Here is a 72,089-nt window from a genome sequence, read left to right on the forward strand (position 1 = left end):
AAATAGCTTGGCACCAGTGGGACACTAATGGAGTACAACAGCCACTTCTTGTATGCCACTAAATGGCAGCATTTTTTGCTATTATTATAGCTTATTAAAAACAGAGCAAGATGGTGTCATGCAGAGGTTCTAGAAATAGCTTTGCACCAGTGGGACAATAATGAAGTCCAACAGCCACTTTTAGGATGCCGCTAAGTTTACTCAGTGTTTGCTAGTATAATAGCTTAGTAACAATGAGTTTGAGTGTGCAATTCAGAGGTGCTGCACATAGGTTTGCACCAGTGGGACACTAATGGATGTCCAACAGCCACTTTTAGGATGCCACTAAGTTTCCTCAGTGTTTGCTAGTATAATGGCTTAGTAACAATGAGTTTGAGTGTGCAAAGGGCAGGAGGGTACAGTGGCAGGGTTGTGGGTCTGGGTAGAGGTAAGGAAGCCTCCCATTCTATCCCTCCTAATGGAAGGTCAGGAAATCCCTGACCTTAGCTACACAGACGCTGTCATCTTGTGTAGCTGTTAAAATCTGTTTTCACGGACCTGACTGTCACCTATGGCTCTGACCCTGCCGGTATTAGCCCTTAGAAGGGCTGAAAGAAACTTCTATCCCTATTCTGTATAGCGCTGTGTATAGAGCGTACACAGTAGTATCGGAGACAGGAGCTACGCCAGCGGTGACTGACACCAAGACGCAGAAGGCAGATAATGGCATGCTGGAGGAAAATGTCCGTTTTTATAATGCAGGGACATGTGACATGGACATCCTATCACATATGCCGTTGCTTCTCTGGCTAAAAGTTCACTTAGCTGTGTGTGTGTCTGGGATTGGCTGACATGCTGGCCCGCCCCACAACATGCGCGCGCTTAGGGAAGGAAGACAACGAAAAAAAAAAAATGGCGATCGCCATTATCCAAACAGCAGTGATCTGAATGCGCTGTTCCCGCACACTATACGCTGAAATTTCATAATAGTGTGAGTCACAGCGGAAAGCCAGCTAGTAATTAGCTTGTCTTTATGCTGCTAGAACCGTTCTCGAACGTATCTAGAACTGTCGAGCTTTAGCAAAAAGCTCGAGTTCTAGTGTGATCTAGAATAGCCCCCAAAATCACTCGAGCCGCGAACTGGAGAACCTCGAACCGCGAACCGCACTCAACTCTAGTAATCATCCCAAACCCCTCAAAGCTGGCATCCCTAAAGGCCAATATCTGAGGGCACGTCGTAACTGTTCGACATCCTTGAACTTCTCTTGGCAGGCTGAAGATTTTCGTAGTCATTTCAGGCAGAGAGGATATCCAGATCATGTCCTCTCCCAGGCCTTTCAGACAGCACAGTCGAGAGACAGGACCAGTCTATTGATCCCTTCCCCTAAAAAGGACGAGATGGCAGAGGGCAAGTTACATTTCATCTCTCCATTTACAAATTGTTCTGCGGAGATACGGAAGATTTTTGAGAGACACTGGTCCATATTGTGGATGGATGTGGACATTGGCGATGCCGTGGGAACGTACCCTAAATGCACATACAGAAGGGGCCGCTCTATTGGGGATAGGGTAGTTCATAGCCACTTTATTCATCCACGTGAGAGCAGCTGGCTACGCACGGACCCCAAAGGATGTTTTAGATGTAGTGGGTGTGTAGCGTGCCCACACATACAGACTGGCAAGACTTTTTCCAGCTCAGTAACTGGCGACTCTTTTCACATCAGGGCCTTTATTAATTGCCGCTCAAGAGGGGTGATCTATAAGGCTAGATGCATTTGTGGCCATGAATATGTGGGAAAGATGAGCAGGGAGTTCAGGAGACGTGTTGGGGAACACCTCAGAGATGTGGCTAATAAGAGAGATACCACCCTGGCAAAACATGTCCAAATGATGCAAAACGGGGATGTTTCTGGCCTTACCTTTATGGGCATTGATCTCATCAACTATCCGATTCGGGGTGGGGATTGGGATCGCCAAAATCCTCCGTGAGTGTAAATGGATCCACACACTTAAAATGCAGACACCACTGGGTCTGAATGAGACCTTAACATTTAGCTGTTTCTTATGAACTGTAGGGCTCTGCAGGGATTCCAGGGAGAGCCGCCATGGAACGGGGGCACCCGGTACTTTATGGTGTTGTTACACTCCGTTGGTAGGTAGGAAATAAGAATAGGGCATCACAGGAATACTGCTAGAATCATACTTATTCCCTACATAGCCTCTTTTGTACTTTTGGACTCTAATGGTCCACACTACCCATTCTTCTTTTTTGTATTGCTTTTTGTCCTCTGTGTTAATTGTATTTGTTGTGAGTACCTGCCTAAATCCGATTAGCATGTCCTTTCTTTAACGGAATATTCCTGTAGGACAATTTTTAAGTCCAGCATATATTCATCCTTCTTATTGTATTGTTCAGACTTCTAAGCAATTTTTGTTACTATCAGCAACATACAATTATATAGTTTCTTACTAACATTTTTCTGCCTAGAGTGCCCTGGGGAATCCTTTGTGAGATTCGCACTTGGCTCCTTTAAGAGGGCTTTTGTTGATGTTTTTTCTACAGGGATGCATTAGTCATGCCCTGGTGGCCATGTCAGGGCTTAATGATGTTTTGCACTTTTTGCTAATAAAGCAGCGCTGGATTAGGTTTATGTGTGGTTACAATCCACCATCCCTATCGGCCCTCAACCCCTCCCCCCCCATCCCCTTCTCTGCGCAGTTGCATGACTGATAGTGATGACGGACGGCCCATATTATCGCATTCCCTCCCTCTGTGTTGTTTGTGGGGGCGGGCATCTGTCCTGTGGATGACGCAACACTGGACGGCCTATATCGGCGCCTTCCCTCCCTCTACGTTGTCTGTGTGGGCGGGCACCTACCTTGTAAGTGACGCGACAGTGGGCAGTGTTTCTATCGATGCCTCACCTATTCATTATGAGGGCGGTCACATGACTAGGGGAGCAATGCAACGATTGGCGTTGCTCTCCTTGCTTAGTCTTTGAGGGCGACTATCTATTCAGTGAGTGACACGATGATGGGTGGTACCCACATCGGCATTTCTCATTGATCGGGGAGTGACGCGACGGTGGGCGGAGCCTCCCATCTTCTTCCTTTGCTTTTTCATACAAGGCCACTCTGAATCTCTGGGGGTGGTTACTCAATATGTGGGGATGGGCAGTAGCTAATGGCCTTGTGACGCAGTGGTGGGCGGTACTTGTATCTGCTCACATGACATTTAAGGGCGGCAGATTCAAAGCCATGTGCGCTATGCCATGCGCGGACACACCATGCTGGAAGTCCGTATTATACTGAAGGTAGGAACACGTCCATATTTATATGTTGAGACTTGTTGTGCACGCTTTTATTATTATGCTTGTTCTGACCACATTGCTCATTTTTGCAGCCTTGGGTTTCTTGACCACAGTCCCCTGATGACTAAGTGAATAAAGAAACGCGTTGGGAGGTCTAAGAACGTATAAGGTCAGATTGTTGCCATTTGAGGGGTACTGTGAGGCTGTTGTTTCTGCCCCCTCCTCTATTGGACTTGCTTTATTTACCGCAGTGATGTCTAACCAATGGTTTTTGTAATATTCTGAACACTGTAGGTTATTGTGAAATACATCTTGGTGTACACATTGGTGTGACAACTGTTCAATTCTCGTCACCTCCACTATTTTCATGCACGGTGAGGGACTCTCTCACCGTTTTTGTCCTCTTTGGTAATAGTGGGAGCTTTACACTTGCTCCGATCATATTTTTAGGTTGGTTTTACAACTGTATATGTTGTGTGGAAAATATTTTTAATTATTAGTGAATAAAAGTTATATTTTAACTGTCACCACACTATTGGTTATACCAATTGCTTGGCTGTTTTACATTATTATTGGTAAGCATTGACACATTTATTCTGTTCTATATAAAAGTTATGAATCGCCAACATGGCAGTAAGTTTATTATAATCTAACTTGTTCTTGTTCTTAAGTTATAATCTGCTGATAAAAGTGATATTATCAAAAGAGAAGCCAATTACATGATCCTTGGTCTTTGTCATTATGTTATGCTACTCTCAGTTTAGGCAGCAAAAACCTAGTAGCAGATTCCCTTTAAATGTAGAGTGTACATTTAAAGGGATTATATCACCCCCAAACACTAATTAAACCACCTATACAAGTAAAGTAAAGGAAATAATTATTTGACTCCTTGTGTACCGCCCCTGTACCCTTCAGGGCACTACTAGGTACTGCATCCTGGCCTAGATGCACGGCCTACCCCCAGAGACCTGGATGCCCAGTGCCAGTAATAACAAGACACATAACATCCCCAGTTTCCCACTCCCCATTAGGCATGACTGACTAGTCCAGGACCCAATGGATGGCCACCCAGAGGTGGAGCCAGTCCAGTCCACTCAAAGGCAGCCCGGTGGGAGGGAACAAACAGACATTCAGTCAGACAGAGAGTCCAGTAGTGACAGATGAAGGTGACGGACATGTCTCCAGACGGGGTCATGTAGCAGTTACTTAGGTGGCGTAGGAGAGTGGTTGCCAGGGAGGGTACAGCCAGGTACCTCTGGAACCAGAGCACCAACAGGGCACAGGGACCTAGGTAAAGCAAAAGCTTCCGGCAACTGACAAATACCTGCACAGTGAGGGGACCTTCACAGACCTCGCTGACCCAAGAATCTGGGGGCATCAGCAGTAAAGATTGAGCCAGGGACCAGAACAGAACACCGACCCTACAGGGTTTGCACTGCTCGCCGTACGGACGAGAGACTGCCAACAGACAGTAAGGGACCCACAAACGCTCCAGGCTACGGGGCCCCCACCGACAAGTGAGAGGTGTCGGGGAAAGAGACTACCAGGTCACTACACCGGCACTGGGACAAAAGGGACCAGAGGTCTGAACCAGCCGTCCTCAGGGCCACAGCTCAGCAATACTGTGAATAAACAGATGTTGCACAGCATCCCCATCGTGTGGTATCTCTTCTTTCTGCGACGGCCCCCCCATTCACTCCCTGGGGCCCAGCCCTATTTACGGAGGGCCTACCATCCAGGCTGCCATTATCATCAGCCCCAGAGGTAACAGATTGTGCAGCGGTGGTTCCATCACCATAACCGCAACCCGCAAGTGGCGTAACAATACAAACTCTTTCACTCCCCTGTATATAATCCCTTTTAAAAAGCGCCCCCATGGTCACAGAACCGGGCATCGGCCATTGCAGAACTGTGACACAGCATCCCCGTGCATATACAGCCCGGGATCGAGTACCCCATAGACCTGGGCGATACAGCTTTTTCTTGGCGTCACAAACAGGATATGGACTGGACCCATTTACACAGGTGACGTGTGCCTTATGGACTGTTTTGTGTGCAAACTACCGCCATTTTTATTTTGTGAAAAAAAACAACTGCGCCTTCTGGTGAAAAAAGGCGTGAAAGGGGTTCCCGCCCACAACTCCTGCAAGCGCTGGCGGAAGAAGGCAGTGCCCTGACCCAGAAGCTCCCGAAGTGCTCCAGTCCCTGTGAGAGTGGTGAGAATAACCAAGGCAGGTGGGAAAAATGGAGGCACCAGATGACAGGAGTGCAGCGGGGCCTTCCCTGGTAGCGCCGAGGGACGGCAATGCAGTGGGACCTGTTCCGGTCGCACAAGTGGCTGCACCCGGAGCTGAAGCGGTGGCACCGATCATGCCGATCACCCTGCCGAATCTGTTGGGAGCGGTGTGGCTGACCCAATATGATAAACCGGATGCCTTACTGGGATTTCAAAAGAAAATCTGCACTGTACTAGACATGTATGCGATGACCGACAAACAAAGAGCATTTGTGGTGCTGGGACAGTTAACGGGTGCAGCAGAGTTGAAGGTGGAGGCAGGGCCGTATTTGCCATTAGGCACTTGAGGGCACGTGCCTGGGGCGGCGCCTTCCAGGGGGCGGCACCCAGACCAAAACTTTAAAAAAAAATTATTTTTTTTTTTTTAAATCTTCCTTCTTCCTCCAAACTCTTTATTAAATCCGGTGCCTTTTTGGAGGAGGGAGGGGGTGCCGCAGTCATTTATAGTCGCGTCTATAACACGCGAATATAAATGAAACTGAGTGTGCCGCCACTTCCGGGGTCAGAGAAGCTGCAATCAGCTCCCTGCCCCGACGTGCTGCCATGCGCTCGCTGTGCAGAGGTCACAGCAGCGCCGCGCAGAGGAGAACGGGAGATGGAGCCGCCGCAGAGGACCAGAGATGCAGCCTGGAGCAGGTAAGCACTTTACAGCCAAAGACAACGCCGATGGAGAATGGGGGGGATGGAGCATGATGTGGAGGCGCAACATGGAGGATGGGGGGATGAAGCATGATGTGGGGGCGCAACATGGAGGATTTGAGGGAGGAAGCATGATGTGGGGGGTGCAACATGGAGGATGGGGGGATGAAGCATGATATGGGGGCGCAACATGGAGGATGGGGGGATGAAGCATGATGTGGGGGGGCAACATGGGGGGGATGGAGCACGATAAGAGGGCGCAACATGGAGGATGGGGGGATGGAGCATGATGTGGGGGTGCAACAGGGAGGATGGGGGGATGAAGCATGATGTGGGGGCGCAACATGGATGATTGGGGGGATGAAGCATGATGTGGGGGTGCAACATGGAGGATGGGGGGATGAAGCATGATGTGGGGGCGCAACATGGGGGGATGGAGCACGATGGGAGGGCGCAACATGGAGGATGGGGGGATGAAGCATGATGTGGGAGCGCCACATGGAGGATGGAGGGATGAAGCATGATGTGGGGGCGCAACATGGAGGATTTGAGGGATGAAGCATGATGTGGGGGTGCAACATGGAGGATGGGGGGATGAAGCATGATGTGGAGGCGCAACATGGAGGATGGGGGGGATGAAGCATGATGTTTGGGCGCAACATGGAGGATGGGGGGATGAAGCATGATGTGGGGGCGCAACATGGAGGATGGAGCATGATGGGGGTGTGCAGCATGGGGGATGGAGCAGGATGGGGGTGCGCCTGCATTGGGTATGGAGCAGAATGGGAAAATGGGGGGGAAGGAAAATGAGGGTGGTGGACAGTATAGCGAATGGGAGTTGCAGTATGGAGAATGGGAGGCATGGTATGGAGAATGGAGTAGCATGGGGGGAGGCATGGTATGAAGAATGGGGAAGCATGGGGGGTGCTCGGTATGGAAGGGGAACCATGGGGGGGCTTGGTATGGAGGGGGCTTGATATGGAGAAGGGGCAGCATGGGGAGCGCTCAGTTAGGAGCCTGGGAGGGCTCAGTATACAGAATGCGAAGCAGAAGGTTCATTATAGAGTGGGGACATCATGAGGGGGACAGTAAAGTGGGGGCTGCATGGAGAGGTGGGGACAGTGGAGGTCATAGTTAATATGTGAGGAAGGTCTGGAGGGTATAATTCAGTGGTGAGGACAGTGGGGGTTTTCATGTGAGGGGGCAGTGTAGTGGAAATGTTATAGGAGATAATGTGGAGGCTGTATACTATAAGTGAGACGGTGTGAGGTCATTTTTTGTGAAGTGAGCTCAGTGATGGGCAATTATTTATTCTTGGGCACAGCCTTGGGCTTACTTCGGGTGGTTACTCTTTAGTGAGAATTATGAGTCTGTCACCAGGTTTTTGCCACCTAATTTGAAAGCAGCATAATGTAGGGGCAGAGATCCTGATTCCAGTGTTGTCACTTACTGGGCTGCTTAGTGTTGTTTTGATAAAATCACTGTTTAATCAGCAGTAGTTATCTTTACAGGACTACTTGGTGTGCTGCAGGTAGTCCAGCATATTCATGAGCTCTGTATAACTGCGAGATCTGCAGCAGAGAAAAGAACAGCAAACAGCTCAGTAAGTGACATATTGCTGGAATCAGGAGCTCTGTCTCTACATTATGCTGCTCTCAGATGGGGGAGCAAAAACCTGGTGACAGATTCCCTATACGGGCACCGTTTCAGTGTATGCTGCAGCAGACCAGACAAGAGGGAAGTCTTGGGAGACGCAGGACAATGTGTTGCTAAGAACGATGACATTTTACTTTCACTCCCAAAATGCCAATTAATCTGCATACACATTTATATAGGGGACGTCGCTCTGGCATGTACAGTTTTAACTTAATATTTTATTATATATATGCAGACTGTTCTGTGCACCCTGTTGCGGCCGATGTCTTGGTGCAGATGTGCACCGTCCTATTTGCATATTAAAGACAGTCCCTCATCCTTAGGTGAGTCAGTGCTGTCTAAAATCACTCAGCATTTCTGCACGTGTCCTGACACTGGAGGAGCAGAGTAGCACTCAAAGTGTCATTGTGGGTGCGCATGCAATGTGACTGCAGTGTCAGTGTGGGTGCACACGCAATGTGACTGCAGTGTCCGCGTGGGTGCGCATGCAATGTGACTCCAGTGTCCGCGTGGGTGTGCATGCAATGTGACTGCAGGTACGTTCTGACACCTGGTTGCTGCCTGTATTTATGACTGCAGATTCAATGAGGAGTAAGGTTGTTGAAGTGAGCAGACAGCACATCACAGCGCCGTGTCCCCCTCCTCACTGTGCTCCTCCTGTGTTGTGTGCACACCCGCACTGACGCTTGGAGTGTGCCGCTGTGCTCCTTCTGTGTTGTGTGCACACCCGCACTGACGCTTGGTGTGTGCCGCTGTGCTCCTCCTGTGTTGTGTGCACACCCGCACTGACGCTTGGTGTGTGCCGCTGTGCTCCTCCTGTGTTGTGTGCACACCCGCACTGACGCTTCGAGTGTGCCGCAGTGTTGGGTGCGGTGCAGTCAGGAGATCTGGTGTTACGGTGCTCACTCTCACCAATGGATCACTATTAATCAAGACACAGGCCTGGCTAGTATTTTCCTATATTAGGTGGTATCGTGCACCCAGGCTTAGGCCACGCAGAAATGTCCTAATTTTCATATCAAATAAATGTGGCTTTTTCAGTGAATATTAAAGGGAACCTGTTACACCCTTTTTCAATTTTAAACTGCCCCCAATGTCTTGTTAGTGACGCAATGTAAGTGATGCACATTTTCTGACTAACAAGACGATAAATCAGTTTAATATTAAAGGTCGTGACCAGTTCCTGTTAAGCTGAACTATATGGGTGGGATTATTTCTCCACAGATCATGTCCCCCATATAAATATTTCTGCGGTCTAGGTGTCATTTTGGGGTGACAGGTTCCCTTTCAGTCAGCTTAAAAATCATCTCACCTGACAAATGAAAGTTTTGCTCGTGCATCGGGTGATGGACACTGTTTAGATAAATCAGTTTCCCATCTTTGGCTGCAGTGTTAATGCTGGTTTAAAGGGGTTTTCTCACATTGGAAACTTACCCCCTATCCTTGGGATGGGGAATAACTTTCCAATCGCTGGGGGTATGACTACCGTGGCCCCGAGTGTTTCCGAGAACCAGAACATGCAGACAGAATGGATGCCGGGAGTAAAATTTCATTGTCCTGTCTCCTGAGCTGTGCACTTAAGAGGTCTTTTGAGCAATTGGTGGGGGTCTCAAGTCCCACCCTATGATGCCCCTTCTCCCTACTGAGCGCACATCTGCCCTACTAATCTCCTCAGAATTAAAGGACCTAAACATATAAGATCTCCTCCAAATGTTAAGTCTACTGCCTGGGACTAATCAGTATTGTGGTTCTTATATGGTCCACAGTCTAATGATGACTGGTAACAGCTACGTTAATACAATACATATATGTATATGGGTCTAACCTGACACTGCACTTGATTGCTGTACAATCAAGTGCAATGTTTTGATGATGTATTATTGTCTTTAGGGTGGGTTTGGTGATGTATTACTGTATTGACAGTAGTTCTGTTGATGTATTACTGTACTAACTGTGGTTTTGGTTATGTATTCTTGTATTTAGTGTGGTTTTAGTTATGTATTACTGTACTGATGGTGGTTCTAGAGATAGTCATGTGGCTGTTGTAATCTTTACCTTATCAGTCTTGATCCTAAAACATAGTGTCAGTGTGCTGGACTAAAAATACAGCTATCTGCATGTCTGTCAGCCGAATAAGTAATAGACTAAAGCACCCATACAGTATAATCTGATCTTTCAGCCGACAGCTATCTCGCTCAGCTCTCCCATATACAGGAGCACTCATTCTGCCAACTGTTTGTGTTCTCCGTAATCGGAGATGCTGGATCCTTATTCCCCCGACAATCAGAATTGAGAGCCTCCATTCACATTGGACTGTCAGCAGAACCTGTCGATACTGGCGGGTTTAGACCACTTTAGGTTAATGTGTATGCAGGTCTTACCTACTATCTGAAGGCTCTGGGCTCTATCAGGGAATGTGCACACCTCTTGTAGTTGTCTGTGAACCCCCGGAATTATTCAGACGGAAAACACTTCAGGACAGACATCATTTTATCCTGAAGCAATTTTTTTTTTCTTTCTGTTGCTTCTTGGTTGTTTTTTCCAACATCTTTTAGATACTGGATTTTACATATTTTTTAAGTGAACTAGTAAGCGGCATCCAACCAGCAGGCGCCATATAATGGACCGGTCACTGTCAGCCGCTTCATGTCTGAGGAAACCTGACGTGCTTAAAAAAACTCCAAAGACTGAACATATGGGCAGCAAGTCTTTTTTACACTGCAGTGTATGAGTTCATTTCTTTAATATTTAGAGTTTGGGGTTTTTGGGCGGGTTACAGGACGGATCTGTCTGAAAACAAAACGCTGTGTGCACATACCCTTAATCTGACTGATCAGAAGGGGGCGCCACTACTGACAGTGCCTAGGGCAGCATGAACTCCAAATACGGCCCTGGGTGGAGACCTGGTCAGATGACGATTGGGGATCAGTGAACACCATCTTCGAAGAGCTCAAAGTTGCTTTTGAAACCCGTACATAGGCAGAGCTGAGAATGAGATTCTACAACTGTAGGCAGCGGTCACGGACCTGCCTGTTCTGTTTCTTGGTCTTCATAATGCTATCTGTGCTTTAAACAGAACACTGAGTCTATCTCAGAGCAGGTTCATTTATACGAAGACTTTATTACACAAAGGTGGCTTATTTTTGTCATCATCAGTCATTCAGTCATTTTGGACAACATTGGATCATTCGGAGATCCTCAATGAACTTCTGGAGTGAGTTTGCTGCACTGAAAGTAAAGGGAACGAATAATATTACACGCCCCATTTATCAGTTATTTTTTAAAAAAGTTTAAAATAAGCAATACATTTCGTTCACCTTCACAATTGTGTCCCACTTCACCATAACATTAACATTTTTATCTTTATGTTTGAAGCCTGCAATGTGGGAAAAGGTTGAAAAATTCAAGGGGGCCAAATACTTTCGCAAGGCACTGTAGTTATAGCCCCTCGGCAGCACTACTGGTTCTGGTCAAAAAGAAGGATGGTGTTACGGTTGCTGTGGCTCTGGAGACTATGTACGGATTTCTTGCTACTGCACATGTGCAAGCGCTGGAGACTAAGTCCTATCTTGGAGCCATTGCACATGTGCGGGTGACATCATCGCTGACACGAGGTCACATGTCTCTGACACCTTCTAAGCTGATTGGCCACTGGTCATGTGCTTGTGACACGTGGTCACATGTCTCTGACACCTTCTATGCCGATTGGTCGCTGGTCATGTGCTTGTGACGCTTTACTCGGTGATAGGCCAGCGTGACGTCATTGCTGTCGTTCTGGCAGCAGATTGGCTCTGGTGTCCTCCATCTTGGATGAGGCACAGAGTCTATATAAGACCCTGACGCACGCCGCCCGGCGCTCAGTCCTCTTGGTTCATGCATGCGAGTAGACGCTCTGTGCACGTTCCTCTAGGCATCTCTCTGTTTATGTTAGGTGAGCGCTACCAGCAGGGTAGCGTTCTTATACCTTACAGCTTCGGCTGCAGTCCGTATCCTTACCTCTTAGTGAAGCGGACATAGGCAGGTGCCTGAGGCACATGGTCCGGCTGGGCCTTGTGATTCTACTCGTAGGTGGACGTTGCCGCTAGGGTAACGTTCCTTATACTGCGTCGGCAGTTGTTCGTATCCTCGCACACTAGTGGAGCGAACGCAGATAGGAGCTTTGTGCGGCTTATGCTGCTGTCCGTCTCTTTTGCACCACTAGAAGAGCGGACCTAGGCAGGTGCTATATCTAGTGGTTCGTGTCCTCGCACACTAGTGTAGCGAACGCAGGTAGGAGCTTTGTGCGGCTTACGCTGCTGTCCGTCTCTTTTGCACCACTAGAAGAGCGGACCTAGGCAGGTGCCATATCTAGTGGTTCGTGTCCTCGCACACTAGTGGAGCGAACGCAGGTAGGAGCTTTGTGCGGCTTACGCTGCTGTCCGTCTCCTGGCTCCACTAGAGGAACGGACCTAGGTAGGTGCCATTTCACACTCACTGCTTTTGTCTCTGTGATCTTTAACAGAGACCATTCCACACACCCTCCAATAAGGGAGGAATTGCTTTATTTTCTAATTATATTCCTCTGTGAGTATAACAGAGGTATTGCACTCTGCACTTGTACTATCATTATTTACAGTGGCACACTTATATACCCCTTATCCTCTGCCATAGTCTGCAGCAGAGTCTTTGCACGGTGGACCCTGACTGTCTGACATTCCTTTAGGTTTTATTATCAGACAGCCCCCCGTAACAGATGGCACCATGAGAATGTGCGTGGATTATAGGCAAATCAATCGAATCACCCATAAGGATGCTTATCCGCTACCCCGTATAGAAGAGTCGCTGGCTGCACCGAAGGCTGCTAACTAATTCTCTACCCTAGATCTCACCAGTGGCTACTGGTAGGTCTCCGTCACCGAAGAGGACCAGGAGAAAATTGCATTTGCCACACCAATGGGCCTGTGTGAACTATACAGCATGCCATTTGGACTGTGTAATGCACCAGGAATGTTCCAGAGACTAATGGAATGCTGCCTACTGCTCTACCTGGATGATGTGGCCATATACTCAAAGACCTACGAGGAACATCTTGAACATCTAGCAGAGGTATTTGAAGCGTTGTCAAAGTACGGGATGAAGTTGAAGCCGTCCAAGTGTCACCTATTGAAACCCAAGGTCCAGTATCTTGGTCATGTGGTCAGCGCAGAAGGAGTGGCACCGGACCCAGAAAAGGTGACTGCCATCAAAAACTGGCCAAGACCATCCACCGTCAAAGAGGTACGTCAGTTCCTGGGCCTGGTATTATACTACAGGAGATTCATAAAGGGCTACACAAAAATGGCAGCACCCTTACATGAACTCCTAGTAGGTCGGGCCAAAAAAGGCAAGACTTCTGGTCCTCCGTTTGAATGGGGTGAAGGAGAAGAAAATTCCTTCAGACAAATGAAGTTGGCTGTGACAGAAGATGAGATTCTGGCGTATCCTGACTATCACCTCCCCTTTGTGCTGTATACTGATGCCAGCAATGTGGGATTGGGAGTTGTGCTGTCTCAAGTGCAGAGTGGCAAGGAAACAGTGATTGCCACGCTAGCAGGAAGCTCCGTCCTACTGAAAGGAATCCAGAAAACGTCAGCTCCTTCGAGCTGGAGTTAATGGTATTGGTCTGGGCAGTCAGACGTTCATATGTTCCATTTTTGCTGTGGTTTTTTTTTCAGCGTTTTTAATGAATTTTATGCAAACCTGATTGTTACAGTACCAGTAAAGCGATGAGTATTCATAAAGCTAATGCACACAATTATTTGTTTTTTTTCCTGACTGAAATGGAAAAATGTTGCATTTTTTAAAGAAGCAGCATGTCAATTCTATCAGCATTTTTGCAGCATTTTCTTACCACTGAAAGCAATGAGAGTGCAAAATAACATGTAAACATAGCCTAAGAAGAGGAAGAGGCGAGTTTTTTTTTCTATTTTACTTTGTTATAAGTACAAGGCATTATCCAGGAAAGAATTTTTCTTAACATTTTTTTCCAGGAAAATCCATTTTTGCTTTGTTTTTTTTTGTTTAATTGTCACTCCATAAGGCCTCTGCCACACTCACGTGAATTTCACGCACGTGCCGAGAGACACGTATTTTCCCTGCGTGTTGTGTGCAGGTAAGTACGTGTCTCTGGTACGTGCGTGACACGTGTGTTCTACGTGTGCTATCCGCGATAGCACACGTAGAATCAGTAATTATTATACTCACCTGGTCCTTCCTGATGTCCGCGCTGCTGTCCGTGGTGCTGATCCTCGGTCTCCAGCCCTCCCGTCTCCCCGCTGCTGTGCTGCCAGGCAGTGAAGTGAATATTCAATGAGAATAATGAGCGGCGGTCGGCAGCAAGAGGCAGCAGCGGCAGAGACAGGAGGGCTGGAGAAGGTGAGTTAATGTTTTTCTTTTTTTTTAACTGACATGTGTGTTTACTCCGGCGCGTGTCACACGGGACCGCATCCACACTACACCCGTGTGGTACGGGTGCGGGCCGTGTGACACCCGTGCTGCCGGAGAAAACACTGACATGTCAGCGCTTTGAAAATCGCACACACGTACAAACGCACACGGACACACGTTCCGTGTGGTTTTACGTGTGTGTGCCTGCTACCATAGGGTAGCATTGGTTAAAGTGTCTCCGTGCCGCCGGTACGTGTAAAAAATGACAAACACGTGCCGGCAGCACGGATGTGTGGCACAGGCCTAAAGTGGTGTATTATTCTGACAACATTGTTCCCATTAGTTCAACCTGGGAATTGACGATGCAACCAGGTCTTTCCCATGCTTTGCCTATTCCATTTCAGTGGTGTTTCCAGACATTTTAGTGATTTTCACGCCCCCCCACACCTCCTGTTATGGTCTACTGGAAAAATGCTTGCGTTTCCCATTGACTTCCATTATACTTGTTACTCAAATCGACTCAATCCTAGCGTCCGACCTGCTTGATTTGAGTAATCAGCATTCGAGCATTTTAGTGCTAACTCATCAACAGTGCTCGCTCATCACTAGTAGCTAACGTTGCTAGCTTGATTTTTTTTCTTTCCAGTACATTTCTTATTGAGATCTCTATACTCCTGAAATGCTATTTTTGACTTTTCTGCCTTTAAGGTTTTGTATGCCCTTGGCCTTTGTGTTATTTTACTTTGTACTGTCTTATTTATCCATAATGGTTTCTATTTACTCCTGGGTATTTTATATACAGAGCTCCTGTGTATAAATAATGTCACCTGTGATCCCTATATTACTTGTACACTTTACGCCATATAGTGGAACCTTGGTTTACGAGAACAATCCGTTCTGGGAGTGTGCTTGTAAACCAAGTTACTCGTCTAGCAAAGCAAAATTTCCCATAGGATATAATTGCAGCTCAGGCAATTTGTTCCACAACTTATGCAATATCCCATCCTGGTACCATTATTGCGCCATTCCACACATGCACAAAAACACACACACACATGTGACACCCTGGCCTATCAGGTCGTCACAGGGTATTGTGCAATCTGTCCTTCTGCACAGTATCCACCTCCTCCTTGGTTACGGGTCCCTGATCTTTGGTGTTGCCAAGAACAAGCTAATCAAATTCCTAGGAACACTCTGCACCACACCCACCAGACACACTAGTGGCCGGCCTGAAGGGAATAGGGTTGCCCACTTGGTGGGTTGGTTAAGGGGAGGTCAGGAGTGTCAGGAGTAGTTCAGTTGAGTGGTGACTCTCGAGAGGAGAGGTCAGGAGCTGGGCTCCTTGGTTACTAGGTGGCAGACGTTGGTCTGGGCCTGGTAGGAGCTGGACCCCGGTCACAGTGGATCATGACAAGGGGCACATACTGTCGAGGAGGATAGCCGGCAGCCTTGTGCCATCACCGGGCAGGGGCCAGGGCACGACGGGGTACGTAGACCTTAGGTGAAGAAGGATCTTAAAGCGTCTTGACAATTTACCCGACGAGGACGGAGCCTTCAAGATCCGTTCTCCACCCGCTTCAAAATCGGGGTACTAGTGCAACAAGGGGGATAGGACTTTCCCACTACATAGTCCAGAAAATCCCAAGCGTGAACCTTGAGAGCAAGCTCAATCAGTTAGCCATTCTGGTGAGCGGGACCCGATAGTTCCACGCTAGAGGGACCAGTTAGAAGTGAGGTGCCACGGAAAAGGCCACAGGCTAACAAGCAAAACCAACGGACACGGGACCCAGGCGTGCTCCCTCCCTGCTGCAGCGGTGCTAAGAACTTTGGTTTACCACGGTTGTTGGTGTCAGCGTTATTGGACTGAGTGAGTACTAAAGTGATCCCTGACCGTCCCAATGGCACCTCCCTGTCCCCTACACCGAGTCCCGGGGCATTCCCCCTACCCATGGAGGGGTTAAACATCTGGCTGCCCACACCATCGACACCGGGTACTCCCCATTGCAGCGGTGGTACACCATCTTACCACGCACCATGGGTGGTGTCACGAACTGTCCATACAATCCCCTGTAAATACCCCCCTTTTTATTCCGAGTGGCCGCGCGACCCCGACCCCCGGGTCCGGAGACCCCTTGAGCCACCGCGGATCCAGATCCGAGCAGCAGCGGCAGGCTGCTGATGCGGGGGCGGTACACCTTGGAAACTTTGGCGTCACGAACAGGATTCAAGCAGGACCCACTTACCTGGGTGACGTGCACCTTAGAACCAAAAACCGCGAGTCAAAATCCCTCTTCCCGCCAATTCCGCCATCTTTTCATGCCAAAATGCCATGTTCCCCGTGACAGCGTGCGAAGCAGAAGCCCCGCCCTTTGTCCTGAGTGTGAGGCCGGAAACCGGAAGTTCCCAGAGTGACACAGCGCATGAAGGAGTACGAAGCAAAAACCAAGGGGGAGCGCGAAGATGTCGGCACCAGACGATAGAAGTGTGGCGGCGCTGCCTCCACCCGACCAGTGGTAATGCTGGTGTGGTGGACTCTGCTCCGGCCGCAGGAGCGGCGGCACCGGGACCCGAGGCGGTTGTCCCCATAATGCCCATAACCTTGCCCTATATGCCAGGCTCAGCTTGGCTTCCACAGTATGATGGCCGGCCAGAGCTGCAGGGATTCAAAAGTAAAATATGTAATGTACTTGATATGTACCCACTAAACGGACGGCAGTCGGCGTCTGGAGTGCTCGGGCAGCAAACTGGTGCTGCTGAATTAGAAGTGGAGACCTGGACTGAAGCAGATCGAATCTCGGTGCCCGCCATTTTCAGAAGACTGGGAGCTGCCTTTGAGACCCGCACCGAAGCGTAGCTGAGGATGCGGTTCTACAGCTGCAAACAACGGCCCCAAGACAGCAATAGGGATTACGCCTTAAAGCTATAAGCGGCGCTGCGGACCCTAAGACTGACCAACGATAGTGGAGAGCCAGAGGGGAACAAGATGCTGGTGGAGCAGTACCTACAAGGCATAGAGTCACTGGAGGACCGAAAGCAGCTCTGGCTCTGGGCACTTGAACATCCCGCTATGGACTTTGCTACTTTGAAAGAACAGGCAATTAAAGCCCTGCAGCCCCCAGAGGCTCCTGACTCTCCACTCCCATCCTGGCAAGCTAGAAAGTCCCCGATGCAAGTGAAACCCCCTGCCTTGGCACTGCCGGAGCCCGCTCCTTTAACAACGTCCGGGAGCGGAACAAGTGATTTGTCTGCTCAAGTATAGCAACTGAGTAACGACGTCGCAAGGATACTGGAGGTGATGCAGTTCAAGTCGAAGGCTACCCTGTCGAGAGAGATCCAACTGGCTGACTGCCCGGAGGACGTCCCCTGGATGAGGAGGTGGACCTCGGCATACAAGGGACGAAGCAGTGACTGGTATGGACCACCTGTTTGTTACAAATGTAATAAAACCGGCCACTATGCTAAGAGCTGTCCTTTAAACAGGCAACCCCTGGGGCCAAGAACCAATGCCCAGGAATAAACTCCCAAGGCCCAGCAGACTGGAGAGAGCGGTATGTAGGGAGACGGCCCATCATTTCGATCACCCTGGATTGGATCCCGACCTCTGCACTTCTCGATACCGGCTCCCAGGTAGCGACTATTCCCTATGTACTATATAAGAAATTTTGGCTTGATGATGAACTTACCCCACCAGATGACAGCCTTACCATCTCAGCCATCAACGGGTTACCTGTGACTAAAATCGGGTTCAAGGAGGTGACCATTAAGGTGGGCCAGGTAGAATTGCCGAGGCAAGGCCTCATAGTGGTACAAAATGACCCTAGTGATCGGAACCCGAAGATCATTTTAGGCACAAATGTCATTGAGAATTGTATGGGAAAAGTACTGTTTTTGCTTCACCAGCTGTCTGAGACTGCATGAGCAGGGCGGCAGAGAGTCCTGCAACGTGAGATCCGAGCCCTCCTGCAGCAGCAACAGGTAAATCTCTCTGGAAGCGAGATAGGTGGTGTACGGGTGATGGATGTGGCCCCTCTTGTAGTGCAGTAGCAGGCAGTAGTAGAGCCCCTATCCTCGGAGCATTGGCCCACTGTGTTCACGGCCAGAGGGGTAGTCGACATACAAAAGGGGAGCGTGCCCATGCGAGTGTTGAATTGTGGAGAGGAGGAAGTCACACTACCCAGAAATGCCACCCTAGCCAAGCTGTTTGTAGTTAATGCAGATGACATCCATGCAACAGGTTCCTCAAGCCAGCCTAGTAACAGCCCTCAGGACCCGGTAGAGAAGTGGTGTCAGGAGTTACACATGGGCACCGACTCTACACCTGCACATCATAAACAAGGGGTCTACAGGTTTGTCAAGGAGTATGAGCAGGTCTTTAGCAAACACCCATTGGATTTTGGGTGGATTAAAGGGGTACAACATCACATACCCACAGGCACTCACCCACCTATCAAGGAGAGCTATAGGCCCATACCACCTGCCCATTACCAATGTGCCAAAGACATGCTCAGAAGCATGAAGGAAGCCGGAGTGATCCGTGACAGTTGCAGTCCCTGGGCCGCCGCACTGGTACTTGTGAGAAAAAAAGATGGTACCATGAGGATGTGCGTAGACTACCTACAGATTAACAAAATCACACACAAAGACGCCTACCCTTTGCCCCGAATTGAGGAATCGTTAGCCGCTTTGAAGTCTGCTACTTACTTTTCCACCCTTGATCTCACCAGTGGGTACTGACAGGTGGCAGTCGCCGAGGAAGACCAGGAGAAGACCGCGTTTGCTACCACGATTGGCCGGTGTCTGTTCAACATCATGCCATTCGGGCTGTGCAACGCACCGGGGACATTCCAGAGGCTGATGGAGTGCTGCTTGGGTCACTGCAACTTTGAAACAGTCCTGCTGTATCTGGACGGCATCATTGTCTACTCCAAGACATACGAAGCACACCTGGAGCACCTGGCTGAGGTGTTTGATGCCCTGCTCAAATACGGGATGAAGCTCAAGCCATCCAAGTGTCACCTGTTGAAGCCGAAGGTACAGTACTTAGGGCATCTGGTGAGTGCCGAAGGTGTGGCACCGGACCCCGAGAAAATCACAGCTATACAGAACTGGCCAAGGCCCACCACCATCAGGGAAGTGCGGCAGTTCCTGGGCCTGATGAGGTACTATTGGAGGTTCGTCAAGGGGTACACTCAGATAGCGGCCCCCTTGCAGGACCTTCTGGTAGGTCAGTCTGTACGCAGCAAATCCTCAGGGGCTCCGTTCCAATGGGGTAAGGAGCAAGAAGATTCCTTTGAACGGATGAATTCTGTCCTGACCGGGGATGAAATCCTGGCCTATCCCGATTACGGTCTCCCGTTCGTGCTGTATACAGATGCCAGTAATGTGGGGCTCGGGGCCATCCTGTCACAGGTGCAGAAGGGCAAGGAGAAGGTGATAGCCTACGCCAGTCGGAAGTTGAGGCCCACGGAGAGGAACCCGGAGAATTATAGCTCATTCAAGCTGGAGTTCCTGGCACTCGTATGGGCCGTGACCAAAAGATTCAAGCATTACCTTGCCGCTGCCAAGTTCACAGTATACACAGACAATAATCCGTTGACTCACCTGGACACGGCAAAACTGAGAGCCTTGGAGCAATGCTGGGTCGCAAGGTTAGCAAATTTTGTTATAAAGTACAGGGCTGGTCACATTAACACCAACGCCGATGCATTGTCCAGGATGCCCCATCTGGGGGGGATGAAAATGATCTGGAAGAAGTTGAATTGCCAGCGTTCCATCAGCCCCCGTCTGTGGAATGGCCTAGACCAGGTGCCCATCAGCAAATCATACAAAAAAGGTTAACTCGGGCACACTGAAAGATGAGAGTCTGAGACAAACTGATGCTTGAAAATCAAATTGCTTGTTTTTATTGGTACAAAGGTCAAAAAAATTAGTTCTAACGTTTCGGCCTTAACATACAGGCCTTCGTCAGAGATAGTCTATAATGGAGATATACAGAAAGAAAAAACATGTTAGCGAGTACACAGAAATCATATTTGTTTTATCACGTATATGCGTTATGTAGAAAGATGATTGAGAGTGATCAAGATATAAAAAAACAAGGTCTACACATTGATGCATAGTAGAAAGCCACAAAAGAAAGAGTTTCGTATTCCATACATGTACAACAATAATGGATAGAAGATGAACACTTCATATACAGAGGGGGAAATCACCATATAGTAAGTTAGTAAAAACATCCAAAACGTACCTATATGATCATAAGAAATATGAATACGTAATTCTCATGTATGGGAGATCCAAATAGAAAGTTATAATTGCCTAAAAAATAGACATAGGATTTAGAAATGAAACCCGACATACATTTCTAAGGGAGTTTTTAGAGAGTAAGAATTTGTCCTCTGTAAAAATTGAAAGTAGTTAAAAAGTAAAAAAAGGAAAAAGAGGGATGGTAGCAGGGGTGCAGAGTCATAGGGCAGGATCAAGGGAAGATAGAAGCTGGATAGTAAAAATGAAGAATAAGAAGAAAAAGAAAAAAGAGGAAAAAAGAAAAAAGAGAGAAAGGAAAAAGGAAAAGAGAAAGGTCAGAGTCAAAGATAAGGACATAGAGGAGTACCTTTGCTGTTGACCAATATTAATATGCCAAGAGAGGGGCAGGTAGTCCAATGTTGCTATCAGTGTTGTGGAATCCACTACAAAGTGCTATGGTGAAAAATAGGAATAATGAGTAAAATGGGTCACATGATGAGAGGATGCCCATTCCCTCAATATATTAGGGCTAGAACAAAACACCGGGAAATGTACATACCCTATAGGTATCATGAACCAAAATCTGTGTGAGAATGCTGGCGTAGATAGTGTCTTCACATCAGAGAGGACAGTAGTTACCAGATGTTGTAGTATGTAAGAGCCTATGAGCATAAATATATGCCGATATATAAGTGTATATATACTAAGGGGACAAAACATATGGTGGTAAAACAACCATTTTTACATACCACTCCAGCGTAGATTAGCGCAGATCTACGTGAGAGTGCTGGTGTTGGTAATATCCTCACAACAAAGAGGGCAAAATAGGCCAGGTGTAGTATTATATGAAGACCTATGAGTACATATGTACACCAATATATGCGTGTAGTTACATTAAGCGGTGAACTCTTGTAGTAATGAAAAAACAGCATTACATACCACTCTAAAGTAGATTGGCATAAGGTGAGTCCAAAACTGGACTGTCACCCTAAGGGTAAAGGTGCTAGAATATATGATCCTGTGGAAATATAAACAGGTGTCTATAATAAGTCAACAGCAAAAGAAATAGAGAAAAAAAGAAATACAAAATAGTATCACACACCTGGTATGCTGATAATGAGCAAGGGTATAATGGAGGAAGGGTTAATAAGATTGGGGAGAGCGCATCACATTCCCGGAAAAGAAGGATAAGAAGGAAATAGAAAAGAGACAACATCATGAAAGGGCTTGGAAAACGAAGGAGAGCAAGGAAAAATACCTGTACCTGGGGAAATGGAGAAAAACTCAGAAGAATTGGATGTGCTGGCAGACTCCACGTGGAGTCCTCTGGTGCAGGGGATAATACGAGAACTGCCCTTATATACAATGTGGGTCAGCTGGGAGTTGTGATGCAGGGCCTGGCCATGGTACGCATGCTGCCCATGCGCGGAGAAGCCAGTTGGATTGGTCGACGCATGCGCCCGCTGCGGCCACAGGCAGCGCATGTGCGCGTCATATGGTGTGTGGGAAGGAACATGCGGTGATGTGAAGGCCGGATATCCGGTCAGTGGAACGCTCCGTGAAACGCTCAATCACCCATGCGCAGAAGGGCCTCCAGGGCCAATCGGCGCATGCACAAGTGGCGATCACCGGAGAAGTGTAGAAGGTGGAAGGAGTGGGCCGGGCGCAGGCGCAGACCAGCCGCAGTTGCGGTCATGACCGCGCATGAGCGGGCACACCCCTCCAGAAGGGTTGTGATACCGGTAGGATATTCCGTGTGATCATTGCTGCGTCTGTGATGTGAAGCCGTGTGACATTTACTGCGTCAATATCATATTAGTAAAGACATATTGTAGGATAATCATATGAAAGGGAATATGTGCACTACAAAGGAATCAATATTGGAATGGTAGAAAGAGGGAGAGTAAATAAATGATAAAGGACTGTTGGGAAAAAAAAGGAAAAGACAGGAAAAAGAAAAAAAGGCAAAAACAAAAAGAAAAAGAAAATTAAATAATGGAGAATAAAAAAAATGGAATGAAAAAGAAGTGGAAAAGATTAGAAAATGAAAGATAAAAGTATTGATAAAAAATGAGTAATGAAAAGTAAGAGTAATGAAAATAAATAGAAAAAATAAAAATAAATATAAAAATAAAATTAGAAAAATATAACAAATGGTGAAGGTAGAGGGGGTAATGAAGAAATGTAAAAGAAATAATGAATAATGGTAGAAAAATAAAATAAAAATGAAAAATAAATAAAAAATAAAATAAAAAATAAATAAAATGAAAAATAAAAATTAAACATGAAAAATGATACAGGAATTGGAAATAGAGTCAAAAAATGAAAAATGAGAAATAATGTAACAAATAATGAAGAAATAGGGAATAAAGGATAAATAAGAATTACGAAATAAATAAGTAGTAAAATAATTATGATAAAAATAGAAAATAGAATAATAATAAAGAAGTGATAATAAAGAAGAAAAAGAAGTCCAGACAAAAAAGAAAAGAAATGTAGAATGTGAAGGCAAGAAAAAAAGAGATACTCAAGGTGAATGGATGAAAAAGGTGGATAACACAAACGAAGGAACTCATAGAGTAAGAATCACAGAGAAAAAGATATCAGATCTAATAAAAGACCTCATATTCATGGTTGAGACTGAACGGTTATAATGTTTGCAGGGTAAATATCCAGAAGGCCTCCTGTTCTTTTAACGTCTGCACCCTATTACCACCTCTCCTTGGTTGAGATACGTGTTCCAAAATTTGGTACCTTAGCTGCGCTACCGTATGACCCATTTGCATAAAATGTGCTGGGATAGGTAGAAGTGTCTGTTTACACCTAATGGTGGATTTATGCTTACTTATTCGGTCTCGGATATGTTGGGTGGTTTCCCCAACATATCCGAGAGCTCAGGGACACTTGATTAAGTATACAACATATGACGAGTCACATGTGAAGAAATTTTTAATGTGAAAGATCCTGCCTTTTCGGGGATGGGTGAAGGTGTTCCCTTTAGTATTATTGGAACATTGGATGCAGTGCAAGCACGGGTAAGTACCAGTGCGAGTTGTCTGTAAAGTGGTTTGTCGTGCTTGTCTGGTCTGAGAGCCAATGTCTGCTCGTACTAGTGTGTCTCTAAGATTTCTGGGGAGTTTATTGCAAAAGAGGGGTTTATTCTGAATTTCAGAAATGTTAGGGTAAGGCCTACCTAGTAATGACCAATGTTTTAGGATAGCACCTTTAATATGTGCTTGGAAAGGATGAAATGTCGCAACGAAAGTTGCTCGTGGGCCTTGTATTGGATTTCTTCATCTATCGAGAGAATCTGGAGTAGCAATTTGACACGGGTACCCTCTTGCCATAAATTTATCACCCATCTCCATGCGGCGTCTCTAACGGATATCGGGGTCTGATACTATGCGATACACTCGCATAGTCTGAGATATTGGTAATGCCCTTTTTATGTGAGCAGGGTGTGCACTGGTATAGTGCAACAGATTATTCCTATCCGTGGGTTTAGTGTAGAGATCCGTTGAGATAACACCATTGGCTGATTTTAGAATGAGGACATCCAGGAAATTCATTTTATGTTGGTCAGAATTCAAGGTAAATTTCAGATTCGGTATACAATCGTTTAGATCAGAGTAAAAGGTATCCAATTGGGATGTGTCACCATGCCATATCATAAAAATATTGTGAATGTATCTGCGCCATGTCACCACGTGCGCAGAATACATAGGCTGAGTGTAAACAAAAGTCTCTTCAAAGTGAGACATGAAAATGTTAGCATATGGCGGTGCTACATTAGATCCCATAGCGGTCCCCTGTATCTGTACATAAAATGGATCCTGGAAAGGGAAGAAATTATTATGCAACACTACTGTAAGGAGGTCTATAGCGAACTTTCTCTGTTGGGGAGATATTGTGTCATGTTTGTCCAAGAAAGAGGCTACTGCCGCAATACCCTGTTGGTGGTTAATACTTGTATATAAACTACTTACATCAAGTGTTACCAGAATGTCATCAGGAGAGATATTACTAGTAGTTCTGAGAAAATGAAGAAAGTCATTAGTGTCCTTGATATATGAAGGAATAAGAGGTATCAAGGGATTTAGAATTTTTTCAAGAGTAATGGCCAGAGGTGACAAAATGGAGTCCGTAGAGGCCACAATAGGGCGTCCAGGAGGTTGGTTCAGGTTCTTGTGAATGCGCCGACCAGTCCAACTGGCTTCTCCGTGAATGGGCAGCATGCGTGCCACGGCCAGGCCCTGCGTCACAACTCCCAGCTGACCCACATTGTATATAAGGGCAGTTCTCGTATTATCCCCTGCACCAGAGGACTCCACGTGGAGACTGCCAGCACATCCAATTCTTCTGAGTTTTTCTCCATTTCCCCAGGTACAGGTATTTTTCCTTGCTGTTCTCCTTCCAAGCCCTTTCATGATGTTGTCTCTTTTCTATTTCCTTCTTATCCTTCTTTTCCAGGAATGTGATGCGCTCTCCCCAATCTTATTAACCCTTCCTCCATTATACCCTTGCTCATTATCAGCATACCAGTTGTGTGATACTATTTTGTATTTCTTTTTTTCTCTGTTTCCTTTGCTGTTGACTTATTATAGACACCTGTTTATACTTCCACAGGATCATATATTCTAGCACCTTTACCCTTAGGCTATGTGCCCACGCTGCGGAAAATGCGCGGATTTTGCCGCGGATTTCTCGCGGAAAAGCCACGGATTTTCCAGAAATCTGCAGCACAGCTACTCCCCAGCCATTTCTATTGCATTTGGGAAATGCTGTGCCCACGCTGCGGATTTTTCCGCAGCGGAAATCGTACGGATTTCCGTGCGGAAAAATCTGCAGCATGTTAATTATTGTTTCGGATTTCTCCGCAGGGTCCCATATACTTACCTGCCTCACCGGAGTCACTTTCTCCGTCCGGTGCACAGGAGCGCGGTGAATCCAGGTCAGGAAGGAAGAGGTGGGCGGAGCAGGCACGAGCTCCGGTCATGTGACAGCCGGAGCTAGTTCAGGCCCGCCCACCTTCTCCTGAAGATACTGAGAGAGTGGCCCGGCTGTCGGAAAGCGAGGTGCTGCATGATGGAGGTAAGTATGAACACCCCGATCACTGCAGCACTTGTTCTGCATTGAGGATGCAGTGCTGAAGCCATGGTACTGTATCCTCAATGCAGAAAGCCCGCACCATATCCGCACGACATTTCGCAGCATGGAAACAGACAACAGTTGTGGTGCAGTTTACTGGGAGCTCCTGCGGAATGTCTTGTGGATATATCCGCAGGACACTGTCCCCGTGGGCACATAGCCTTAGGGTGACAGTCCAGTTTTGGACTCACCTTGTGCCAATCTACTTTAGAGTGGTATGAAATGCTGTTTTTTCATTACTACAAGAGTTCACCGCTTAGTGTAACTACACGCATATATTGAAGAGGAAAGAGTTCTGCCCAGCGCAAGGAGGAGAAATACGTCAGTAAATTTCCAGGTGCTTTATTTTGCTTGGTTTCCAATAAAACGATCATATAAACATATGAACAGTTAAGACATAGTCCTCCGTGGATATAGACACAACAGCGACGCGTTTCGGCTACTGGAGTGTAGCCTTTGTCAAGTGGCTTTACTATGTGAACTGAGTCCTCTTTATACCCATACATGAAAAAGTCCTCCAAACAAACAGGTGCAGGTTCTTGCTGAATTCCTCAGGGTTAACCCATGATGGATCCACAGGCTCAAGGTGTATCACAGTACATTGCAAATACATGGGTTCAAATGGAATATAAAAGAGACATGAACATTGTATAACAGTTCTCTCATATCAACAGACACTGCTTGAGTGTTCCATTATAATATTCATATGGTAAAAGTTACATAAAAAATATACAAATGCATAACAATCAGAGTGATGTGAACTATTACCAAAGAGAGTGTGTCACAATATAAATGCATTGTCATAATTGCTCTGTTCCATGGAAATGACAGAATGACATATGTATTTGATATTCCATACCCAACAATCAATGCACAAATGCAATTAAATCCAGAAAAAACTATGAAAAAAAAGGGGCATATGATCAAACCTCATTTTGAAGGTGACAATCTACCAAGAGATTTAAAAGGCATCACTCTCCACCCATGTATAATATATTCCTACAATGAATCATATAAAGGATAAGCAATTGTATACATGCCTGAACTATTTATATCAATTCCATTGTCCCATGCACGAATGGTTCAATGATCAAAAACTGGGAGAAAAAAAAAAAAAAAAATTATGAAAAAATGCCTATGTGGTTTTCCTTTGAGTCCCACCAATCTGCAACTCTGCTGAATTCAACTATTAATTGTATTGACAAATCTCCGCTATGGGGGGGGGGGGGGGGGGAAACAAACAAAAAAAAAAACCTTAAGTATACGTATGTTTTACTATTTATTTATTGTATATCATCTATAATTGTTGTTCTTTTATTTTTTAAATTTTTATTTTGTATATATTAACCTTTATTTAATCAATTATATATGTATTTCACCCCACGGAGACATGGCAATCAATTGTATTGCAATATCAGATCTTTGCGTATATTCAGACCATTTGGCTGCCTAGTTCCCAATTTAAAGATCCAAAAAGACTCACGATTTAGGATTTTACGTCTATAACATCCCCCTCTGATGGGTTTGTGAACCTTTTCTATGCCAGAAAAGCTGAAACTACTGTTGTCACCTCCGTGTACTTCAGAAAAATGTTTTGATACCATTGAAGTACCAATTTTATTTGTTCTCAAGGCATCGGATAAGTGTCGCCTTATGCGTTTCTTAAGGGGACCAATAGTGCACCCTACATACTGAATTTGACATAGGGTGCATGTTATTAAATAGATTACCCCGGTGGTGTTACAGTTAATGAATCCATTAATGTCATAGGTATGGCCATTGACTATAGAGGTAAATGTTTTCGTCCTACCAGCATAAGAGCAAGAAATACATATATTGTGATGACATTTGAAGAAGCCCTTCAGGTCCAACCATGTGGAGCTCTTCTGAAGGGGAGATTTTAAAAAACTTGGGGATACCATGTTACCAATTGTGGGAGCTTTTTTGGAATGTATCTAATATCACACTTGGTTAATACTTCCCTGGTTGTCAGATCACTGTTCAAAATGGGGATATATTTTCTCACAATTTTTACAATATCATTAAAATCTTCACTGTAAGTGGTGACAAAGATTATGACATTATTGTCATTACTACATGAGGGTTTTACCCTATCTATTAGCAGTTACTGACGTTTGATCTGAATGACCTCCTCATATGTCCTAGCTAACAAATCTTTTGGGTAACCCCTATCTCTTAGATCATTGCACTTGTTCTTTAATACTTCATCCAAATACCTGCTATCTGAACAATTGCGTTTAGTTCGAATTAGCTCCCCCTTAGGGATGTTAGTAGTCACATGCCTAGGATGACATGAACCATATCTCAAAATGGTGTTCTCACTTATGTCCTTGTGATAAGGAGTAATTAGCACATCTGGCGTACCTCCGCCGGCCTGCAGGGTGATGTCCAGGAAGTTTATTCGGCTTTGATGATAATTTGATGTAAAACGCAAATCTATGTTTTTTCCACGTATAAACTTGATTTTTTGAATAATCTTCGTTATCTCGTTCCCATTTGCGTCTTTTAATATCCACAATTTTATTTTCTAAATTTTCTATGTTGTTAGACATTTTCTTCATTAGGTTCTCATAATTGTCGGGTTTGACCACATTAGACATTTTTTCTTCTATCTCAGTGATGGTTTGTTGTATTTTCACTACCTCCAATTGCTCATATTTAATAATGCAGTTCATCAAACTCAATGAGCAGGTAGACAAAATGTCATGACGCAAATGGGAACGAGATAACGAAGATTATTCAAAAAATCAAGTTTATACGTGGAAAAAACATAGAATTGGATCCAAATTTGCATTTTTTTCCCAGTTTTTGATCATTGAACCATTCGTGCATGGGACAATGGAATTGATATAAATAGTTCAGGCATGTATACAATTGCTTATCCTTTATATGATTCATTGTAGGAACATATTATACATGGGTGGAGAGTAGAGATGAGCGAACCGGTCCCGGTTCGGCTCGAGGCCGGTTCGCCGAACGGGGGTCCCGTTCGAGTTCGGCTCGTCGAACGTTCGACGAACCGAACTCGAACGTATAGGCTATAATGGGAGGCAATCACAAACACATAAAAATGCATGATAAATGTACACAAACAGTTAATAAACATTGCCATAACACTTACCGGTCCTCGCGATCCCTTCTGCACTCTGTCTCCTGCCGCTATTCCATCCGATGATCGCTGAATCCTCCCGGTGATGGCACTGCCAGCAGAGATGCAGGACCTATCGTGACGTCAAAATAGGCATGTGACCAGTCACGTGGCTATTATCTCATTGGCTACAGACTGGTCACATGACTATGACACGTCATGTAGGACCTGCGAGTGCATCTCTCCGGTACACGGTGCACATATGTGTATCGCCGTGTACCGGCGACATGCTCTAGCACACGGTCGACTCCCTGTTCCGTTAGGGACCGGCTGACACAGCCGGTCATTAACGGAGATCACCGTTGCCATAGCAACGCAGTTAGCGGTGATGTCACCGCTAACCGCGACTCCGAGAGCACCGTTGCTATGGTAACGCGTCTGTCAGCGTTACCGCTGTTACCGCTAGCAGCCAGCACTGATCACTCACGGAGTGAAGGCTGCACGCTGCTTCCCGATTGTAGTGATGATTGTAGTGAGGATGGAGGTTCCCCAGCCCCAAGTGATGAGCTGGTGAATCTCATCCTTCCTCGCTACAATCATCACTACTACTACACTAGTGAGGATGGTAGTGAGGATGGAGGTTCCCCAGCCCCAAGTGATGAGCTGGTGAATCTCATCCTTCCTCACTACAATCGTCACTACTACTACACTAGTGAGGATTGTAGTGAGGATGGAGGTTCCCCAGCCCCAAGTGATGAGCTGGTGAATCTCATCCTCACTACAATCGTCACTACTACTACACTAGAAAGAAAGAAGACAGAAGAGCAGGATCGTGGAGGGCTGACAGGGGGTAATAAAGATGGAGTCTCTAATGTGTCTGTGTATTTATTTCTATTAAAGTATTTTTTCTCTGTGTGGTGTTTTTTTTTAACCCTTTATTGGAGATTCTTAATGGCCGGGTCAAACGTGCCTGACATTAAGAATCTCTGGCTTAATACTGGCTAGTAAAACAAAGCCAGTATTAACTCATGATTACCCAACAAGCCACCCGGCTCCAGGGCTGTTGGAAGAGTTGGATACAGCGCCAGATGATGGCGCTTCTATGAGAGCGCCATTTTCTGGGACGGCTGCGGAATGAAATCCGCAGCAGAGGCGCCCAGAAACCTCGGGCTAACCTGTGCTGCGGATTCCAATCCCCAGCTGCCTAGTTGTACCCGGCTGGACACAAAAATGGGGCGAAGCCCACGTCATTTGTTTTTTAATTATTTCATGAAATAAGTGAAATAATTAAAAAAAAACGGGCTTCCCTATATTTTTGGTTCCCAGCCGGGTACAAATAGGCAACTGGGGGTTGGAGGCAGCCCGTGGCTGCCTGCTGTACCTGGCTAGCATACAAAAATATGGCGAAGCTCACGTCCTTTTTTTGCAGTTTTTTGGCAAAAAAAATAAAAAATGCTTCCCTGGATTTTCCATTGCCAGTGAAGGTAACACCAAGCAGTGGGGGTTAGCAGCCAGTAGCTGCTTGGATTACCCTTAGCTAGCAATACAAAAAATGCAGCGGGAGCCCATATATATTTTTTTTAATTATTTATTTAAATAACTAAAAATAAAATGGGCTTCCCTGTATTTTGATTGCTGGACATCACAGTGCTGTAAAAATAAATCTTTAAAAAAATGACGTAGCGCTCCGCGGTATTTTTGATTCTCAGCGCAGATAAAGCAGACAGCTATGGGTTGCCACCCCCATCTGCCTGCCGTTACCTTGGTTGGCAATCAAAATACAGGGAAGCCCATTAATTTTTTCTATTTAAAAAATAGTTAAAAAAAAAAATGACGTTGGGTCCCCCCATTTTTGATAGCCAGCTAGGGTAAAGCAGACGGCTGTAGCCTGAAAACCACAGCTGGCAGCTTTACCGTGGTTGGGGATCCAATGTGGAGGTCCCCTCAGGCTCTTTTTTATAATTATTTTATAAATATTAATAATTACACAATAAAAGTAGGGTCCCCCCCAAATTGGATCACCAGCCAAGGTAAAGCGGACAGCTGTGGTCTGGTATTCTCAGGGTGGAAAGGTCCATAGTTATTGGGCCTTCACAGCCTAAAAATAGCAGGCCGCAGGCACCCCAGACGTGGCGCATCCACTAGATGCGCCAATCCTGGCGCTTCACCCCAGCTCATCCCGTGCCCTGGTGCAGTGGCAAACAGGGTAATAAATCGGGTTGATACTAGCTGTAAAGTCACCTGAGATCAAGCCCAGCAGTTTGTGATGTCATGGCGTCTATTAGATACCCAACATCATAAACTGTCAGTACTAACAAAAACAAAAAATCGACAAAAGAAATTTATTTGAAAAAACAGTCCCCAAAACATTTCCTCTTTCACCAATTTATTGTAAGAAAAAAAATAAAGGGGTCCCACGACGACTCTGGACCGTCTAGAATATGGGGGGGAGACACTCAGGGAACGTATCCCCCATTTTCTAGGAGTGCGGACCCTTCATGTGAGGAGTGTGGGTGCAATGAATCTGCACTCACTCTCCCCGAGTCCACAGCAGCAGAGTCCATGTCGTAATGGTTGCTACCAAAGCTGCAATGCCCTGCTCATGAGGTAAGGGCATGCCTAATCAGGAGAACTACTGTAGAGGAAGCTCTGCTCACTGGTATATAGGTGCTCAGAGGTAATAATAGATAAAATTAGTGAGTAACCTCGGCACTCTAAATCTCCCAGACTAAGTCAGTAAGTCACAACGGATAGTAATGCAAAATCACTCTTTATTGGTCCGTATTAAGAAAAATTTTTTTTTCATAAGCATATATGTTTTTGTCCAAAACAAGTTACAAATGACGTTTCGGCCTGAGCCTTCGTCAGATTGGACTTATCTGCATGTAATCATGAAAAATGACAATAATCAGTATCACATAAGAGTGAGAGAACAATAACATAAACTAGAACAATGTAGAGGTACAATTAGGATGCAGCAAAAAAATTGCAACACAGCAAGAAATGAAACACATGATACAAATGTCATAATACAGTACAAGGACAATATAGTAATGACAAATATGGGGTCAGAGTAGACTTAGACAGCTCTGGTACGAAAGAGATGTCAATCATAAAGTAACATGTGCAGTAGGTGTAGAGCTACAGTATGCATGGCAGAGCTAATGGGTAGACCGACTATAGAAAAAGAACAGAGAAAAAGTGGAGAAAAAGTGGAGAAAAAGTGGAGAAAAAAATGGAGAAAAAGTGGAGAAAAAGTGGAGAAAAAAATGTAGAAAAAGTAGAGAAAAAGTGGAGAAAAAAATGGAAAAAAAGTGGAGAAAAAGTGGAGAAAAAGTGGAGAAAAAGTGGAGAAAAAGTGGAGAAAAAAATGGAGAAAAAGTGGAGAAAAAAATGGAAAAAAAGTGGAGAAAAAGTGGAGAAAAAGTGGAGAAAAAAATGGAAAAAAAGTGGAGAAAAAGTGGAGAAAAAGTGGAGAAAAAGTGGAGAAAAAAATGGAAAAAAAGTGGAGAAAAAGTGGAGAAAAAAATGGAAAAAAAGTGGAGAAAAAAGTGGAGAAAAAGTGGAGAAAAAGTGGAGAAAAAAATGGAGAAAAAGTGGAGAAAAAGTGGAGAAAAAGTGGAGAAAAATTGGAAAAAAGTGGAGAAAAAGTGGAGAAAAAGTGGAGAAAAAGTGGAGAAAAAGTGGAGAAAAAATGGAAAAAAAGTGGAGAAAAAGTGGAGAAAAAATGGAAAAAAGTGGAGAAAAAGTGGAGAAAAAGTGGAGAAAAAGTGGAGCAAAAGTGGAGAAAAAAATGGAAAAAAAAGTGGAGAAAAAGTGGAGAAAAAGTGGAGAAAAAGTGTAGCAAAAGTGGAGAAAAAGTGGAGAAAAAGTGGAGAAAAAATGGAGAAAAAGTGGAGAAAAAATGGAGAAAAAGTGGAGCAAAAGTGGAGAAAAAGTGGAGAAAAAAATGGAAAAAAAGTGGAGAAAAAGTGGAGAAAAAGTGGAGAAAAAGTGGAGAAAAAAATGGAAAAAAAGTGGAGAAAAAGTGGAGAAAAAGTGGAGAAAAAGTGGAGAAAAAGTGGAGAAAAAAATGGAAAAAAAGTGGAGAAAAAGTGGAGCAAAAGTGGAGAAAAAGTGGAGAAAAAGTGGAGAAAAAGTGGAGAAAAAGTGGAGAAAAAAATGGAGAAAAAGTGGAGAAAAAGTGGAGAAAAAATGGAGAAAAAGTGGAGAAAAAGTGGAGAAAAAGTGGAGAAAAAATGGAAAAAAAAGTGGAGAAAAAGTGGAGAAAAAGTGGAGAAGAAATGGAGAAAAAGTGGAGCAAAAGTGGAGAAAAAAATGGAGAAAAAGTGGAGAAAAAGTGGAGAAAAAGTGGAGAAAAAATGGAGAAAAAGTGGAGCAAAAGTGGAGAAAAACATGGAAAAAAAGTGGAGAAAAAGTGGAGAAAAAGTGGAGAAAAAATGGAGAAAAAGTGTAGCAAAAGTGTAGCAAAAGTGGAGAAAAAGTGGAGAAAAAATGGAGAAAAAGTGAAGAAAAAATGGAGAAAAAGTGGAGAAAAAGTGGAGCAAAAGTGGAGAAAAAAATGGAAAAAAAGTGGAGAAAAACTGGAGAAAAAGTGGAGAAAAAGTGGAGAAAAAAATGGAGAAAAAGTGGAGAAAAAGTGGAGAAAAAGTGGAGAAAAAATGGAGAAAAAGTGGAGCAAAAGTGGAGAAAAAAATGGAAAAAAAGTGGAGAAAAAGTGGAGAAAAAGTGGAGAAAAAAATTGAGAAAAAGTGGAGAAAAAGTGGAGAAAAAGTGGAGAAAAAGTTGGAAAAAATGGAGAAAAAAATGTAGAAAAAGTGGAGAAAAAGTGGAGAACAAGTGGAGAAAAAGTGGAGAAAAAGTGGAGCACCCTTTGGTGCCTTTCATGTGGCACTAAGGGGTGCTTAGCTTTGTATTTAGTCAAAAAAATGAAAAAAAAAATGACGTAGGGTTCCCCCTAGTTTTGTAGCCAGCTAGGGTAAAGCAGACGGCTGCAGCCTGCAGACCACAGCTGGCAACCTCACCTTGGCTGGTAATCCAAAACTGAGGGCACCCCACGCTGTTATTTTAAATTAAATAAATAATTAAAAAAAAAAAAACACGTAGGGGTCCCCCAAAACTGGATCACCAGCCAAGGTAAAGCAGACAGCTGGGGCCTGATATTCTCAGACTAGGGAGGTCCATGGTTATTGGACTCTCCCCAGCCTAAAAATAGCAGGCCGCAGCCGCCCCAGAAGTGGCACATCCATTAGATGCGCCAATCCTGGTGCTTCGCCCCAGCTCATCCCGCGCCCTGGTGCGGTGGCAAACGGGGTAATATATGGGGTTAATACCAGATGTGTAATGTCACCTGGCATCAAGCCCTGGGGTTGGTGAGGTCAGGCGTCTATCAGATACTCGACATCACCAACCCAGTCAGTAATAAAAAAAAATAGACGACAAACACATTTTTATTTGAAAAAACACTCCCCAAAACATTCCCTCTTTAACCAATTTATTAGATTGAAAAACAAATCCAGGTCTGCTGTAATCCAAGGGGTTGCCATGACGATCCACACTGTCCCAGTCAATGAAGAGCAGGATGTTCCCCATTGGCTGGGAGAGCAGTGCAGTGACCTGAGCTAACATCAATGGGTCAGCCCAGGTCACTGCAGGGGGGTGACAAGTGCTGCTGTCAGCGAGGTACATTACCTGCGCTGATCTCCAGCACTGCCGACAGCCCCTGTCACTGAGTTCAATGACCGGCGCCTTCCCCTCAAGTATCGCGAGAGGTCCGTGACGTCACCGCTAGTCAGTCTCGGGTCAGAAGCGAGAGGTGATGTGACAAGCGGCGGCCATGGAGGAAAGTGACAGCGCTGAGGTCGGGATGGCGGGACTTCATCACCGCAGGTAAGCCGAGCGGGGGAGGGGGGGAGTGGGGGGGGGTGGGTTTGTGTGTGTGTGTATGTGTATGTATGTGTACGTGTGTGTGTGTGTGTGTGTACATGCCGTGGGCAGGAGGGGGCGGAGCGAGCTGAGCGGGGAAGTGTGGGCTTCCTGCACGTAACTAAGATAAACATCGGGTTACTAACCAAAGCGCTTTGCTTGGATACCCGATGTTTATCTTGGTTACCAGCTTGTGGCAGGCTGCCAGCGATGGCTCCTGCACACTGTAGCTGTAAAAAGCCCTGCTTTTTGCTGCTAGAACCGTTCTCGAACGTATCTAGAACTATCGAGCTTTTGCAAAAAGCTCGAGTTCTAGTTCGATCTCGAACAGCCCCAAAAATCACTCGAGCTTAGAACTGGAGAACCTCGAACCGCGAACCGCGCTCAACTCTAGTGGAGAGTGATGCCTTTTATATCTCTTGGTAGATTGTCACCTTCAAAATGAGGTTTGATCAGTGGCGTAACCACCGCGGTCGCAGCGGTCGCCATCGCGACCGGGCCCGGGCAGTTTGGGGCCCGCGGGGACCCGGCAGATCAGTAGCCAGCTCCTCTCAGTGAGAGAGAAGCTGCGCTGATCTGTCACAGTGCACGCGCCCACTATATGACCCGCTGCCGCCCCCGACACCGGGCCCTCCTGCCCGATGTCAGCGGCGGCACCGGGGCCCCCCTCCCCCGTCACCGCGCGCCGCACAGTAATAATGAAGCATAGAGCGGCCAGCGCCGCTCTGCATCATCATACTCCCCCTGTGCCTGCGCGGTGACGTCACTCCTGTGCGACTGCTGTGCTGAGTGCACAGAGCGCAGGGAGTGAGGACGCCGACCGGAGCACCGGGAGAGAGAGGAGGACGAGCAGCAGTGGAAGGAGGAGAGCAGGGACTCCAGGGAGTACAGCAGCAGTGGAACAAGGAGACGTCAGGACAGAGCAGCAGTGGAAGGAGAAGATCGGTGAGTACTTGTTTTTTTTTTTTTTATATATATAAAGTGAGTACACGGTGGTCAGAGGCCTGGGGTGGGGAGGCTGCATGATACTGTACATGGAGCCTCCATGTACAGTATCATGCAGCCTCCCCACCCCAGGCCTCCATGTACAGTATCATGCAGCCTCCCCACCCCAGGCCTCCATGTACAGTATCATGCAGCCTCCCCACCCCAGGCCTCCATGATGGAGGCCTGGGTTGGGGAGGCTGCATGATACTGTACATGGAGGCCTGGGGAGGCTGGCAGCATTATTATAGATGGAGGCCTGGGGAGGCTGGCAGCATTATTATACATGAGCCCTGGGGAGGCTGGCAGCATTATTATACATGAGGCCTGGGGAGGCTGGCTGCATTATTATACATGAGGCCTGGGGAGGCTGGCTGCATTATTATACATGGAGGCCTGGGGAGGCTGGCTGCATTATTATACATGGAGGCCTGGGGAGGCTGGCTGCATTATTATACATGGAGGCCTGGGGAGGCTGGCTGCATTATTCTACATGAGGCCTGGGGAGGCTGGCTGCATTATTATACATGGAGGCCTGGGGAGGCTGGCAGCATTATTATACATGAGCCCTGGGGAGGCTGGCAGCATTATTATACATGAGGCCTGGGGAGGCTGGCTGCATTATTATACATGAGGCCTGGGGAGGCTGGCTGCATTATTATACATGGAGGCCTGGGGAGGCTGGCTGCATTATTATACATGGAGGCCTGGGGAGGCTGGCTGCATTATTATACATGAGGCCTGGGGAGGCTGGCTGCATTATTATACATGGAGGCCTGGGGAGGCTGGCAGCATTATTATACATGAGCCCTGGGGAGGCTGGCTGCATTATTATACATGGAGGCCTGGGGAGGCTGGCTGCATTATTATACATGGAGGCCTGGGGAGGCTGGCTGCATTATTATACATGGAGGCCTGGGGAGGCTGGCTGCATTATTATACATGGAGGCCTGGGGAGGCTGGCTGCATTATTATACATGGAGGCCTGGGGAGGCTGGCTGCATTATTATACATGGAGGTCTGGGGAGGCTGGCTGCATTATTATACATGGAGGCCTGGGGAGGCTGGCTGCATTATTATACATGGAGGCCTGGGGAGGCTGGCTGCATTATTATACATGGAGGCCTGGGGAGGCTGGCTGCATTATTATACATGAGGCCTGGGGAGGCTGGCTGCATTATTATACATGGAGGTCTGGGGAGGCTGGCTGCATTATTATACATGGAGGTCTGGGGAGGCTGGCTGCATAATAAACATGAAGGACACCTTATACATGGACAAGGGCTGCATTATACATGGAGGTCTAGGGGGCTGGAAGGACACCTTATACATGGACTATAGGGGTGCATTATATTTGGAGGAGTATGAGGCTGCAAAATTCAATATGAAGTTTTGTAGGGTTGCGTTATAATACAGATAGGACTATGGGGGCTACATTATACATGGACTATGGGGGTGCATTATAAAATATGGAGGACTGTGGTGCAGTATAATATATGGAGAACTATGGTAAATGCATTATAATATATGGAGAACTATGGGAAATGCATTATAATACATGGAGGACTATGGATGTGCATGCTAATATATGAAGGATTATGTGGGACCCTTTATACTATATGGAAGGCTATGTGGGGGCCATTATAGTATTTGGAGAACTATATACGAGGGGGGACTAAGATACAAGCATGGGATGGGAATGTTTTGTGCTGAGGGAAAAAGGCTCTTCTCTCAGCACTCAGCTTTCCCATTCTCTGCTATACATCTTCTCTCAGCACCCAGCTTTCCCATGCTCTGATATAATCTTCTCTCAGCACCCAGCTTTCCCATGCTCTGATATGGGAAAGCTGGGTGCTGAGGGAAAGATGTATAGCAGAGCATGGGAAAGCTGGGTGCCGAGGACAAGATGGATATCAGAACATAGGAACGCTGGGTGCTGATAGAGGGATTTCAGATAACGGGAAACCTGGTTGCTTATTATCCCGTACCCCATCATTATCCCGTATCCCAAGTGTCAGTGTACGTGGAGGGGGGGGGGGGGCAGCTCTGAACTTTGCACTAGACACAATGTATGTTTTATTATGTGATTAATAGTAAGAAAGTCAGAATTCAAACCTGTTTGAACATGGTGTTTACAGGGGTTATCTTGAACTTACATATTGATGGCTTATTATCAGATCACCTGTTATCTGCTCCGTCAGTGGCTGGAAATAAGGGCTGTATAGGGTAGAAGTAGAACACAGCAGCCCCTCGCTTTGATTAGTGCCCATTGCTGAGCACGGTAGATTATCTTTGATTCATTTGATGGGAGATATAGTGCAGTACTCAGTAGGAGCCAATAAACATTGTGAGAGATTTGCTGGATTTCTCCCTATACATCGCTTATTATCTTCACTGTCAGAGCAGATTGCAACTGATCAATGGAGGTGCCAGGTGTCAGTGCCTCACCCCTCTCATATTGATATATTTAATGCATCATCAATATGTTTTAGTATGTTATCATGAACAATCCCTTTAACACTTTGCAAGTATATGCTTGTATATATATAGTTCTGTGTAAGTGTCCTTTTACATTATTGCCCATGTGAGTAATAGTAATACGTAATCAGTCTTCCATTGGTGTTATTGTGATCAGTGTTTGTTTTTTCAGTGTCTCAATGTTGACCATATATTTGTCTGATCAATGGCTCGGGTATGCAACAATTTAAAAAGGGGTGTTCTTGTGTTTGCTCTTCAGAAGACACTGCTTCTTGGCCTCCTGCTTTTTGCTTTTCTGGGGGCAGTGTGCTCCTGAAGATAGTTTAGACCAGCAGCATGGTTACACTTCAGCTCTGAAACATGTGCTCTCCTTGGGTGCTGATCGAGGCAGCTTTAACTCTGCAGCATGAGAAAAAATTGAGGAGGAGTGAATGAATCTTGCCGGATTGTGTGTTTCGGACAGGTTCCTGGCAGCGACTGCAGGCGTTATTGCTTGTACCGCAAGCTCTATACCTAGATACCCATCTACATGATGATACAAGTTGGCCAGTAACCTGGGCAATGAGCTGGTTGCTATTGGATTAAAAATCCCTCTGTTTTTGAGTGGAGATTTTTAAAGAGATGAAATGCAAAGTTGCTTGTTTTTACAAGAGTATTTTGCAATTTTACTCATTTATGAGCATGAGACAGCAAATTTAAAGGCAAGTTAGCAGTACTGTACTATTTAAGGAATTTTGAGTCTTTAGTACGGGTACACTTATTTTATATTTCTTTAGTTGGTTTGCGAATCTGTCAGCCAAATGCAGTGGCTGTAGTTAGCTTGTGATCACCTGTACAGTATGGACAGTCACAGAAAGTTTTGCAGTGTGTATATTCAGGGCTTAAAACTTTGGTGTATTTCTTTTGTTTGCAGATTAATAAATCTCACCTCACAGCAACTAACATTATCTTACAAAATGTCATCCTATCATCACATGAGTGGCTCACATAAGCGTAAAAAAAAAAGGGAAAATGAGCAAAAAATGAAAAAACTACCCAAAATAAGCAGCTACTTTTCACAGTCTACTAATTATGCAGCTTCTACATCTACTGCCACTATAACTAGTCAAAGTGAGGAGATGCTTGAGAGACCTAGCATACCTTCAGTTACAAGTTCTCCGTCATTGTTCGAGGTGGATAGTGCCCATATTGAAGTGGTAGAGCCACATACAAGTGCCAACATTTCTGATTTACAAGAAACATTAGAAAGTGCAGACACTGCAAGTGTCAGTATAGAACATGCGTTAATTGGAGAAAGGTATGTTACAGATAGAGGACATTTTCCAATAACAATTACAGACCCCAATGTTAAAAAAATTATTCTTGCTAATGGTCCTTGCAGGCCTAAAGGGCCATTCCCAAGAGATAAGGGTGTCCATCATAGATGTTTCTCTGAGATGTACTATGAAAGAATAACAAAAGCAGGGCACACTATTCCAGTCATGTGGCTATGCTATTCGCCAAAGTTAAATGCTGCTTATTGTGAGCCATGCTGGTTATTTGGCGATCGTAAAAAATTAGGCTTTGAACCAGCATGGGCAAAGGGAATACAAAAATGGCAAAGACTTTCGGCCAAAATACAAATTCATGAAGCTTCACAAGCTCACATGGATGCATGTATTGTTTATGATCACTGGAGAAGAAAAAAAACAATAGATGATGAAACTGAAAAACAGATTTTGAAAGAGAAAAACTTTTGGAGACAAGTGTTACATCGAATAACTAATGTGACATTGACTATGGCAATGTCAAATCTAGCTTTCCGAGGTCATAGAGAAAAAATAGGACAGAGTAATAATGGCAACTTTCTCTCCATTGTAGAGCTCCTATCTGAATATGACCACATTTTGAAGGAGCTCCTCCACTTACCTCAGGGGACAGCTAGGTATCTTAGCCCCAAAATACAAAATGAAATAATAGATGTGCTTGCAAAACAAGTTGAAAATGACATAGTAAGTGAAATTAAAGCAGCCGCTTTTTTCTCCATAATTATGGATACAACACAGGATATTTCAAAAGTTGACCAGTTAAGTCAGATTCACCGATATGTGACCATAAGCCGAGATAAAAGTCAACGTGCAACTGCTGTAAATATACAGGAGGTCTTTTTAGGTTTTCATGTAGTTGAAGACCCGAGTGCTGCAGGACTTGAGAATGATATTATCAAGTGTATAGAAGATAAGGGACTGCAGCTGTCAAAGTGTCGTGGGCAAGGTTATGATGGCGCTGCAACAATGAGTGGAGTGTATACAGGTGTTCAAATTCGCATTCAAAGGAAGGAGAAAAATGCTTTGTATGTTCACTGTGCAGCCCATAACCTTAATTTGGTGATACAGGATGCTGTAAGCCATGTACCAGAGGTGTCACGTTTTTTTGAGGTAATACAGAGTATATATGTATTTTTTGGAGACAGTATCTCCCGTTGGTCACTTCTACAGTCTCTCACCTCTGAATCCTCTGTGACCTTAAAAAGATTGTGCCCTACAAGATGGTCATCCCGTTTCGATTCAATCCTTGCTCTACGTTTTCGATTTCTTGATGTTCTTAAGGCACTATCAAGGATAATCTTGACTTCTACCAAAAGTAAAGAAAGAGAAGAGGCTCGGGCACTTAGAAAAAAAATAGAGTCTTTTGAGTTTGTCTTCCTCCTTGTTCTACAGAGCAAAATTTTGGATAAGACAAATGCCATCTCCAAAGTTCTACAATCAGAACATATGGATTTGTCCAATGCTGCCCAATTAATTTATAACACAATTGAAGCTCTAAGCAGCTACAGAAACCAATTTGAAGATGCCAAAAAAACAGCCATCACACTTGCAGATAAGTGGGGGATTCCTGCAATGTTTGTGAATAAACGAATAGTTAAAGTAAAGCGCCATACTGATGAGCTATGTTTAGATGAAAGACTGCAGGATCCAGAGAGTAGATTTAAAACAGCAATTTTTAATGCTACCTTAGATGTAGTTACATCACAGTTATCAAGCAGATTTTGTAGCATGAATACTATAGTCGAAAGATTTAAGATCATTCAGCCATGTGTGCTTGCTACAAAATCAGATGATTACTTGTTTCAAGAAGCAGTGAAATTTCATCAGTATTATCAAGATGATATATCCACAGATTTTCCAGGACAGTTACTGAGTTTTCGCAGCACACTTCAAGATGGGATCACCAAATCTCCCACAATTAAAGATTTGGCTCACTTACTTATAGTTGACAATGCTGTTTTGTCATCTACACTTCCAGATGTATGTACAGCTTTCTTACTTTTCCTCACTTTACCAGTTACAGTGGCATCAGCTGAAAGAGCATTCTCTAAGTTATCACTTATTAAAAATTACTTAAGAAGCAGCATGTCACAACAAAGGCTTTCTGGCCTTGCTCTTCTAAGCATTGAAAATGATAGAGCCAGAAAATTGGACATTTCAGATATTGTTGACAAATTTGCGGAATCTAAAGCAAGACGGCGCAACTTCTAGCAATATGCAGTGTGCGTAAGTGTGCTGTTGGTTCGGTATAGGGAGTTGTATTATCAAAAAGTTGATACTAACTCGTTCAGTTAACTAATTCGGTTTCACTTATTGTTTTTCTACTGCCTCTTTTTGGTATAACTTATTTGCCTTTGATACAGTAAGATGGCTTACAATTATTAATAAATTATGATGTCATTACATTCTAAAACAAAGCAAATATCCTTTTAACATTTGAAAGCAGCACAGTTTTTGGTACTGCAAAAGCTTTGTCAAAAAGAGTGCAGTTATTCCAGAGAGCAAAAATACTTTGTGTTATCACTAACTGTCCCCTTTTCCTTTTCATAGTGAGAAAAAGATCATTCCTTTTGGCTTGATGTTTTAATATCCATTACGTCTTAATTAAAACATTTTTGATGGATTTGAGCGGTTGCAAGTTAATTTGTATTTCAGTTGGATTTGTTTACTTTCTGGTTAAGGAATTTGACAACTACTAATTTAAAACCAATTTCTGTAAGTAAACACAAAATTCAAACTTTGTCTAATGTTCATGATGTATAATGTACTTAATAAGCTGAACATAATGATCATTCTATTTGTAGGTCTCTTACCAAGACATATATCCAGGTGGATCTCTACTCTTGTGAGTAACCTTTTGTTTCTGTATGATTTTAATAATGCTTGTTTAAAATACTGTATTTGTTAACTATGTCTATATTTATTTAATGGTTCACTCTAAAACATTACAACAAAATTATAGTGTGACAAATGAATTGGGGAAATGTGAAGTCGGGTGGAAAATATTTTGGCGGGGGGGGGGCCCCATTTAAAAGTTTGCACCAGGGCCCATAGCTTTCTAGTTACGCCACTGGGTTTGATCATATGCCCCTTTTTTTTTTTTCATAGTTTTTTCTGGATTTAATTGCATTTGTGCATTGATTGTTGGGTATGGAATATCAAATACATATGTCATTCTGACATTTCCATGGAACAGAGCAATTATGACAATGCATTTATATTGTGACACACTCTCTTTGGTAATAGTTCACATCACTCTGATTGTTATACATTTGTATATTATTTATGTAACTTTTACCATATGAATATTATAATATAACACTCAAGCAGTGTCTGTTGATATGAGAGAACTGTTATACAATGTGCATGCCTCTTTTATATTCCATTTGAACCCATGTATTTGCAATGTACTGTGATACACCTTGAGCCTGTGGATCCATCATGGGTTAACCCTGAGGAATTCAGCAAGAACCTGCACCTGTTTGTTTGGAGGACTTTTTCATGTATGGGTATAAAGAGGACTCAGTTCACATAGTAAAGCCACTTGACAAAGGCTACACTCCAGTAGCCGAAACGCGTCGCTGTTGTGTCAATATCCACGGAGGACTATGTCTTAACTGTTCATATGTTTATATGATCGTTTTATTGGAAACCAAGCAACAGAAAGCACCTGGAAATTTGCTGACGTATTTCTCCTCCTTGCGCTGGGCAGAACTCTTTCCTCTTCATTATACTCAGGTAACAGCACCTGCAGCCCGAGCAGCAGAGGGAAATCTGATCACATGGAATGGGTGAGCTGAAAGTTTTTCTTATTATACACGCATATATTGGTGTACATTTGTACTCATAGGTCTTTATATAATACTACACCTGGCCTATTTTGCCCTCTTTGATGTGAGGATATTACCAACACCAGCACTCTCACGTAAATCTGCGCTAATCTACGCTGGAGCGGTATGTAAAAATGGTTCTTTTACCACCATATGTTTTGTCCCCTTAGTATATATATGTGACGCCCTGGGCAAGCCAGGGGTCACAGGTCACAACATCACATGCACCCCACATTCCCTGCAGGTACACCTAGCTAACCCAAAATCCTTGTTGCCTTCCTCCAGGGGCTGATGTCCACACCAGGGGGTGGGCCAGGCGGTTGGCTCTGCCCACCAAGGAGTTCACAGCCCTGGAGGCGGGAAAACCAGGCAGTTGAAGTCTAGCTGAGGGCTAGAGTAGAGTTGAGCTCAGGCAGAGCTTGAGTGAGAAGAAGAGTTTAGGAGGAGGGAGTAGAAGGAGGTGAAGTGGAGAGTTAGAGTGACAGAAAAGTGACAGTAATAAAGCCTGAAGTTGGTCCGGGTGTGTGCCCCGGACTGAGACAGCAAGGTCAGCAGACGGCGGTGATAGTCTGCAGTGGGACTGTTTGGAGGTTGCTGGAAGGACCGCGGACGGGTGGCGACCCGGCGGTACTGGAGCAGTATACGAAGAACAGTCAGCACCAGGGCAGGGGCCTTTCGGATCCCGGCAAGGCTAGGAGTCGCCATAATTTGCCAAATCCGTCAGTGAAGGGGACGTCTGTCCCCTAACAACCAAGTCCCGATTGAAGGCAACAGTCCGACCGTGAAGGGGAGACACCGCCACCGCCAGGGCACCAGTTTCCCAGGGCCAGCGCCTGCAGGCAAAGTAGGGCTCCTTCGGCCCAGATTGAAGCCGAGGAGTGGGTAACCGGTGGGGACCCATCGCTACCAAGAGACTTTACTTAGGCGCAGGGAAGAGACCATCACCGCTAACTGCAGGGAACATCAGCACCGTGAACCATCCGAGGGACCCGTCCAACCAGCCGTTTGTTTACCGAGAACTGTGTCGTGTTTACTGGCTGAGTGAGTACCTCCGTGCCGTGTGGCACAGTGCTGCCCTGCGCCCCTGCACCTCCACAGACCCCAGACCCGCCTGTCCACCATACCAACCCCATCACCGGGCCCCGGGAGCACCACAACCCCTACCCACGGAGGGCACATCAACAACTGGCTGCTCCATACCATCACTCCCGGGCTCCCCATACAGAGCAGCGGTGGTGTTAACAAATCACCACAACCGTGGGTGGCATCACGGACAATAAACTATCCCAAAATCCCCATCCCCTTTCACTCACGGGCGAGGAGCGCCGCTCGAGTCCCCGGGATCCGGCCCATCGCTCGAGCCACCGAGCAGCAGCAGCAGGCCGCAGCAGTGCCAGCCGGACCCGAGAAGTGGGAGAGCGCGGCGTCCCCTCCTCCGCCCGCGACATATACACTTATATATTGGCATATACAGTTAGGTCCAGAAATATTTGGACAGTGACACAAGTTTTGTTATTTTAGCTGTTTACAAAAACATGTTCAGAAATACAATTATATATATAATATGGGCTGAAAGTGCACACTCCCAGCTGCAATATGAGAGTTTTCACATCCAAATCGGAGAAAGGGTTTAGGAATCATAGCCCTGTAATGCATAGCCTCCTCTTTTTCAAGGGACCAAAAGTAATTGGACAAGGGACTCTTAGGGCTGCAATTAACTCTGAAGGCGTCTCCCTCGTTAACCTGTAATCAATGAAGTAGTTAAAAGGTCTGGGGTTGATTACAGGTGTGTGGTTTTGCATTTGGAAGCTGTTGCTGTGACCAGACAACATGCGGTCTAAGGAACTCTCAATTGAGGTGAAGCAGAACATCCTGAGGCTGAAAAAAAAGAAAAAATCCATCAGAGAGATAGCAGACATGCTTGGAGTAGCAAAATCAACAGTCGGGTACATTCTGAGAAAAAAGGAATTGACTGGTGAGCTTGGGAACTCAAAAAGGCCTGGGCGTCCACGGATGACAACAGTGGTGGATGATCGCTGCATACTTTCTTTGGTGAAGAAGAACCCGTTCATAACATCAACTGAAGTCCAGAACACTCTCAGTGAAGTAGGTGTATCTGTCTCTAAGTCAACAGTAAAGAGAAGACTCCATGAAAGTAAATACAAAGGGTTCACATCTAGATGCAAACCATTCATCAATTCCAAAAATAGACAGGCCAGAGTTAAATTTGCTGAAAAACACCTCATGAAGCCAGCTTAGTTCTGGAAAAGTATTCTATGGACAGATGAGACAAAGATCAACCTGTACCAGAATGATGGGAAGAAAAAAGTTTGGAGAAGAAAGGGAACGGCACATGATCCAAGGCACACCACATCCTCTGTAAAACATGGTGGAGGCAACGTGATGGCATGGGCATGCATGGCTTTCAATGGCACTGGGTCACTTGTGTTTATTGATGACATAACAGCAGACAAGAGTAGCCGGATGAATTCTGAAGTGTACCGGGATATACTTTCAGCCCAGATTCAGCCAAATGCCGCAAAGTTGATCGGACGGCGCTTCATAGTACAGATGGACAATGACCCCAAGCATACAGCCAAAGCTACCCAGGAGTTCATGAGTGCAAAAAAGTGGAACATTCTGCAATGGCCAAGTCAATCACCAGATCTTAAGCTAATTGAGCATGCATTTCACTTGCTCAAATCCAGACTTAAGACGGAAAGACCCACAAACAAGCAAGACCTGAAGGCTGCGGCTGTAAAGGCCTGGCAAAGCATTAAGAAGGAGGAAACCCAGCGTTTGGTGATGTCCATGGGTTCCAGACTTAAGGCAGTGATTGCCTCCAAAGGATTCGCAACAAAATATTGGAAATAAAAATATTTTGTTTGGGTTTGGTTTATTTGTCCAATTACTTTTGACCTCCTAAAATGTGGAGTGTTTGTAAAGAAATGTGTACAATTCCTACAATTTCTATCAGATATTTTTGTTCAAACCTTCAAATTAAACGTTACAATCTGCACTTGAATTCTGTTGTAGAGGTTTCATTTCAAATCCAATGTGGTGGCATGCAGAGCCCAACTCGCGAAAATTGTGTCACTGTCCAAATATTTCTGGACCTAACTGTATTTATGCTCATAGGCTCTTACATACTAAAACATCTGGTAACTACTGTCCTCTCTGATGTGAAGACACTATCTACGCCAGCATTCTCACACAGATTTTGGTTCATGATACCTATAGGGTATGTACATTTCCCGGTGTTTTGTTCTAGTCCTAATATATTGAGGGAATGGGCATCCTCTCATCATGTGAACCATTTTACTCATTATTCCTATTTTTCACCATAGCACTTTGTAGTGGATTCCACAACATTGATAGCAACATTGGACTACCCGCCCCTCTCTTGGCATATTAATATTGGTCAACAGCAAAGGTACTCCTCTATGTCCTTATCTTTGACTCTGACCTTTCTCTTTTCCTTTTTCCTTTCTCTCTTTGTTCTTTTCTTTTTTCCTCTTTTTTCTTTTTCTTCTTATTCTTCATTTTTACTATCCACCTTCTATCTTCCCTTGATCCCGCCCTATGACTCTGCACCCCTGCTACCATCCCTCTTTTTCCTTTTTTTACTCTTTAACTACTTTCAATTTCTACAGAGGACAAATTCTTACTTTCTTAAAACTCCCTTAGAAATTTATGTCGGGTTTCATTTCTAAATCCTATGTCTATTTTTTAGGCAATTATAACTTTCTATTTGGATCTCCCATACATGAGAATTACGTATTCATATTTCTTATGATCATATAGGTACGTTTTGGATGTTTTTACTAACTTACTATATGGTGATTTCCCCCTCTGTATATGAAGTGTTCATCTTCTATCCATTATTGTTGTACATGTATGGAATACGAAACTCTTTCTTTTGTTGCTTTCTACTATGCATCAATGTGTAGACCTTGTTTTTTTATATCTTGATCACTCTCAATCATCTTTCTACATAACGCATATACGTGATAAAACAAATATGATTTCTGTGTACTCGCTAACATGTTTTTTCTTTCTGTATATCTCCATTATAGACTATCTCTGACGAAGGCCTGTATGTTAAGGCCGAAACGTTAGAACTATTTTTTTTGACCTTTGTACCAATAAAAACAAGCAATTTGACTTTCAAGCATCATTTTGTCTCAGACTCTCATCTTTCAGTGTGCCCGAGTTAACCTTTTTTGTATACTGTGACATTTTCCTCGGTGCACCTAATACAACAAAACAGTGAGCCAGACTCTATTATTTTCTATCATCAGCAAATCATGACCTGTGACCCATTGCCTCACCATGGCTGGCAGGAGCCCAGGACAAGGACCCTGCAATCAAATTAGTCAAAGCGTTGCTGGCCAGAGCTGATGCCCGTCTTGACCCAGGCGCCCCAGAAGAAGCCAGAAAATTGTGGCAAGACCGGAGTCGGCTCTACCTTCACCAAGGCAAGCTATGCAGGAGCTTAACCAACCTCAAGACCCACGAGAGGTTCTGCCAGATCCTGGTGCCCAGGGCGTATGTTCCAGTGGTGCTGGAAGCGTACCATGATGGAGCTGGGCACTTTGGATAGAAGAAGCTGGAGATGTTGCTGAGAAGTCGCTTCTACTGGATAGGAATGAGAGACTCCATAGAAGCCTGGTGTAGAAATTGCGGCCCTTGCGCCTTGAGAAGGCAGGATGGAACCAGTCAGCGAGCACCACTTCAGCTGATTGTCACCAAGCAAACCCTAGAGATTGTGGCTCTGGACCATGCCAAGTTGACTCTCAGCAGGAGTGGGTATACGTATGCACTCACAATGGTTGACCATTACTCACGGTTCCTGGTAGTGGTGCCCGTTAAAGATTTGACTGCCAGTACTGCGGCAAAGGTGTTCCAGGCACACTTCTGTAGGCTGCATTTGAGGCTGAAATCTTCCAGGAGTTCTGCAGTCTGTACGGGTGCAAGAATATACGCACCACACACTATCATGCGCAGACGAATGGGATGTGTGAGAAGATGAACCACCTGGTGATCAATCTGCTGAAAACCCTTCCTCTTGAGGAACGGAACCAGTGGACTGAAAAGCTACCAGACTTGGTAAACATCTGTAACAATATTTTGGTGGGATCCACCAAGTGTACCCCAGCTTATCTGATGAGAGCTCGGCCTAGAAGACTTCCGGTAGATCTGGAGATGGAGGTTGAATTGCCTGAGACTTACGCACCCGGAGAGGATTGGCACTCACGTCGCCAAACCCAGTACAAGCTAATTCAGAAGTGTGTTGAAGAGAGTCTGAGTCAAACCCGGGAACGGCAAGAAAGGAACTTTAACAAGCAAGCAAAAGCAACCCCCTTCGCCCCTGGCGAGATTGTGCTAAAAAGAAAGAGAAAGCTGCACAAGTTAGATGATCAATGGGAAAAGGAGCCATATGTAGTACAGCCATCCAACTTTGATAACCAAAAGACCTGCTTAATCAGCAAGGATCAAGGAAAGACTATGGCTACGGTGTCCCAAGACCATTTAAAATAGTGCCCAGAACCCTTAAGAGTGGCAGATGAACCTCAGCCCCAGACTCCAGTGGTGGAAGCAAGAAAAAGAGTGATCCATACTATTCTGGGTGATTTTCCAGCAGATTGGCCTATGCAGAATGGAGCAGTAATAGTCCCTGTGTTAACATTCTCACAACCCTTGGAAGAACCAGAACAGGAAAGGCTTACTGACACTGCACGCACTCCAGCACTCGTAGAGTAGCGCCTATACTCTTGCCACTCACACGTAGGGTCCTGCCAGCAACAACTAACACTGAGGGCGAGGAACCTGTAGAGAGTGTTGCCATGCCACCAGAGGGGGATGAGGGTCTAGAGATAAGGAGATTGACCTGTGCTAACTGGTCAGCCTCCACGGAGGTATAGAGAAGAGTGTTGAAAAATGCTAAAAATACCAATGGTTTAACGATGCCATAGAATTGTTAGGTATCGGGGTTTTCGTTTGTTATTTTCCACAGTTTATTTCATGTAGAAATGTTAGTAAATAAGTGCTTAATTGACAGGTTTTAATGAACAGAATGAAAATGATCAGATTTGCTAGAAGATTGCTAAAAATGTGTACAACCGGTACATGGACTCTGTTAGGTTTTTATATTTAGTAAAAATGGACCACGGTCACAGGACTGACTAACACGAACTTGCGTATTGTATATAGTTGAACCTCCTGTGCCCACCAGAGTCATCTAAAACAACGCCCGGGACCTCAACCTGGTCACGGACCCACCATAGGTTTGCAGGGGTTCAGGCTGTTTGGGTGGCGGGTTGATGGGATCCGGGACATTGGGACTGGACTGTCGTGGGTGGAGGCTGCAACGGAGCAGGTTGAGTCTCCGCTACCACTGAAACCGGTAGCGTCCCACTGTTGAGGAGATGAACTCTTTAAAAAGTTCCGGAACGTTTAAGTGACAAGTCTCCCGAATGTGGGATGTATGTGTAAATAAAAATGTTAACCCTTTTCTACCTTTTTCTACAGTTAAAAAATAAATAAATAAATAAACCTCTGCTGTCCTGTAGCTCGGGGACGAGCTACGTTTAACCAAGGGGGAATGTGATGCCCTGGTCTATCGGGTCGTCACAGGGTATTGTGCAATCTGCCCTTCTGCACAGTATCCACCTCCTCATTGGCTACGGGTCCCTGACCTTTGGTGTTGCCAAGAACAAGCTAATCAAATTCCTAGGACACTCTGCACCACACTTACCAGACACACTAGTGGCCGGCCTGAAGGGAATAGGGTCGCCCACTTGAGGGGTTGGTTAAGGGGAGGTCAGGAGTAGTTCAGTTGAGTGGTAACTCTCAAGAGGAGAGGTCAGGAGCTGGGCTCCTTGGTTACTAGGTGGCAGACGTTGGTCTGGGCCTGGTAGGAGCTGGACCCCGGTCGCAGGGGATCGTGACAAGGTGCACGGACTGTCGAGGAGGACAGCCGGCGGCCTTGTGCCATCACCAGGCAGGGGCCAAGGCACGACGGGGTAAGTGGACCCTAGGTCAAGAAGGAGCTTTAAGTGTCTTGACAATTTACCCGACGAGGACGAAGCTTTCAAGATCCATTCTCCACCCGCTCTAAAATCGGCGTACTAGCGCAACGAGGGGGATAGGACTTTCCCACTACATAGTCCAGAAAATCCCAAGCGTTAACCCTGAGAGCAAGCTCACCTAGTTAGCCATACTGGTGAGCGGGACCCAATAGTTCCATGCTAGAGGCACCAGTTAGAAGTGAGGTGCCACGGAAAAGGCCACAGACTAACGAGCAACACCAACGGACATGGGATCCAGGTGTGCTCCCTCCCAGCTGCAGCAGTTCTAAGAACTTTGGTTTACCACGGTTGTCGGTGTCAGCGTTATTGGACGGAGTGAGTACTAAAGTGATCCCTAACCGTCCCAACGGCACCTCCCTGTCCCCTAGACCGAGTCCCAGGGCAATCCCTGTACCTATTGAGGGGTTAAACATCTGGCTGCCCACACCATCGCCACCAGGTACTCCCAATTGCAGCGGTGGTACTCCATCTTACCACGCACCACGGGTGGCATCACAAACTGTCCATACAATCCCCTGTAAATACCCACCTTTTTATTCTGAGTGGCCGCATGACTCCGACTCCCGGGTCCGGAGTCCCCTCGAGCCACAGCGGATCTGGATCCGAGCAGCGGCGGCAGGCTGCTGAGACGGGGGCGGTACACACACACACACACATATTATGCTAACCTTACCCTCCGCTCCTTCGGCGACCTCCTGGTTCTTTTAGACCGCAGGCATGTGTATCCGGTAACCATCGCGAGCGATGCAGAAGCTTCCGCATTCAGCACTTCAGCAACAGACATCATACACAGGAGCCGCTTGCCTCTGATTGGCCAGCACGCTGACGTCAAAGGCATGAGCCGCTTGCCTCTGATTAGTCAGCATGCTGCCTTTGAGAAGCGGCTGACAGCAGAAGCTCCTGCATCGTTGTGAAGGTTACTGGATACACATACTGTACCTGCGGACTACAAGAACCAGGAGGCCGCCGAGGGAACGGAAGTTAAGGTGAGCATAATATGTGTGTGTGTGTTTATGCGTGTTTGTGCGGACTGGAAAAGCGGGTCAGAGCGCGGTGAAAGTACGGTAGTGTGTGCGGTATTTGCTCATGCAGCAAAGCATTGCTCGTAAACAGAGTTACAAATTTACAGCAAGCTATGTATAGCAAAATACTCGCACACCAAGTTACTCGTAAACCGAGGTTCCACTGTATACTATTTACAGAGCTCCTGTATACAGTATAATGTCACCTGTGATCACTATATTACCTGTACATTATACGCTATATGCAGAGCTCCTGTGTACAATTTCACCTGTGATTACTATATTACCTGTACACTATTGTCGCAGATGGGTGCCACCTCCGCTGCTCGAGGGGCGCTCAGATCCTGGATCGTGTCCTGGGCTCGAGTGTTGACCGGACCCTGCAGATCTTGCAACCGCCCGTCCTCGCACACAGTGAAAAAGGGAGATATTTACAGGGGAGATTGTCTGTGACTCCACCCGTGGGTTGCGGTGATGGGATGTTGGCACCACCGCTGCCTGGTATGTGGGTGCCCGGGGCTGATGGAGCAGGGCAGCAAGGTGGGATCCCCTCCATGGGTAGGGGAGGTGTAGTCCCAGGGCCCAGGTGTGGGGTAAGGAGCAGGGCTGAGGCGTTGTCAGCAGGTTGGACTGGGTGAGACCGATGTACTCATGATTATGAATAATGCACACAGAGTCTGTACTGTAAACCAAGGCTGGATGCCGGTTGCCTCTGGAGGGGTGTGCTGGTCCCGCACACGGGTTGACAGTGTAGGGGCCCTTCCTCCTGCACTTGTGTCTTGTGGTGTATGGATTAACCCCGCTTGGAACGGGAGAAATCCGCTCCCCTGCAGCTTTGGACGCAGAGGGAGCTGTTGCCCGCAGACGCTGACTTGTGGGACTTTAATGGGTTCTTGGAGGACACCCTGTCCCCCGCGTTGGGCTGCCGGTCTGCTCTATCTGGGTTTCTCTTTTCGGGAACAGGGCCTGGTACCTTGTCCCGCTGGTCAATTAACAAGGGGCTTAAATCTTGCCTCGTCCTAGGATCCAGGTACCCTGCCCGTGCACAGCCTCTGGACCGGATTCCCGTCATCGGTACCGGCGGGCTACAACACTGCCCTGGTTCACTTCAGGTCTCCCACGACCGGATCTCTGTCGCCTGTGGCCCTACAAAGCCATCTGCCACCTAGTCGGGTCTCCCGTGGTCCAAGGGCTCCAACCCTGACCACACTGCACTTCAGCTCCTGTCACCAACTGCTCCTCCAACTCTCCACTTAACTCCACTCCTTCTCACTCAAACTCTGCTCTAAACTGAAACTGACTGGTTCCCACCCCTTGTCACCTCAAGACCCCTAGGTGGGCGTTTCCATCCACCTGGTCCCGCCCACTAGTGTGTCCTGGCTGTCATGGGGGAGCGACTAGGATTTGTGGCTGGTGTTCCTGTGTGTGGGATGTGTGGTGTTAATTCCCAAGAAGGAGGTGATTCCTGTACCCTTGGTGGGGGGGTACAGTCATCTGTGACTACCTGGTTTTGCCAGAGTTCCTGTGTATAATGTCACCTGTGATCATTATATTACCTGTACACTATATGCTATATACTATATACAGAGCTCCTGTGTATTATGTCACCAGTGATCAATATATTACCTGTACACTATATACTTTTGTAGAAAGTTATGTTATTTCCATGAAATACGACAAAACATATTTTGAAGAGCACCAGACTGGCTTCTTCCTGCACCACTGTAGTTGACTGATGAGTCTCTCCTATTTGTGTACATAGAAGAAAGCAGTGGAAAAATCCAGCTGGACTCCAAAGGGATAAATAAAAATGCTTCTTTATTTATATCAACTCGATTAAAAATATATATCCATTTCTCAAGTAAAGACACCGGCTTGTTCACACTGATGCATGGCAGATGTATACTACTACGCGTTTCGGCGGAACGCCTTCCTCAGGTCATAGTCAGTACAAGATTAAGAGGATATTTATAAATGTTTTTCCTGAGCAGCGAAGTAACTCACATGTTCTCAATAAATTAATTATATAGGGGAGTATACACTGCTCAGGTAAAATCACAAATTCACAAGAGGAAAGTACAAAAAGACCATGAAGTATTTATCTAACCTTAAATTACATAGGTATCCATCCAGATAAAATACAGAAAAAAATATATATATATCAATTAACATCTAGGTATGAAAATCTTATATATAGATAAATATACATATCTTTTTTTCTTTCTTTTTTTTCCCATAAATGGACATGAAAATCAATAGACACAATAAAACCCCACTTTATAGATGTAGATAATCACATTCGTTTGTCAAAACACATTATAGGAAGCAAGACATATAAAAAGGACACTGCCCACAGGTATAAGAAGAGAGAGAGAGGAAAAAAAAAAAAAAAAAAAAAAAACAAAAAAAAAAAATTATAATGTCTCGCAGTTGTCAGCCGAGGCCTACCCGTATATGTAAGGCTCAGACAGAACACATATCAATATTAATGAGTGACAGAAATATCAGTGTTGAGATCTACAACAACAAATCAACCACGCTCATACAATGGAAGTGTAAAGTGCTGTTGTATTAGTCTCGCAGTTGTCAGCCAAAAAAAAAAAAAAAAAAAAAAAAAAAAAAGTTAAATTTCTCTCTTTTTTTCAAAAACCTCAATAGCATAAGATCAAATCATGTCTGCTATTTAATCCCTTTGGGAGGCGGGTATCCAACATAAAAATCCACCGACTTTCATGATTAAGTAGCTTTCTCCTATAGTCGCCTCCTCTCAATGGTTTAAAAACCTTCTCTATACCCTTGAATTTAAAAGCTGTCAAATTGCCCTTGTGGACTGTGGCAAAATGTCTAGATACCGCAGAGATACCAATGGTATTAGCGTTCACTGAATCGGACATGTGCTTGCGTATACGTTTTTTAAGTGGCCCCACTGTACAGCCTACGTACTGAATCTGGCATTGTTCACACTCTATCAGATATACCACATGATCACTATTACAGTTAATGAAAGTATTAATGTTAAAGCTATTACCATTGTGGAAAGATACAAAGGTATCACTCTTGCTAACAAAACTGCAGCATTTACATTTAGCGGCACCGCACTTAAAAAAACCTTTGACTTCTAACCACGTGGTAGATCTGACCGGCCGTGCGGAGACAAATGTGCTAGGAGACAAAATACTCTGCAAAGTGGGAGCCTTTCTGGCAACAAATCTAACTGCATTCTTGCTCATGATTTCCTTCAATCTCAGATCTTGGTTCAGCAGAGGTAAGTATTTTTTTATGATATTTTTTATACTGTCAAATTGATCACTGAATTGCGTAGAGAAGGTAATAAAACAATTATCGTTGTCCCTCTGTTTAGATTTGTCGGCAAGGAGGTCTACTCTATTTACTCTATCAACTATATGCTCTGCTCTGTCTAATACCCACCCAGGATAATCTCGTGCTCTGAGTCTGTCTTTAACCCTTTGTGCCTCTTTTTTGTATGTAGCTGGGCTGGAACTATTTCTCTTAGTACGGATCAATTCTCCCACTGGAATATTTCTCAGAACATGTTTAGGATGGCAGGAAGATGCATTCAGTGTGTTATTAGTGGCCAGAGGTTTCCTAAATGGAGAAATACATACTCTGTTATCTTTGATGGAGAATTCAATGTCCAAAAAATTAATTTTTGTTTTATGTAGATTGTGTGTGAATTTCAGATTGAACTCATTATTATCCAAATATGAAAACAATTCCTCAGCTCTGGATTCTGTGCTCCTCCATACGAGTAACATGTCATCTATGTATCTCCCCAGCCACAAAATATCACTAAAAAAAGGTGAATTAGTACTGTATAAAAACCTCTCTTCCCAAACCGCCATAACAATGTTAGCAAGGGAGGGTGAGAAAACCGCTCCCATGCTAACACCACTCCGCTGCAAAAAAAAAACGTTTATCAAATGAAAAATAATTGTGACTGAGGAGATACTTGACCGCAATTAGCAAAAATTCGACAATAGAAGGGTTATAATTGCTGAAACTGTTCAAAAAATATTCCAAACAATTAATGGCTACATCATGAGGTATTGCCGGGTACAAACCAATAACATCTACTGTGATCCAGGTGTATTCTTTTTTCCATTCCATATTATCAAAAAGGGAAATAATCGATTTGGAATCTCTAATGTAGCTAGGGATGAGTCTGACCAGCGGCTGCAAATAATGGTGATTTTACCTGAGCAGTGTATACTCCCCTATATAATTAATTTATTGAGAACATGTGAGTTACTTCGCTGCTCAGGAAAAACATTTATAAATATCCTCTTAATCTTGTACTGACTATGACCTGAGGAAGGCGTTCCGCCGAAACGCGTAGTAGTATACATCTGCCATGCATCAGTGTGAACAAGCCGGTGTCTTTACTTGAGAAATGGATATATATTTTTAATCGAGTTGATATAAATAAAGAAGCATTTTTATTTATCCCTTTGGAGTCCAGCTGGATTTTTCCACTGCTTTCTTCTATTATCTTCTCGGCTTGCTGCCGTAATCCGTGCCGGACCAAAGGGGACTAACAGGAGGATATATTCAGGCTTGTCTCTGCAGTGGTGAGCGGTTTTGTTTGTTTTTTGTACTTGTCTATTTGCTCTACTTAAACCAGCTCCTGCAAAACTATTTTCACACTGATTGCTACTCACAATTGTGATTTAATATGGATTCATCTAGAAGGAATTTTTTGGACTATGAAAATTGCTCTGCCAGGCTTGATAAAGCAGCCATGATTTTTTCTACACCCAAAGAAAGGACAGAGGTTCCTCCTGATGATTTATTTAATATTATGAAAGATCTGGAACATAAAATGTCCAAAGAAATGAGGATCTGGTGGGACCATAACTCATTGCAGACTTATCTCAATAATGATATGATTCCCAGAGGTCTCCGTATCCATAAAAGAGTGACTTCACAATATGATCAAACCTTTCAAGATAAATGGAATAATATTTTGTCTCAATGTTCCTTGAATCTTATTAAACTAATTTTGCAAGAGGAAGAGAAAGACTTGGTCGATATAAAAAAGGAAATTAAAGACCTACAAACTGCAGCTAATGTTTTTTCTGGTAACAAGCATTTTGGCAAATTACAGGAGAATATCTCAAATAACCTTGCAAAATTAGAGGAACACATTACAGAGATGAAGAAAAAGAAATTTATCAGAGACAAAGATGACTATGCTAATAATCAAGTATACAGCTGGAATAAGAGATCTTTTTCCTACAAAAGAAAATCATCTATGAGAAACAAAGTTTCATTTGCCGGTTCCAGCTTTCTCTCAGAGCACACAGTTTCCAATGCTTCAGATGATTTCTCTGATACATCCAATGCCTCTACCTCCACTTCTGTGGGAAATAACCAGTGGTTTCCCAACCACAGCAATAAAAACCGCAAGCGTGCAAAAAACGACGAAGGGGAGGCAAGAAACACAGGAAGAAAATACCATACTCGGAGTCTGAAGAATTGGTGAGTGTTCCAATCTGGAATATATCCAGTTATATATTGTCACAAACACAAATTAATGTTTTATCGAAGGGATTGGGGTTTTCCCCATCCAGAGACTTTGATATATTTAATACTCTATGTGACATTAATAAATTTGTGAGGAACCTTACAGTCAAATGTCACTTTGACAAAAGCAATGAGATATGTGCCCCTACAGTCTCAACTTCCCAAGTGATCTCACAAGATTTTCTGACTTTGCAAGAACAGACTGTGTTATGGGATTTGAGACATTTAGAGAAAAATGCCAATGAGGATGTTATATGTCTTAATAATTCATTTGCAACACCTAACCCTGCCTTTTACCCATTGCAATCAAGACCGCACATTCTGGATTCATTCCAGGAATTGATTGAATCTGAACTTTTGGAGCTGGAGAGACATACTACAAATATTACAAATGTGTCTCATAATTTGTCTAGTAGTGAGCGGAAAGCACTAAAAGATTTACGGAACAACAAAGATCTAATGATAAGACAATCAGATAAAGGAGGGGCTTTGGTCATTATGAACTCTGGACTTTATAAGAAATTGAATTTCATAGATCTTTCTAACGATCACATGTATTTGGAACTTATGTCTGATCCTACAGAAAAATATAAGTCTGAGTTATTGTCTATTTTGAATGAGGGTTTAACTATTAATGCAATTGATGGTAAACTTAAAGACTATTTATTTGTGAATCATCCTGTGGTCCCGGTGTATTATTCCTTACCTAAAACACATAAGGGGTTATTTCCACCTCCCCTTAGACCCATAATAGCGGGTATTGGGGGTCTCAATGAAAAGCTGGGTGAGTGGGTCGATCATTATTTGCAGCCGCTGGTCAGACTCATCCCTAGCTACATTAGAGATTCCAAATCGATTATTTCCCTTTTTGATAATATGGAATGGAAAAAAGAATACACCTGGATCACAGTAGATGTTATTGGTTTGTACCCGGCAATACCTCATGATGTAGCCATTAATTGTTTGGAATATTTTTTGAATAGTTTCAGCAATTATAACCCTTCTATTGTCGAATTTTTGCTAATTGCGGTCAAGTATCTCCTCAGTCAAAATTATTTTTCATTTGATAAACGTTTTTTTTTTGCAGCGGAGTGGTGTTAGCATGGGAGCGGTTTTCTCACCCTCCCTTGCTAACATTGTTATGGCGGTTTGGGAAGAGAGGTTTTTATACAGTACTAATTCACCTTTTTTTAGTGATATTTTGTGGCTGGGGAGATACATAGATGACATGTTACTCGTATGGAGGAGCACAGAATCCAGAGCTGAGGAATTGTTTTCATATTTGGATAATAATGAGTTCAATCTGAAATTCACACACAATCTACATAAAACAAAAATTAATTTTTTGGACATTGAATTCTCCATCAAAGATAACAGAGTATGTATTTCTCCATTTAGGAAACCTCTGGCCACTAATAACACACTGAATGCATCTTCCTGCCATCCTAAACATGTTCTGAGAAATATTCCAGTGGGAGAATTGATCCGTACTAAGAGAAATAGTTCCAGCCCAGCTACATACAAAAAAGAGGCACAAAGGGTTAAAGACAGACTCAGAGCACGAGATTATCCTGGGTGGGTATTAGACAGAGCAGAGCATATAGTTGACAGAGTAAATAGAGTAGACCTCCTTGCCGACAAATCTAAACAGAGGGACAACGATAATTGTTTTATTACCTTCTCTACGCAATTCAGTGATCAATTTGACAGTATAAAAAATATCATAAAAAAATACTTACCTCTGCTGAACCAAGATCTGAGATTGAAGGAAATCATGAGCAAGAATGCAGTTAGATTTGTTGCCAGAAAGGCTCCCACTTTGCAGAGTATTTTGTCTCCTAGCACATTTGTCTCCGCACGGCCGGTCAGATCTACCACGTGGTTAGAAGTCAAAGGTTTTTTTAAGTGCGGTGCCGCTAAATGTAAATGCTGCAGTTTTGTTAGCAAGAGTGATACCTTTGTATCTTTCCACAATGGTAATAGCTTTAACATTAATACTTTCATTAACTGTAATAGTGATCATGTGGTATATCTGATAGAGTGTGAACAATGCCAGATTCAGTACGTAGGCTGTACAGTGGGGCCACTTAAAAAACGTATACGCAAGCACATGTCCGATTCAGTGAACGCTAATACCATTGGTATCTCTGCGGTATCTAGACATTTTGCCACAGTCCACAAGGGCAATTTGACAGCTTTTAAATTCAAGGGTATAGAGAAGGTTTTTAAACCATTGAGAGGAGGCGACTATAGGAGAAAGCTACTTAATCATGAAAGTCGGTGGATTTTTATGTTGGATACCCGCCTCCCAAAGGGATTAAATAGCAGACATGATTTGATCTTATGCTATTGAGGTTTTTGAAAAAAAGAGAGAAATTTAACTTTTTTTTTTTTTGGCTGACAACTGCGAGACTAATACAACAGCACTTTACACTTCCATTGTATGAGCGTGGTTGATTTGTTGTTGTAGATCTCAACACTGATATTTCTGTCACTCATTAATATTGATATGTGTTCTGTCTGAGCCTTACATATACGGGTAGGCCTCGGCTGACAACTGCGAGACATTATAAATTTTTTTTTTTTGTTTTTTTTTTTTTTTTTTTTTTCCTCTCTCTCTCTTCTTATACCTGTGGGCAGTGTCCTTTTTATATGTCTTGCTTCCTATAATGTGTTTTGACAAAGGGCGACACGGTGGCTCAGTGGTTAGCACTGCAGTCTTGCAGCGCTGGGGTCCTGGGTTCAAATCCCACCAAGGACACCATCTGCAAGGAGTTTGTATGTTCTCCCCGTGTTTGCGTGGGTTTCCTCCGGGTACTCCGGTTTCCTCCCACACTCCAAAGACATACAGATAGGGACTCTAGATTGTGAGCCCCAATGGGGACAGTGTTGCAAATGTATGTAAAGCGCTGTGGAATTAATAGCGCTATATAAATGAATAAAATTATTATTATTATTATTATTATTATCTACATCTATAAAGTGGGGTTTTATTGTGTCTATTGATTTTCATGTCCATTTATGGGGAAAAAAAAGAAAGAAAAAAAGATATGTATATTTATCTATATATAAGATTTTCATACCTAGATGTTAATTGATATATATATATTTTTTTCTGTATTTTATCTGGATGGATACCTATGTAATTTAAGGTTAGATAAATACTTCATGGTCTTTTTGTACTTTCCTCTTGTGAATTTGTGATTTTACCTGAGCAGTGTATACTCCCCTATATAATTAATTTATTGAGAACATGTGAGTTACTTCGCTGCTCAGGAAAAACATTTATAAATATCCTCTTAATCTTGTACTGACTATGACCTGAGGAAGGCGTTCCGCCGAAACGCGTAGTAGTATACATCTGCCATGCATCAGTGTGAACAAGCCGGTGTCTTTACTTGAGAAATGGATATATATTTTTAATCGAGTTGATATAAATAAAGAAGCATTTTTATTTATCCCTTTGGAGTCCAGCTGGATTTTTCCACTGCTTTCTTCTATTATCTTCTCGGCTTGCTGCCGTAATCCGTGCCGGACCAAAGGGGACTAACAGGAGGATATATTCAGGCTTGTCTCTGCAGTGGTGAGCGGTTTTGTTTGTTTTTTGTACTTGTCTATTTGTGTACATAGGGATAGACCTGCCCATCATCTGGAGTGGGGCAGGGAGAAGCGTTTCAGAGGAAAACATACCTGGCAGCAAAGCAATTGTGTACTTAATCTCGGATTCATCCTGCCCGTGGTGTGGACAGCATGAATCATCAAAAGATATTTTTTAATAAATGTGGACCAGTATTTACAGAGAAGTGTTTTAGTGTTCAATTATGTGGCTATTTTCATAGTTATTTGTGGGCTATTTCCATCTAGCGGTAATGGTGAGGCTTTCTAGTACATCTGCATAATCTGCTTACCTTACCACAGTAATATGATCTCTGTGTGACCCCTACTGCTAGATGCAGGTAGGTGTCAGATGCTCAAGTGGACATTGATTTGATGAGATGCTATGTAATGTAGTTCCAGGATAGGTTTGTTCTCAGCTATTTGAATACAAGGCAGTGGGACAATTGGCCGACTCACTTTGATTCTTAAAGCTGGGTTCACACTAAGCGACAGCGACAACGACATCGCTGTTACGTCACCATTTTCTGTGACGTAACAGCGACCTTGTAAGTCGCTGTTATGATCGCTGCTTAGCTGTTAAACACAGCGACGCAGCAGCGATCATAACGTCGCTGTGCTACATGTGCAGAGAGCAGGGAGCCGCGCTTATCGCTGGCTCCTTGCTCTCCTAGGTACAGTACACATCGGGTTAATTAACCCGATGTGTACTGCAGCTACATGTCACAGTGCAGAGAGCAGGGAGCCGCGCACACTGCTTAGCGCTGGCTCCTTGCTCTCCTTGCTACAGTATACATCGGGTTAATTACCCGATGTGTACTGCAGCCACATGTGCACAGAGCAGGAGCCGGCGCTGGCAGCAAGGGCGGAGGCTGGTAACGAAGGTAAATATCGGGTAACCAGGGAAAGGTCTTCCCTTGGTTACCCGATGTTTACGCTGGTTACAGCTTACCGCAGCTGCCAGACGCCGGCTCCTGCTCCCTGCTCGCTTCATTTCGTCGCTCTCTCGCTGTCACACACAGCGATGTGTGTGTCACAGCGGGAGAGTGACGACCAAAAAATGAAGCTGGACATTCAGCAACGACCGGCGACCTCACAGCAGGGGCCAGGTCGTTGCTGGATGTCACACACAGCGACAGCGACGGGACGTCGCTGCAACGTCACAGAAAATGGTGACGTAGCAGCGACGTCGTTGTCGTTATCGCTGTGTGTGACACCAGCTTTAGTCTGTGACCCAGAGAGTTTAATCTACAGTGCCTACAAGTAGTATTCAACCCCCTGCAGATTTAGCAGGTTTGATAAGATGCAAATAAGTTCGAGCCTGCAAACTTCAAACAAGAGCAGGATTTATTAACAGATGCATATATCTTACAAACCAACAAGTTATGTTGCTCAGTTAAATTTTAATAAATTTTCAACATAAAAGTGTGGGTCAATTATTATTCAACCCCTAGGTTTAATATTTTGTGGAATAACCCTTGTTTGCAATTACAGCTAATAATCGTCTTTTATAAGACCTGATCAGGCCGGCACAGGTCTCTGGAATTATCTTGGCCCACTCCTCCATGCAGATCTTCTCCAAGTTATCTAGGTTCTTTGGGTGTCTTATGTGGACTTTAATCTTGAGCTCCTTCCACAAGTTTTCAATTGGGTAAAGGTCAGGAGACTGACTAGGCCACTGCAACACCTTGATTTTTTCCCTCTTGAACCAGGCCTTGGCTTTCTTGGCTGTGTGCTTTGGGTCATTGTCTTGTTGGAAGATGAAGTGACGACTAGTGATGAGCGAGTACTAAAAAGCTCGGGTGCTCGAAGCTCGGGCCGAGCCTCCCAAGATACTCGTGTACTCGGGCCGAGCAACGAGCCCAATGTTATCCTATGGGAGACCCGAGTATTTTTGTGAAATGACCCCCCGGCAGCATGTAGAAACCCTAAAAATGTCACAAAAGTCTCAGAAGAGTGCTCAAATGACATGGCAACAGCATGGGGAAGACCCCTTGAAGCATTTATCACTCAAAAGTCACAGCTGTGAACAATTTTGTCCGCGTTTCACGCCATTTTTACGGACTCACCAGAAAACCTTCCAAAATGACCCCAAAATGATTTTTCATGGCAGAAATGTTAAGGGCACATACCCAATAGTGAGATAGAGCTGGTGTATGTTACTTTTTGAGATTAATACATGAAAGATTTTACGTGAAAACATTGTGTGGCACTCCGATGTCCCTGAGAAGAGACGTACATGAAGGCCTCTTGAGTCTAATGTGCCCATTTTGAGGAAGTGAGTCTTTGTAGTATTTTCCTTTGCCAGGGCAGTCCAAAATTGTGAGGTTCACCAATGCCCCTGCATACAGACGTGCATGAGGGCCTGTAAACCTGAAGTGCCCATTGTAAGGAAGTGGGTCTATTGTAGTATAGCCCTTAGGCAGGGCAGCCAAAAATTGGGAGGCTCCCCATTGTCCCTGGATAGAGACGTGCATGATGGCCTGTAAACCTGAAGTGCCCATTGTCAGGAAGTGGGTGTATTATAGTATAGCCCTTAGGCAGGGCAGCCAAAAATTGGGAGGCTCCACGTTGTCCCTGGATAGAGACGTGCATGAGGGCCTGTAAACCTGAAGTGCCCATTGTCAGGAAGTGGGTGTATTATAGTATAGCCCTTAGGCAGGGCAGCCAAAAATTGGGAGGCTCCACATTGTCCCTGGATAGAGACGTGCATGATGGCCTGTAAACCTGAAGTGCCCATTGTAAGGAAGTGGGTCTATTATAGTATAGCCCTTAGGCAGGGCAGCCAAAAATTGGGAGGCTCCACATTGTCCCTGGATAGAGACGTGCATGATGGCCTGTAAACCTGAAGTGCCCATTGTAAGGAAGTGGGTCTATTGTAGTATAGCCCTTAGGCAGGGCAGCCAAAAATTGGGAGGCTCCACGTTGTCCCTGGATAGAGACGTGCATGATGGCCTGTAAACCTGAAGTGCCCATTGTAAGGAAGTGGGTCTATTTTAGTATAGCCCTTTGCCAGGGCAGCCAAAAATTGGGAGGCTCCACATTGTCCCTGGATAGAGACGTGCATGATGGCCTGTAAACCTGAAGTGCCCATTGTAAGGAAGTGGGTCTATTTTAGTATAGCCCTTTGCAAGGGCAGCCAAAAATTGGGAGGCTCCACATTGTCCCTGGATAGAGACGTGCATGATGGCCTGTAAACCTGAAGTGCCCATTGTAAGGAAGTGGGTCTATTTTAGTATAGCCCTTTGCCAGGGCAGCCAAAAATTGGTAGGCTCCACATTGTCCCTGGATAGAGACGTGCATGATTGCCTCTAAACCTGAAGTGCCCATTGTAAGGAAGTGGGTCTATTTTAGTATAGCCCTTTGCCAGGGCAGCCAAAAATTGGGAGGCTTCACGTTGTCCCTGGATAGAAACGTGCATGAGGGCCTCAAAACATTAAGTGTCCATTTTAGGAAGTGGGTGTATTATAGTATAGCCCTTAGGCAGGGCAGCCAAAAATTGGGAGGCTCCACGTTGTCCCTGGGTAGAGACGTGCATGAGGGCCTCAAAACATTAAGTGTCCATTTTAAGGAAGTGGGTGTATTATAGTATAGCCCTTAGGCAGGGCAGCCAAAAATTGGGAGGCTCCACGTTGTCCCTGGATAGAGACGTGCATGAGGGCCTGTAAACCTGAAGTGCCCATTGGAAGGAAGTGGGTCTATTGTAGTATAGCCCTTAGGCAGGGCAGCCAAAAATTGGGAGGCTCCACATTGTCCCTGGATAGAGACGTGCATGATGGCCTGTAAACCTGAAGTGCCCATTGTAAGGAAGTGGGTCTATTATAGTATAGCCCTTAGGCAGGGCAGCCAAAAATTGGGAGGCTCCACATTGTCCCTGGATAGAGACGTGCATGATGGCCTGTAAACCTGAAGTGCCCATTGTCAGGAAGTTGGTGTATTATAGTATAGCCCTTAGGCAGGGCAGCCAAAAATTGGGAGGCTCCACGTTGTCCCTGGGTAGAGACGTGCATGAGGGCCTCAAAACATTAAGTGTCCATTTTAAGGAAGTGGGTGTATTATAGTATAGCCCTTAGGCAGGGCAGCCAAAAATTGGGAGGCTCCACGTTGTCCCTGGGTAGAGACGTGCATGAGGGCCTCAAAACATTAAGTGTCCATTTTAAGGAAGTGGGTGTATTATAGTATAGCCCTTAGGCAGGGCAGCCAAAAATTGGGAGGCTCCACGTTGTCCCTGGGTAGAGACGTGCATGAGGGCCTCAAAACATTAAGTGTCCATTTTAAGGAAGTGGGTGTATTATAGTATAGCCCTTAGGCAGGGCAGCCAAAAATTGGGAGGCTCCACGTTGTCCCTGGGTAGAGACGTGCATGAGGGCCTCAAAACATTAAGTGTCCATTTTAAGGAAGTGGGTGTATTATAGTATAGCCCTTAGGCAGGGCAGCCAAAAATTGGGAGGCTCCACGTTGTCCCTGGGTAGAGACGTGCATGAGGGCCTCAAAACATTGTTCCCATTGCAAAGGAGCGGGTCTCCTGTCGTTGTAATGTCCATTCTGCAAAGAATGGGCGAAAAAATTTACCACTGGGGGTATACCTGAAACAAAGGCCTAAGTATTGCAATTTGTAACGGTCATCATCATGGTGGCGCATGAGGAGAAGGAGGAGCAGTCCAGCGATTATCCAAAGTCCAGAAGTGTGTACCCATGGGTGAGTGGAGGTACATGGCAAACTTTAAATTCCGCTCTCATTTGCTGGTGGTGTGGTGAAGTCTGGCCCAATCCAACCCTTGTTCATCTTGATCAGAGTCAGCCTGTCAGCATTTTCAGTTGACAGGCGGGTGCATTTATCTGTAATGATTCCACCTGCGGCACTAAAAACACGCTCTGACAAAACGCTAGCAGCAGGGCAGGCCAGGACTTCCAAGGCGTAGAGAGCCAATTCATGCCACGTGTCCAGCTTGGATACCCAATAATTGTAAGGCACAGAGGAATGTCGGAGTACAGTTGTTCGATCTGCAAGGTACTCCTTCAGCATCTGGGCAAACTTAGGATTTCTTGTGGCACTACCCCGCACCTCAGGGGCTGTGGTACGTGAGGGGCTGAGAAAACTGTCCCACATCTTAAAGACTGTTCCCCTACCTCTGGCGGATTGGACTTGTGCCTCTCTCGGCTGTACGCCTCGGTTGTCCACTGATTCCTGACCTATGCCGCTAGCGTTTTGTGAGGGGAATGCTTTGCCTACTTCCGTGAGTATGGCCTTCCGGAACTGCTGCATTTTGGTTGACCTCTCCTCCACGGGAATAAGAGACAAAAAGTTCTCCTTGTAGCGTGGGTCTAACAGTGTTACCAACCAGTAATGATTGTCGGCCAAGATGTTCTTAACGCGAGGGTCACGAGACAGGCAGCTTACCATAAAGTCAGCCATGTGCGCCAGACTCTTAACAGCCAGGACTTCAGTAGCCTGACCAACAAGATGACTGAACATGCTGTCCTCCTCCTCCTCCTCCTCCTCCTCCTCATCTACCCTGTCCTCTGGCCAGCCACGCTGAACCGAGGATATGACTGGTGTGCATGTCATATCCTCAATTTGGCCGGAGAGTTGCTCCATGTCTTCATCCTCCTCCTCGTCATAGTCTTCCACTGCACGTTGTGATGAGACGAGGCTGGGCTGTGTGTTATCACCCACACCCACTACTGTTTCTTGCTGCAACTCTTCGCGCTCCGCCTGCAATGCATCATGTTTGTTTTTCAGCAGAGACCGTTTTAGAAGGCAGAGTAGCGGTATGGTAACGCTAATAATGGCGTCATCACCACTCACCATCTTGGTGGAGTCCTCAAAGTTTTGGAGGATGGTACATAGGTCTGACATCCATCTCCACTCCTCAGGTGTTATGTGTGGAGTTTGACCCATTTCCCGACGGCTTAGGTGATGCAGGTACTCAACAACTGCCCTCTTCTGCTCACATATCCTGACCAACATGTGCAGAGTTGAATTCCAACGCGTGGGGACATCACACACCAGTCTGTGAGCCGGAAGATGCAAACTGCGCTGAAAGCCGGCAAGGCCGGCTGAAGCAGTAGGTGACTTTCGAAAATGTGCAGACAGGCGGCGAACTTTTACCAGCAGATCAGACAGCTCTGGGTATGACTTTAGAAACCGCTGAACCACGAGGTTGAGCACATGGGCCACGCATGGAACATGTGTCAGCTGGCCTCGCCTCAAAGCCGCCACCAGGTTCCGGCCATTGTCACACACGACCTTTCCTGGCTTTAGGTTCAGAGGTGTGAGCCAGTGATCTGCCTGCTGTTTCAGAGCTGTCCACAGCTCTTCTGCATTGTGGGGTTTGTCACCTATGCAGATTAGCTTCAGCACAGCCTGTTGCCGCTTCGCCGAGGCAGTGCTGCAGTGCTTCCAGCTTGTGACTGGTGTGGAGGGTACAGTGGATGAGGATGCGCAGGAGGAGGAGGAGGCTGAAGAGCATGACATTCCGGAGCTGTAGAGTGTGGGTGAAACACTGACTGAGGTAGGGCCTGCAAACCTTGGTGTGGGAAGGACGTGTTCCGTCCCTCGCTCAGACTGGGTCCCAGCTTCCACAATATTAACCCAGTGTGCCGTCAACGAGATGTAGCGGCCTTGCCCACAAGCACTTGTCCACGTGTCTGTGGTTAGGTGGACCTTGGGTGAAACAGCGTTGTTCAGGGCACGTGTGATGTTTTGTGACACGTGGTTATGCAACGCGGGGACGGCACACCGGGAGAAATAGTGGCGGCTGGGGACCGAGTAACGTGGGACAGCTGCCGCCATCAGGTCACGGAATGCTTCTGTCTCCACCAGCCTAAAAGGCAACATTTCCAGCGCAAGCAGTCGCGAAATGTTAGCATTTAGAACTGTGGCATGTGGGGTGTTGGCAGTGTATTTGCGCCTGCGTTCAAAGGTTTGCTGAATGGATAACTGAACGCTGCGCTGGGACAAGGACGTGCTTGATGATGGTGTTCTTTCTGCGTAGGCAACTGCAGGTGCAGGAGTGGAGGAGGCTTGTTCGCAGGCAGCATGGACAGGGGATTGGCTCGCATGCACAACCAGCGAAGACGTAGCAGTGACATCAGCAAGCACTGCTCCTCGACTCTGTTGTACTTCCCACAAAGTCGGGTGCTTGGCTGACATGTGCCTGATCATGCTGGTGGTGGTCAGGCTGCTAGTTTTGGTACCCCTGCTGATGCTGGCACGGCAGGTGTTGCAAATGGCCTTTTTTGAATCATCTGGATCCAACTTAAAAAACTGCCAGACTCGGGAAGACCTAACATTTGTACAGGCACCTTGTGTCGTCGTGTTGTTCCGGGGAACGGTTGCCTGACTTCTGCCTGGGGCCACCACCCTGCTTTTTACTGCCTGTTGTGATGCTATGCCTCCCTCCCCCTGTGCACTGCTGTCCTCGCTCTGCATATCCTCCTGCCAGGTTGGGTCAGTTACTGGATCATCCACCACGTCGTCTTCCTCTTCCACACCCTGCTCCTCCTCCTGACTTCCTGACAATTGTGTCTCATCATCGTCCACCACTTGTTGAGACACGTTGCCAACTTCGTGAGAACGTGGCTGCTCAAATATTTGGCCATCTGTACAGACGATCTCCTCATGACCCACTTCAATATGAGCTGGCGAGAGGCCAGAATATGTGAATGGAAACGTGAACAGCTCTTCCGAGTGTCCAAGTGTGGGATCATTAATGTCCGAGGAGGACGTGTACTCAGCCTGGTGGTAGGAAGGAGGATCAGGTTCAGAAATGTGCGGTGCAGTATCACGGCTACTGACACTTGACCGTGTGGAAGACAGAGTGTTTGTGGTGGTGCCAATCTGACTGGAAGCATTATCTGCTATCCAACTAACAACCTGTTGACACTGGTCTTGGTTCAAGAGCGGTGTACTGCTGCGGTCCCCAAGAATTTGGGACAGGACGTGCGAGCGACTAGATGTGGCCCTTTGTTGTGGCGAAATTAGAGCTTGCCCACGACCTCGGCCTCTGCCTGCACCACCATCACGTCCACTTCCTTGTTCCTTGCCAATGCCCTTGCGCATTTTGCAATGCTGTGCACTGACGTGTATATTCACTACTTGTGCGTTATATCAAAGTTTCTGGAAATTGCACACAAGTGCACCTGTACGCTGTCACCAACAGGCACACACGTGCGGTTTTAAAAACCAAGCACGGACGCAATAAGAACCTAACAGGTTTTTTTGGGGAGCGACAATTACAGACAAGTCAGACACTATCTGGACTGTTTTACACTGTGTACACCAGCCCAAGATATGATGAAGGCTGGTATACGGTCACCACTACCCTGCCTGCCTGCCTGCCTGTATACTGGTACAATAGTCCTGACAAGGACTCTTTTGGTCACTAGCCTGTATTCAGACCTGGCTATACCCTGCCTGTATATAGCAACAATAGTCCTGAGAAGGACTCTGCTACTGTACTCCGACCTGGCTATACCCTGCCTGCCTGTATACAACTAGAATAGTCCTGAGAAGGACTTTTGGGCACACTGTTTGCAGCCCTGCAACTGAAAAAGCTATAAAGGGCCGCAAAGCTTTCCCTGAATCAGCGACACTCTCCCTGCACTGACAGTCTGGATAGCTGTGAGCAGAGCACAGCGCGCCGGCCGATATAAAGGCTCGGTCACGCTGTGCAGGCCGGCCAATCACTGCAATTCCACAACTAACAGGGCTGTGGCATTGCAGTGGTCTGCCAGCCAATCCCTGCATGAGGGCTGGCTCTCAAAAGAGCGCCAACATGCAGAAATGAAGACCACGAGTACAGCACGAGTATCGCGAGATTACTCGGTCCCCGCCGAGCAGCCCGAGTACAGCGATACTCGTGCGAGTACCGAGTAGTTACAAGCATGCTCGCTCATCACTAGTGACGACCCATCTTAAGATCCTTGATGGAGGAGCGGAGGTTCTTGGCCAAAATCTCCAGGTAGGCCGTGCTATCCATCTTCCCATGGATGCGGACCAGATGGCCAGGCCCCTTGGCTGAGAAACAGCCCCACAGCATGATGCTGCCACCACCATGCATGCTTGACTGTAGGAATGGTATTCTTGGGGTCGTATGCAGTGCCATCCAGTCTCCAAACGTCACGTGTGTGGTTGGCACCAAAGATCTCGATCTTGGTCTCATCAGACCAGAGAACCTTGAACCAGTCTGTCTCAGAGTCCTCCAAGTGATCATGAGCAAACTGTAGACGAGCCTTGACATGACACTTTGAAAGTAAAGGTACCTTACGGGCTCGTCTGGAACGGAGACCAATGCGGTAGAGTACGTTACTTATGGTATTGACTGAAACCAATGTCCCCACTGCCATGAGATCTTCCCGGAGCTCCTTCCTTGTTGTCCTTGGTTTAGCCTTGACTCTTCGGACAAGCCTGGCCTCGGCACGGGTGGAAACTTTCAAAGGCTGTCCAGGCCGTGGAAGGCTAACAGTAGTTCCATAAGCCTTCCACTTCCGGATGATGCTCCCAACAGTGGAGACAGGTAGGCCCAACTCCTTGGAAAGGGTTTTGTACCCCTTGCCAGCCTTGTGACCCTCCAAGATCTTGTCTTTGATGGCCTTGGAATGCTCCTTTGTCTTTCCCATGTTGACCAAGTATGAGTGCTGTTCACAAGTTTGGGGAGGGTCTTAATTAGTCAGAAAAGGCTGAAAAAAGAGATAATTAATCCAAACATGTGAAGCTCATTGTTATTTGTGCCAGAAATACTTCTTAATGCTTTAGGGGAACCAAACAGAATTCTTGTGGTTTGAGGGGTTGAATAATAAATGACCCTCTGAATAAACTTTTCACAATTTAAAAAAAAAAAATAAAAAAAGAAATAACATTCTTTTTTGCTGCAGTGCATTTCACACTTCCAGGCTGATCTACAGTCCAAATGTCACAATGCCAAGTTAATTCCGAATGTGTAAAGCTGCTAAATCTGCAGGGGGTTGAATACTACTTGTAGGCACTATATACAGTCAGGGCCAGAAATATTTGGACAGTGACACAAGTTTTGTTATTTTAGCTGTTTACAAAAACATGTTCAGAAATACAATTATATATATATAATATGGGCTGAAAGTGCACACTCCCAGCTGCAATATGAGAGTTTTCACATCCAAATCGGAGAAAGGGTTTAGGAATCATAGCTCTGTAATGCATAGCCTCCTCTTTTTCAAGGGACCAAAAGTAATTGGACAAGGGACTCTAAGGGCTGCAATTAACTCTGAAGGTGTCTCCCTCGTTAACCTGTAATCAATGAAGTAGTTAAAAGGTCTGGGGTTGATTACAGGTGTGTGGTTTTGCATTTGGAAGTTGTTGCTGTGACCAGACAACATGCAGTCTAAGGAACTCTCAATTGAGGTGAAGCAGAACATCCTGAGGCTGAAAAAAAAGAAAAAATCCATCAGAGAGATAGCAGACATGCTTGGAGTAGCAAAATCAACAGTCGGGTACATTCTGAGAAAAAAGGAATTGACTGGTGAGCTTGGGAACTCAAAAAGGCCTGGGCGTCCACGGATGACAACAGTGGTGGATGATCGCCACATACTTTCTTTGGTGAAGAAGAACCTGTTCACAACATCAACTGAAGTCCAGAACACTCTCAGTGAAGTAGGTGTATCTGTCTCTAAGTCAACAGTAAAGAGAAGACTCCAAGAAAGTAAATACAAAGGGTTCACATCTAGATTCAAACCATTCATCAATTCCAAAAATAGACAGGCCAGAGTTAAATTTGCTGAAAAACACCTCATGAAGCCAGCTCAGTTCTGGAAAAGTATTCTATGGACAGGTGAGACAAAGATCAACCTGTACCAGAATGATGGGAAGAAAAAAGTTTGGAGAAGAAAGGGAACGGCACATGATCCAAGGCACACCACATCCTCTGTAAAACATGGTGGAGACAACGTGATGGCATGGGCATGCATGGCTTTCAATGGCACTGGGTCACTTGTGTTTATTGATGACATAACAGCAGACAAGAGTAGCCGGATGAATTCTGAAGTGTACCGGGATATACTTTCAGCCCAAATTCAGACAAATGCCGCAAAGTTGATCGGACGGCGCTTCATAGTACAGATAGACAATGACCCCAAGCATACAGCCAAAGCTACCCAGGAGTTCATGAGTGCAAAAAAGTGGAACATTCTGCAATGGCCAAGTCAATCACCAGATCTTAACCCAATTGAGCATGCATTTCACTTGCTCAAATCCAGACTTAAGACGGAAAGACCCACAAACAAGCAAGACCTGAAGGCTGCGGCTGTAAAGGCCTGGCAAAGCATTAAGGAGGAGGAAACCCAGCGTTTGGTGATGTCCATGGGTTCCAGACTTAAGGCAGTGATTGCCTCCAAAGGATTCGCAACAAAATATTGAAAATAAAAATATTTTGTTTGGGTTTGGTTTATTTGTCCAATTACTTTTGACCTCCTAAAATGTGGAGTGTTTGTAAAGAAATGTGTACAATTCCTACAATTTCTGTCAG

The sequence above is a fragment of the Anomaloglossus baeobatrachus genome, chromosome 10 (assembly GCF_048569485.1).
Source record: "Anomaloglossus baeobatrachus isolate aAnoBae1 chromosome 10, aAnoBae1.hap1, whole genome shotgun sequence".
Taxonomy (NCBI): domain Eukaryota; kingdom Metazoa; phylum Chordata; class Amphibia; order Anura; family Aromobatidae; genus Anomaloglossus; species Anomaloglossus baeobatrachus.